Raw genomic sequence first — 72,089 nt, 5'->3', positions numbered from 1 at the left:
TTTGTGATACTGACTTATTGTTATTTAGATACCTTTAACCGCAAAAGACCCATGTTCCCACGTGGCAGATTCCTAAGAAGCCATAAATCTACCTCCTTGGCCAAATACCCTTTTTTCCCCCCGCATTATCTGTTTTGTTAAGCACCAGAAATGTGCACACAAGTAGTAGAAGAATTACTCTTATTTGGTAACTCTAACTGAATTTCCTGATCTCTTGGTATCTAAGGTCTCAAATGTGGCCATGGTTTCCAGATTATTGAAATTAATATAAACTCCAAAAGTAGCATTCTAAATAGCAATAAGAAGTAGCAAATTTTTAATTTTATACAGTTTTAAAATGTTCCATGAGTTGTTTGATTATATGTGACAAGACAATTTCTCCTATGGTTCTTTATGTAATCAAAACTTTGTCTTTATCTCACCTTGCGAGATAAGATACATTTCTTGCTAATTTCATTGAAATTCCTTGCTATTTCTTAAGGAACAATTGAGATATCATAGATATGTCTGCATCATTACTAATTTAAAAATACATGCTTCTTTTTTCCCTTTGAATAAGAATTTATTTTAATATTTAAGTTTTAAAATATTTACTTAATAACAATAATTCCTTTATTTTGCATCCATTAATTCCAAGATAAATAACTATGTAACTTGGCAGTGAAAGAAGAAGTGATTTTATAATGGAAGTTGGAGAGAAACAAATAGATCAAATTTCTAACCATGTCTAGTTAAAACAGCAGTCTCGGGAACTCCCAAAATTCACTATATTTTGCCGGTGAGTCTATTGAGTTTTATTTTAAAATTAGTAAGAACATATTTTAGTATCTCATTTTTATCTTCTTAGATACAACTGATTCTTTATTTTATGATATAATAATCATATATTTCCATAAGTGAAGAAAAACTTTGAAATATTTTTTTAAAAAACAGACGACAAAATCCTTTGGAAACCACACTGGTGGTTTTTGTTCTCAAAGATTAATAAATTACTCTATGGGACATAATAACTTGATATTCTTGAACTAATTTGAAATACCCTCTTATATACATAAAATTTGCAAAGGAATTCATTTCAGCAGGATAATAGTTAACTCATAGTGTTATGTTCAAAAGGGCAGAAAAAAGATAACAACCGAATTTAGGTAAAGATTTAGCACATTTATGCTGAAGGAAAATAAACATCAAATTGAAAACCATATCTGAAATTCAGATCGCATTTAGATGCACAAAAAAATGTTAAGAGCAGTAGGGGGGGCAATTGTATTCCAATTAGATTTATTGGTTTTAAAGTTAATCATATGATTTAGAGGGCTCTTGAAGGAATGAAAAGAGGGAAACAAATGAGGAGAAGGAATTGGTAATATAACAATTCTAAGGCCATCAATTATGAAGTTCTTAAGGTGGAGTTGAGTAGGTTAAAAGAAAGTCATTAAAATCACAATTGTTTACATATTATTTTTTGTGTGACATCATTCGCTAGAGATTGTTTTTTGAAGAATAGGAAAAATAAGATAAAGAATTCTGAATTTTATCTAATTCTTAAAGAGACTGTAATAAGAAACCAAACATTTCTTAAGGTTTACAGTTGCTTGACAGAGGTGTCCTGTGGGTAGGGTGCAGATGGGCAAAGCAGAGCATGCATTTTTACAGTCCAGGACAAATATCAATATATTTGTTTTGTTTATGGTGAAGGGGTTTAGATCCCCAAAAAGTGCTACTTTGGCAATTGAATTATTTGGAGCTGAAAGCAATCCAGACCCTGCAGGCTCAGGAGAAACTTTTAACTCTTTCTTAAAGAAGTTAAATTAGGGGCCTCACCCATAAGAGTTATCCCAGAAATAACTTTTTATGACCTACCTACAGGGCAGAACAAACTTCTAATTACTGCTCTTCTTATCATCCTGCAAATGACCTTCTTCCTCTCTGAAGCCCAAGGTACCTTACCTTATCCTTAGCTCAGAATGCCACATATGCCTCATTTTCCCTTTCTGTCTCAGAACCTCTCATGTATGTGGGGTCTCTGATGCTCTTCTATGTGGGATTCCCATACATATATATGTGATTAATTTTGTCGTTTTCTCTTGTTAATCTGTCTTGTGTTTATTTGATTATTAGACCACTAAATAAACCTAAAAAAATAGAGGAAAGTTTCTTTCGCCCCCAAAATGGTAAACTCAAAGAGGAAGGCTGTATAAAATTTCTCTTAGGTTTACTTTAGGGAAAAGAATAATAATTAGGTAAGCAACTCAAAGAAGTAAAAATACATCTCAAAGATGGACATGGGAAAGAAGTAGATTTTATTTGCTTCTTTCAAAACTCAAAGGACAGCATGTAATCTGAAGAGGAATATAAATTGAAGATTTAGAGACAGGTCTAATGAATTCTTTGTTTTCCCCAAAGGCCCTTAATATGTGTGGAGTATTGAAATGGTACTAGTTTATAAAACTGTGATAGGGTCAGTTGACTCTAAATATTAAAAAGCTTACAAATTCTAGGAAAATTTCAGGCTGCCATGTGGCTTTTATGTCCTTTTATCTGTAAAATGACTAACAAAAGCTATATAAGTTGTTTTGACAGACACCTAAGATAATAGAAATATTTTACTGTAAACACTCTTACAATTAAAAATTTTTTTTTGTTCTCTTCTCACAATAGTTGATTTGTTAGAGCTCATAATTAGGAAAGTTGCAAGTAAGATGACTCAACTGAATATTTTTATTTTATTAGAATTGTCACAGCCTTAGGTGACTTTTAATGTACTTGTTTATGCAATAATATCTTTTTATATTCTAGCAGTGTTGTTTTTAAAAAATATTTCCATCATAACGTGCATAACATGACACTGAGGATATAATTACTTATGAAGGAATCACTAGAAGTTACGATGTAAATATGTATATGAGATTGTTTCATAATGCAGATTACAGCATTTGAATTAAGTGACTTTTTAAAACATTGATTATTGATCTGAAAAACTATTAGATCCATTAGGGCCTTTCGTGTAAATAAAAAATTTAAAATGCATGCTGCATTATAATAAAAATTCTTATGAAAAGTGCTTATGGTCTCTTGCATGCTGAATAACCACTTTTCAACATTAAATGTCTTGGCCAAAAACACATTTTAAAATTAAGAACCATTTAAATTATACAACTCTCAGAAAAAAATAAAACAAAAAAGCTCTCCTGGAATTACTCATTATGTACTTTAGCACTTATATTACTTTAAAATGACCAAGACATTCTATTTTAAATCCCTGTAAACAGGACTTACATATTTTTAAATGGTATGCCATTCTATGCTCTACTGATTATAATGTATATGTAGCCAAAAAAGAAAATTATATTTTTTATGGTGGTGCTGATTTCTATTTTTAAACATTTGCAGATATCAAGGAACCTTATGTAGTGATAAGTTAAATTCATAAAAACACGTGCATTGTGGGAAAATGTCGTTGCTCTGAAAAGAAATGTGTTTAGTTTGTGTTAGGGATAAACACTGAATCTGATTCTTTATAGCTCTTTGTGGTGACATCTCATAAAACTAGAGAATGTGCTTCTATTTGTTAAACTTTCAATAAGTCATATTGATAAATTAATTAATCACCCATTCCTTGCCTATAGTATAAGTTCCTTGAGGACAGGAAACAGTACAGCTTATTCACTTTTATATATCAATGATGTTCTGCTTGTTAAATGTCTGATGAATGAATAAGTGCATGTGTCTAAAAGGAAGAAAACTTCTTTTCTATCAAAATGAAAGTACTACAGGTGTCAGAAAAAAGTACATCTTTCCAAGAGAAGACATTATACAGAATGTGCTTTAGAATTATAAAATTTTAGAGTTGGAAGATTTAGCTAAGTGTTAAAACATTCAAACATCACCTTCATTCAAATTTTTCTAAATTTCAGAAAGTTTGGAATTTATCTTTGTTTAACTTGAGTCTCTCCTGGTCCAATTTGAGACTTTTCATCTTTCAGTGGTGAGAAACTAGCTCTCTATTCATATTGTTTACCTAATTTGGCACAAAGTCCATAGGTAATTTTCACAGATCAACCCTACTTACTTAACAGTTGAAAAGGGAATTCTTTGTTTAAACTGTTCAACTCACTTGGTTTGAGCACTGTGTTAATGAAGCCAGAGCAATGTACTTTCTCTGTGTAGCGACACTCTGGCCTTTTAACTCCTTTCTTTGCAAGGTCAGGAGAGAGGAGTAGAAGAATTCAGCACTCTTGAAAAACAAGTCATTGCATAGGCTCTGCTCTGAGCGGGTCGTTAGCATCACTGTTTTACAGGAAGAACAGCATGATAATTCCTTGCAGGTCAGCCCTTGCACTATAGTGCTATGATTAAGGGATGCATAAAGTATATTTGGCCTTTGAGTTATCCTTCCTGCCCACCTTACTTTCTAGTCAATAAACGTAGAAGAATAAATGAAATGTGAAAGGAAAGGAATCATAATTACAAAAAAAAAAATCCTGTATCACCACGAATACATCAAAATGAGGTAACTTTAACAGACCAATACTCCAAGTTTTTTATTTTATTTTAAAATTTGTTATTTGTTTGTTTATTTATATTTTATGGTGACAGTGGTTAATGAACTCCGGTGTTTCAGCTGTACATTTTAACAGTAAAGTATATATATATTTACACTGTGTGTTCACCTCTCATAGTTAGATTTCTTTCTGTGACCACATATTTTCAATATTCCAAATTTAAACATGTTTATAATGTCATGTGAACTCTGAAAGATACTTGCATTTCTTTGGAACGAAGATAAATACCCTATAACTTTAAATGTTCGCATTGGTATGAGATTTTTGCTAGAATTTAAACTAGCCCAGGGACCCCAGCCGGCATGAGCACAGGGATAGAAAGCATGACTGAAGTAAGCTTGCTCACTGCAGATTCTTTCTCAGGTCACTAAACTTCGTAATTAATGAGGGATTAACATCCAGTGCCAATACCCAGGACCTCTCTTGAGATCCCTAAGCCATGTGCTTTTTTTAGTGTCTGTTCTCTTTGTCACCTGCTTTACATATAACCTACTGTTTTTGTTACTATTGTTGCTTTTGTTTTCTTGTTGCCTTTATTAGATAATTTTTAAATTTTAAATGTTTATATACTAAAAATAATTTTTAAACTATAAATATCTAAAATATATAAAATGCTCTTTAGAAAATGGGATTGGTAACCCTGGAAGGAACATTTATTAGGAGCTCAATAAATAGGATTTGCCTGTAATAAAATAAATTCAATAGGTAAACACTAAACATTGCTGCACAATAGCCCAAAGTAATTCTAAGCCCAGTGGATTTCAATAAGACAAACACATTCCAGCAAATATCATATCAATGAAGGTATATATGTGGGGATTTGGAAAATGATCTTAACCCTAAATGTAAACCTGGTTTCCACCCAGTAGACACAGATGATACAGCTGGAAGAGAATTTACAGAATTCTGATCATTAAGAGTGATCGGAAACCAGGCAGTCCTGGTTCTTTAATATTTTTACTTTGTACTGAGTCTAAAGGAATTTCTAAAATAAACACCTGATTGTTGTTAAATGAAAATGTACTGTACACTCACTAACTTTAAAATTTCATAGCCACACTGGTAAATAAGAAGCAGGATCATTATTCCCACCTGAGTGATGAAGAAATAGGATTTAGAGATGTTGGAGCACCTGTTTCGTGTTTTTTTTCCGCACTAGTAAACCATTATTTCTCACAGTCTGTGCACATGTAGCAATGAGTTCACTCCTTTGGCACCACAGCTCTATTCCGTTTACAAGTGAAACACAAAGAAATAATTTTTTTTTCAGGGTGCAGGTATCATTTTGCATATTTAAGAGAAATAGTCTGCCTCTGCTGTAAGACTCCCTACAATTCTCAATGTGTTTGAGTGACAGGAGGAAAAAGGAAGAGTTCAGAGGACTCATTAATTGAAGGGCTCTGCCTAGGTCACCTCACTCTGAGGGACCTTTGGTCTCCTTATCTGTAAAATGAGGAGATGGCCTGACACAAAATCATAACATTGGTTTATGCCCTTTGGCCTCACACTGCACCATATACTTTGGACCCTGTGTCTAGTGCAATCTCGATCCCTTTTTAAATCTCTTGGGAAGAGAAAGAAGTTGTTTCATCGAGCAATCAATAAAGAGTAGCAGCTTAAAGGGTTAATGCAGGAATATTTGCATTGAAATTAATGCTGGAAAGGTGAAATTTCAGTAAGCATTCATTTGTGCGGGGTAAAAAAGAACACATTTTGTGATGTGGCATGAGACATGTAGCAGTAACCCAGATGTGCCACCCTGATACTCTTTCAGGGAAGAATGTGCTGACCACCAGCTGCAGGCAGGTGGTCAGTGAAGAGCTGCTGGCAGCGCCTTCAGGGTCAGCTTCAGTTGCAGAGTATAGCTTCTTCACCCAAGGTACCTCCCTCCTCAGGTTACCTGCATCAGTAACGGACAAAGATGTGTGAGTATAGATATAGAGGCTCAGCCACTTGGGCCACATGGGGGCACACTGACAGATAATCAATCCCCTCTTAAGAGCTCACTTCTAGGATAGTCAAGATTTTGGTTGACCTTTATCATGGCAGACCAACTTCTCTCCACCTACCAATAATGGGGATCTGGACTATGCTGGGAGAGGGTGGAACTGAGGAGAGGGGGTGCTATAGAGAAAGACAAGGCACTGGAAATCTGTGTTCAGAACTTAATTTGATGATGAAGTATAGGGAAACACATGGTAAAAGGACCACCTCAAGAAACAGATAAAGCAGGAAAATAAGGACATATTGGTGTTTTCTGAGCAAAGTACCTAAATGTGAAAGTCCCAGGAGACAATGATGTTGTAATGGCTGAGTTCTCTAGGAAATGTTAAGCTCAGAATAGTTCTGCCTGGCCTCTGTCATCCGATGTTTCTGTTTAGGACTCCTATAACTCAGTAGGAAAAATATAATTTCATTTAAAAATAGGTTTTTAAATCATATTTGAAAAGGATTTGAATAGACATTTCTTCCAAGAAGCTATACATGTGGCTAATAAGCACATGAAAAATGCTCAATATCATTTTCCATTAGGGAAATGCAAATAAAAACCATGATAAGACATACCTCCACTCACTAGGATGCTATAATAGGAGAAGGAGGAGGAGGAGGAGAAGGAGGAGGAGGAGGAGAGGAAGAAGGGAAGGAAGGAAGGAAGGAAGGAAGGAAGGAAGGAAGGAAGGAAGGAAGGAAAGAAAGACAGAAAGAAAGGAAAGAAAGAAGAAAGAGAAGAAAGAAAGAAAGAAAGAAAGAAAGAAAGAAAGAAAGAAAGAAAGAAAGAAAAAGAAAGAAAGAAAGAAAAAGAAAAATGACAAGTGTTGAGAAAGATATAGAAAAACTGAAACACTCCTGCATTGCTAGTGGAAATGTAAAATGGTGCTACCACTTTGGAAAATAGTTTGGAAGTTCCTCAAAAAGTTAAATATAGAGATACCATGTTTAGCTTTACTGTAACCCAGTAATTTTACTTCTAGATATATACCCAAGAGAAAGGAAAACATATATCTACACAAAAATATACATGTGAATGTTCACAGCAGCATTATTTATTAGAGCCAAAAAGTGGAACTAGTTCAAATGTCTATTTACTGTATGTCTATACAACAAATATTGTCCAGCAATGGAAAGAAATGAAGTACTGACACAAGCTACAATAGGGATAAACCTTGAAAACGTACTAAACGAAAGAAGGCAATCACCAGAGATCACATATCATATGGTTCCATTTGTATGAAAGTCCAGAATATGCGATTCTACAGTACCGGAATGTAGCATGGAGTGGCACGGTGGGGGTAAGATGTGGAGAGTGACTGCTAATTGACAAAGTATTTGGAGGGTGATGAAAACATTTTAACTTTAGATTGTGGTAAGGGTTACACAGCTCTGAATACATTAAAGTTAATTTAGTAAATTTTATAATATGTGAATTTTATCTCAATAAAAATATTTTTTAAAAAACAAAACCAGACAAGGGCTCATGCACTTTTGTCAGTAGATGGTAGAAATTCCAAAACTCATTTTACTTCTGTGATCTTTTTGAAACATGGATATTTTAAGAAATTTATGTATGTATGTATTCAAAATATCCTGATATATAAATCAAACTTTTATTTTTTAATTTAAGTGAAATTAGGTTGAGTAAACTCAAAATTAAACATGTCAAAGTGATATGATACCATTGCAGAGTTATTTGACTTTCTCCATTTGTTATGTTAAATTTTTATAGCCTTTTTTGAATTGCTCTTTAGGAATGTAAAGTTATGGTACTATTTTGCTTGGCAATATTTAAGTATTAAGGCATTATATCCAAGAATGACAGTAATAGATGGATATCCCATTCTTCTATTGTTCTTTTAACTGATGATAATAGATATAGCTCCATTAACATAATAAGATCATTTCATAATAGTTTTAGTGCACCAGCTGGACACAGGAAACAACTTTTAGACCTGGCCTGGAAACTTGTTTTTGGATGACATCTTGAGTATTCACATAATAAAAACTCATCTGGCAACCTTTAGTTACAAATATAATCTCATTTATTCAACTAAAATATCTAGTACAGGGTCATGATCAAAATTCTAGACTTATGCTAGTTAATACTCATTCTATCCCATAGCTCAATACTGTATTGCGCCTGGAAGGCAGGACCAGGAACGGGATGAACAGACACATTCCCCTCTTCCACCTAGCTATAAATTCTGGCTCCCCAGGATCAGAGACCTACAGGGGGTAATTTGGAATCCTCAGCCAACTCAGAGAATGAAGGGACTGAAATTCCATTCACATTCTATCACCAATCCATGTGCCTTGGCACGTGGCTGCCACTGGGAAGTAGAAGGCACCCTTTAAATTGGCAGATGGTTACCATCTGTTAATAAGCCTTTCGTTCCTTGGGTGGGATTGCATCAGCTTCAAGCGAGTACCATTTATTATTCTTTTAGACTAGGAAATTTTCAAAATTATAAAGATAGAACTCCCCTATACTACTACTTAGCTTAAACAATTACCAAATATTTTATTTCATATGAAAGTATTATTCTATGGGCTACCAGCAGCCTTGAATATACTGCGTGTAGTCTTGCTTCGGTGACTGTTTCACATTGTGCCTCTGGCCACATCAATCCTTCTTCTACAATCCTCACCACTTGTCTAAATCATACCTGTCCTTTCAGTTTCACCATCTTTGTGAGATCCCGCCTTGACTGCTCTGGTGTACTGCTCTATCCTTTGAAAACCTAAAACACTCAGTACCACTTCATTGGGTACTTTTTTAATGATATGTTATGTTTCTTCCCATCCTTTCTCTTTTTCTTTCTTTCCTCCCTTCCTTTCTTATTCTTTCTCTTTCCTCCCTTATATTCTCCCTCCTTCCCTTCTCCCCTTGTTCTTTATTTCTCACTCTTTTCCAATCTAACTTTTACTTCTATCTAAATATATGTACTTCATTTAAAAATTCAAGTAGTATAACTCTTAACTAAAAAGAATATTTCCTACTTTCCACCTCCTAGTTCTATGCACCAAAGATATGACTTTCTATTGGTTTGACTGTAGCTTATGCCATTTATGTACATGTTTCTAAATACCTGGTTTAAACTGCTATTTCTAGGCTTTTTTGTTCAGATTTGTAAATTATCTCTTTACTTGTAAAATAGACTAGGATCTAGTAGTCTTACCTCAATGCCCACATACATACTTCCTGTTATCCCATCATTCTATTATAGTTCCACAACACCTTCAAAAAATCAATGTTTAGTGTTTGCATTATGTTTAAGTTAAATTTTTGTTCACATTGAGTCTTATGGAAAATGTGTTTGCATTTACTTTCTTATATAATCTTCAGTTTTTCCTGGTTTTAATAATTGCTTCATTTATTTGCTTATGTGTATCATTACTGTGCTCATAATCTATCTGATTGAACTCTAAACTCTTACAAGTGCAGTCAGGCATACTGGCTTTATGGCTTTCTTGGCGAAACCCTTCCTAGAATCCTCTGTTTTCCCATTCTGATCTGGACTGATTGCTCTGTTAGCCTCAGCACAGTTATTTTCCTGAGACTTCCCTTCATCTTCTTAAGAATTCCCTTAGCTTCTATCCCACATTGGATCCCAGTTCCTGATTGCTGGTTCTTCTCAATTTGTGCTCTTGCTTTGCAGCACATATGCCAGCATCCTTCTAAGAAAGTGAGTGTATCTGGTGTGTGTGTGTGGGGGGGGGGGGGGCAGGGGACGGGGTTGAGAGGGATGAATAACTCTTTTGAAATTGTATTGCTTGTTTGAAAATGTCTTCATTACATCTTCATATTTGATTTGGTTTGGTATAGAATTATATGTTGTAAATAATTTTCTCTTAAAATCGTGAAGGTTTCGCTCCACTGAATTTTAGCTTCCAGGGTAGCTAGTGTGAAGTCAAAAACCATTTTGATGCTGATACTTTCCTGCAAGATTTTGAGATACTTTCTTTATCTCAAATTTTCCCTATAAGAGTCTTTTTTGTTGTTATATAGCATGTAAATGAATTCTTTAGAATTTGTACTCCAAATATTTATCAAGTTCTCACTATTTGGAAGGACTATGTCAGAATTCATGTCTGGAGTTCTATCAAGTTTTCTTGGATCATTTCCTTACTATATCCTACTCTATTTTCTATTTTCTCGGTTTCTAGAGCTCCTTTTATCTGCCTATTTAATCTCCTAACTTGATCCTTTAATTTTCTTACCTTTTTCTCTTATTTTCAAATTTATTTTTCTACTTATTCTATTTAAGAGATGCCCTAAACTACTTTTTGTTCTCATTTCAAAAATTCAATTTCTTCTCAACTATCTGATTACATTTTTTTTTCTATTTTAGATTTAGTATTTAATAATAGCAGCTTTTCTCAAAACACTGGCTATTATTCCTTTTCAGAGTGAGTTTCTAAAGAGTTGAGAATAAGATATGGAAGACCAGGTTTAGGGATTGCAAGTGGTTTTTTTTTTTTTTTTCAGACTAGTAAATTTTGCTAAAGCTGGTTCTTTATTCTTCTGCCAAATGGAATATAATTTTGGCTGCTTGAATCTAGGACCTCTGGGAGAAGGGAAGAGAAAGAGTGGTCCAGGCATGTCACCATCATCTAATGCCTTTGTTTTCAGTGCTAGCCTCCTTTCTGTAGTCAGTGTGTCTAGTATCCACCAGTCCAGAGCTTCACTTTGATGAGACTTGATGATAACCTTTGCAGTTTTTTTGCAGAATCATGGAGGGGTAGTAGACCCATTATGTGAATAAGAAAATCCGTCTGGGAATACAACTATTCTTTATAATGTTTCAGCTAATTCATCTGGGATCAGGCACATTCCCACCTCCTGCTTCTGAGCTGCCTGGTGCCTCTAGTCCCTGAGTCTTTCCAGGGATGGTTCTGTAGTTGTTCTTGGCTTCTCTCCATTAAGGATGTAAATTTCTAAACACAACAACAACAACAACAACAACAACAACGACATAAAAAAATGCTCAAATCCTTTTTTGTCCACTCCTCTGCTCTTTGTTCTTGTCATATGGAGGGTTTTGGGAGATAAGCATTTGTGTTCAATCTGCCACATTTAAATTCTGTTTTATTGTACCTTTCTAGCCATTTCTCCTTTGGTCAAAATGTTTTCTCTCCACCTCACTTTGTTCTTCCCATTCTTCCCTTACCCCAAAGCAATGGCTGTGTCTGGCTACCTATCTGCAGAATGGATAGGAAAGTCATGACAGGACTGGTTTCCAAGGTGGCAAGGAGTGAGAAACTGAGAAAGGTAGACTGACTTCAGAGACATACATCTGTGCTCAGTTTAGGCTATGGGCATGAATCACACTCAGGGGATACTGGGGCTGAGCTGAGGATAGGAGGCAGCTGGTGAGCAACAGTGAGTCCAGGCTGGAGGTTGTTCCAGCTTTCCTGGAGAGATAAAGGCAGGCCTTCTAGGGGTTGTCTAAACTTAGTCAGGGATGCTTCTTAGAAACTCTAAGCAAATCCAGAGGTGGTCTTGGTCACTAGCCCTTGGTTTCCCCACCAGTGGACATGCAGGCAAGACATTTGGAAAAACAAAAGGCAAGAATGGTTTCTAGAGTTTGTTGTCTGCATCCATGTCACAGCTCCATGGTTTTCTAGTTGCTAGCCCCCTGAAAAACTTGCTTAACTCTCTGATCCCCAGTTTTATCAACTGTAAAATGGGATAATAGCCATATGTTCCTCCCGGAGTTGATGTGAAGATTAAATCTGTTAATATACAAAAAAGTCTTAAAATAGTTTCAAGTATTTAGTAATGACTCAGTAAAAAAATGGGGAGGGGATTCTAGTTCAATCATGCTTCCTGTCTGACACATAGTAGGTGCTCAACAAGTCTTTTTTGATTATGCAAGTAAAATATACCTAGTGATAACCATATGGGACTATCTTTTTGTCTCTGGATTCTATGGTCAGTTTCTGTGCTTGACAACAGAACTTTCAAATATGATTTTCATGGTTGCTATTAGTTGGAATAATTAGCCATGTAGCACTGCAATTGAAGGGACATACAATTTCAAGTCTCCTCCAGTACCACCACCAGATAGGCAAATCATGACCAATTAACCAAGAGCTATGTTTTGTTTGGCCCAGTAACAACTCTGCCCCAGGCACATCAGCACAGTCTTCCAGGACTCTGACTGATCAGCAAGGACCCAAATGGCTGGTAATTTCTAATTTATAAACACTGCTTGACGTAGGCAGTCAGGCACTCTGCCACCCTCTTATGGCCTGAAATGACCCAACTACTTTTCAGTACACTAAAAGCAATTTCAGGTGGCTTAATTACCCTTTACCCCCCTCTCTGCTGGGGTCTGCAGACACCATTGGATGAAGATGGCTTCCAGTGGCCTCCAGATAAGGGGTTCAGGTTACAGCTTCATGGGGTTTCCAGCTGAACAAAGAATATATTGTGAAGATCCCATCTGTCAAAGTAATCAGAGTATAAAGAGAGAAATAATACAATTAAACCTTTAAGACATGTACATTTATCTTTTTTTTTTTTTTAAACTGACCTCCATTTGGCAAGATTTTCTTTGGTGAAGAAGTCAAAAATTGGTGTTCTTTGATACAAATTGAGATCTTGTCTAAAATGAGTCTCTAGATACAAAGATAAAAATAAGAGGTAACTAGTGCTATTGTTTTGGGAAAAAGAGAGAATCCTATTTATAAACTAAGTGTTCCAATAAGACAGATAATTACTAGCTTGAGTTAAACACAATTTTTATTTTTAAAAACAATGAAATATTTCCTCTTGTTGATAGTGTGGGAAGCTATACATGGGAAAAGGAAAGAACTGAGATGATTCCTGATGGTAAAAGAACACTGTCCTCTCTGGTCACTTTAACCCCTCATAGTGTCACTACTGGAATCGAGGTTCCTTGGCAGTTCTGTTTTGTTCTCAGGGGCTCATGCAGGACCTAAATTCTCACTTTTAGCCTGGTTGGCAGCTATAGTCACCTCCTGGACCTCTGCTGTCTAAGTCGGGTTGGATGCTCCTCCACCTGTCTGATGCCTTCTCTCTGGTCCCCCCAAAGTCATTTCTCACCTCTTGTCATTATCCATCTAAGAAGCAATTACACACAGCCCCACTTCAGAGCGACCATCCTCTCTCCGTGGCCTAAGCCCAGGTCACCACACTCAGATGAGCCATCCTCAGACTTGCAAGGGTTTCATGTTGTGGCCACACAATACTGGTTTGTTTTCCCCACCCTGGATTTCAGTGCATTGGTAAGAATCATTACCCTTCCTGCAGGAGAACTATACCTTCTCGTCTATCTTTTTCATTCCTTTAGACCCAAACAAATAAGACACACCATCCAGGTGCTATGGCCTCTTCTTGCTTCTCTGGTGAATGAATTATTGGGTATTCGTGGCATCTACAACCTTGTCTGGGTCTGGAGGACATTGAATAAAAGGCAGACACCCAGACTTCCCTTAGTAAATCTGAATGCCATTAGATTGGTGTCCTTCCTGCAGCAAGGTACCCTCTATCAAGAGTTCATCATCATTTGTCTAGACAAGATCCTGATCTGTTTAATGAATCTAGCCTTATAAGAACCTCAGATTCAAGTAAGAGCACCACCCCAAGATCAATTCTAAAAAATGTGTTCAAGAACCCAAATGGAGTCTCTGGGCCATGTTTTTGTCTGGCCAATATGATGATCAAAGGGAAAGAGTTTGTCCAATCCCAGTTACATCTGTAATGTTCTGGCATTTAAAATTGGGGTTAACATTTACTGTGGTCCCAGTCTACTCCTTCCTACATAAAGATACACTAAGATTCCTGACTTTGAAGGAGGTAGAAAATATTTTCTGGTGTTTCTGGACCCCAAAATTTTGCTTTAAGGCCTTTGGTTATTTTAGTACTGCGCCTCTTTAATGTTTTTTTAACCTCAAGTTTTTGCTAATCTATTGGGATCTCAGCAGGAATATTTCTCTACAAGATTTGGCTTCATGGGACACCACCTTTCACTCCTACCTTACCATCATGGCCAGGTCAGCTCGCTTAAGCTCCTTTTTTCTTTCTAGAGGAGAATAATTATATATTAACTGCCTAAAGAAATGTCACGATATAAAATATCTTAATTTTTTTAAGTTTTTCTCTGACTGTATCCTTCTTCTCCCTCCCCAAGAACATAATCTGTCAACCAACATTATTTCACTTTTGGAGACTTCATTTTGATGTGTGATTACAGTCTCTTATCTGTACATCTGCAGCCATATCTTCATGCTATGATCCTGAATTAAGCAACTCATTAATATACACACACACGCTCACAAAATATACCACTCCATCTTTCAATTCTAATTCTTGCCTACAACTGTCTTGTCTTTGCTGTATCTTGATAATATGATTCTTGACCACCATTTTCCCCAGGGATAGGTTAATTAAGTCACTTCTCATTTCTGCCATTTTCTCCCAGAGGACTACCCACCCAACTGTCTTTACACAGCACTGAATTTTGACACAATCCTAAAAGCTAACACTGAAAATAGTGTTTGCTCTAGAGGACAGAGCTAGGATAGATAAGGCAAAATTACAGTGAAAAAAGTGGTATGTTAATATATGGAAAATCTAGTCTTGTGAGTTACCCCACAATAAAACTGGTTGCTGCAAAAGTGATGAACACAACACCAGTGAATATATTTAAGCTAAGGCTGAATGACTAATATAATAAAAGATTTATTGGAAAGAGATATACTAGAGAGCACCAGAGAGTCTTTCTACTTCTAATGTTATATAAGAACAATACATTTAAATATTTATGTGTAACAACATTATATTCAGTTTTGTCTGAGGCATCAAAAGTTGAGAGTGAACATACTCAAGTGAGTTGAGGGGACAGACCCCTTACAAAGAACATGCTAAGAAAGTGAAACTGGTTCTACTAGCATAGAGAATCACCATAGTCAGCTAGGAAAAGAGAATTGTTGAAGAAGGGGAGGTAATCAGAGTGCTCTGTTCCCATCTTCTCAAGCCAAGTCTGAGCTTTGGGTGGAGAGCTAGATTTGTATTCCTGGAGTTGGAGAGAGGCATAGGAATAAAGAATGTGGCTAGACATAAACTTAGGAAACATAAAAGTAACAGGAGTGACTAAAGCTGCCCACCTGGTGGCAGAGTAAGGGGAGACAAGAGAGTCCTGGGAAGGAGCTGCACTTTCCCCAACAGGCTCATAAGGAAAATAGAGCTGGCTTTGAGCCATTCTGAAAGAGTCTTTACCCAAGAAGCCTGCCTAAAGAGTAATGGGATCCTCATGAAGAGAATCTATGTGTGCTGGAAGCATGATTCTAGGGACAGAGGGAGAAAATCGCAAGCTAACAACTGGACAAAGGATCCAATTATTCGTTAATACTCCTTCAGTGACTACACACCACCACATGCGAAGGCCCTTTGTGTTTTTTAAGGATAAATGGAATAAATTGCCTGGAAAAGTGGGGAGTTTGGGCATATACCTTTGGAGCATCACATTCGGACCACACTTTGAAGGGTCCCGCTAACCTAAATTCTATAGTATAAACTGATAAGTGGAATTTAGAATAGTTATTGAACTGAAAAAGGTCATGATGTCAGATAATTGGGGAACATATTTTTCCATGGGCCCACTTATTTCCCTATTTTGGACCATATCTTCCCAAAATCAAACAAAAGATTTCTGAGATCTACTCTTCCGTATACTTTGCTATATCCATATACTCAGCTTTCTCCTTTCCAAATTGTTTGTTTGTTCATATACGTTGAAGTCATATTTAATCTTGTCTTCAGCATCCTATTAGCATAGTGTTATTTTGCCTGCTAAAATCATACCTACTTACTGCTACTGTTATCTATTTTATCAAAAGATTCCTTATTTCATCTCTCATCCACCTAACCTAAACTTTCTGTCTTATGTTATCCTCATTTTCTTAGAATTCACACGATGTGATATGAGAAACTCATTTTACTTGAACCTTTGTAAACTCAACTCAAAACTCAATTCTTCTGCAAAATTGTGGACATTCATTCTCCAAAAGGAAAAATTCCAAATTAAAGTTATCGAAAATGATATCCACCCTAAAAAATTTCACTGTGACCCACTTCACTCCCAACTTCTTTGTTATCCTTATCTCAGCCTGGACTCTTCTTTAAAATAGGGCCATGTTTTGAGGAAGATGTATAGAATATTTGGCAAATGTCTTCCTAATTTAAAATTGCTAATGATTACAGTAATTAATGAGATAAATGCTTTTGGCAAATTTCAACTTCTGTAAGTATTTCCTGACACTAACAATTGATGATATTAATAGGCAGTCATGAAAAGAATTAACAACTTCTATATCTGTAAGACTAAAGTGTCTTGGGTCTCTAAAAAGTCATTTCTGATTTATCAAAATTTATTAGAGAAGAAAAGTGACTGTCTTGACAATGACTTATAGTATTTTTCTGCATTTTTTATGAAAATAACTTATATTTGAAAAAATATATTTTCTATGGTACTATTTGTTCTCTTTATTTCACATAGGGTACACTTAAGTGTATTTTAAAAATAAGTATGTAGAGAAGGATTTTAGTTTTGCTTTTTACTCTTAAATATAGAGGCTATGTGTGTATATATGTATGTGTGTGTATATATATATATACACACACAATATATATGTGTGTGTATCTTAAGAATTGCTTTAAGTTTATTCAACTTATCTCAATTTTTTCTGTTTGCGTAACTTAAAAATCAATAATCATCTTCTTGCTTCATGTTAAATAGTTTAGATAAAATACAAAAGCAAGAAATTTCACCTGATACTTGAATGTTGCTATTCCTGACAGCACTTTATCTTTTTTTCATGCCCATATTGGCTTTTCTCCCAGACCATCCATCCCTTAATGTAAGTGTTATAAATTGCTCTAAAGTGCCATAAAGCATAATAAACATAAATCAATATTTCTTGGTTAAAAACTTAGAAATGCTGATCCAGCCCAGGTTGGTTATAGATGTCCTGATCCCATCACATCCCTTGGCTATTATATCTTATCAGAAGCCATTTCTGGGCTTGAGAATGCCTCTCTTTTTGTTTTCCTCTCTGACCTTAGTCACCCAGACACTTGCAATGACACATCAGGACGGATTGTGGGGAAGATATCATCTAGCAGTCTTAGAAAGCCCCATTCTTTTTCCTTTGGGCCTCTGATCTTGGCAACTTTAGAAGAGTGGAGCGACATTCTCAGACAAAGTTAGACTACAGGCCGGCAATATGTCAAGCTCGTCTGAAGTAAATTCCAGGTTGTCATGGAAAAAAAATGTTCATTTTCTTCTGAGAGTCAGTGAATTAAGCAAAAGCCCACTTCTTTCCTTCTGGCTTGCAAATGTGGCATCTGATCTAAATGGAACACCTGCAGGCAGCTTAGTGACAAAACCAACCCATTTGAATTTCTGCTATCTTTGGAATTTTTTAATATGATCATATGCTGCACCCTTGGATATAAAACCACATCCTTCTTCTGGAAATGACAGCTTGCCCCCACGGCCGACTGATGCTATTTATGTGCCATTGTTGTTATTTATTCTCATCTCAAAAGGAATGATTGAATGACCTTGTGTTTTCTACCCAAAAATTGTAGAGTTATATAGTGTGAAATCTGCAAACTCAGGTGATCATCTTTCTTGAGATTTTAAAAGGTAGCTTTTTGGAAATTGCATCAAAGGGTTGGTGGGACATTAGAAGTAGTTTTATCAGACTTATTGACTCACAGCCTTCTTTTCATACTAATGGTGATCTAGTGCACATAGAGGACAGACTGCCTTCTCCTCCAAACCTCATCCCCCTCCAGCCAAAAGCAACACTCTTCCCACCTACCCCTAGGATATATGAAAAGAAGTTTTGCCCTAGGAAGAGTTAGCTGCCTGGATTGTGCCATGGAGATGAAGGTGGGGAGAACTGGATACACTCCATTACCCTAATTATCTTTCTTCCACTTGCTCCACTCTGAGAAACTGCCATTAATCTTAGATTCCAGCAATTTAAACTAGTAAAACCTTCACATACAAATGAAAAATCTCACAGTAAAAATTTCACATACAAATGAAAAAATATATAGTTATACAGCAAATATCTCTAAATTTCAAAAATTCAAAACAATTCAAGTTTCATCAGAAAGAGACTAGTTAAATTAACTATGGTATATTAAGACAATGGCTATTATATAACAGTATAAAAGAATGAGGCAGCTCTCTATATACTGGTATGAAAATGTCTCCAAGATGTATCTTTAAGTGGATGTATGAAGACATAAAACAATGCATACATATTAATACGGTTGACCTTTGAACAACACTGGGGTTAGAGGCACTGATCCTCATACAGTCAAAAATATGAGTATGAATAAAGTTAGCTAGAGAAAAGAAAATGTCACTAAGATAATCATAAGAAAGAGAAAATACATTTGCAGTATTTATTAAAGAAAAAAATCTGCTTTCAAGTGGATCTGCACAGTTTAAACCCATTTTGTCAAGGATCAACTGTGTATGTATATGTGGAAAGGGGAATATGAATTTATTTTTATTCTTGCTTGGTATTTGCATGAAGATATACTGAAAAGATACTTAAGGAACTAGTAACAGTGGTTACTTGTGGAAAGTGGTGAAGGAAACAAGATGGATGGGATCAGGGAGAGGAGTGAAAATTCTCAGTGTTTACTGGTTTCATTTTTGAGTCATGGGAATGTATAATCTATTTTTTCTTTTTTTTTTTTTAATTTAAATTAGAGGCTATATATTTGTGTATTTTGTAAAGAATTTTTTATTCTGGTAAAACAAGTATAACATAAAATTTGCTATTTTCACTATTTTTAAGTGTACAATTCAGCAGTATTAATTACATCCACAATGTTGTGTGACTTTCACTGCTATCAATTTCCAAGACTTCTTTATTGCCCCAAAGAAAAACTCTGCAACCATTTAGCAGTAACTTCCCATTCTCTGCTAACTCCCAGTCTCTATTTACCTTAAATCCACTTTCTGTCTTTATAAATTTGCCTAATCTAGAAATTTCGTATAAATGGGATCAAATGATATTTGGCCTTTTGTGTCCTGTTTATTTTACTGAGCATAACGTCTTCAGAGCTTGTTTTTATTGTATCATGTATCAGAAATTCATTTCTTTCTATGACTGAATAACATTCCATTGCATGTATATAAAACATTTTGTTCATTCATTCATCTATTGATAGACACTAGGGTTGTTTCCACCTTTTGTCTATTGTGAATGATACTACAGTGAACATTAGCATACAAGTATCTGTTTGAATCCCTATTTTCAATCCTTTTGGCCATATACCTAGTAGTGGAATTGCTGGGTTATATGGTAATTCTGTGTTTAGCTTTTCATGGAACTGCTAAATTGTCCCCATAGTGGCTGGCTGAACCCTTTTATTTTCCCACCGGTAATGTTCAAGTGTTTCAATTTCTCTACATCTTTGCCAATACTTGTTATTTTCCATAATTTTGATGGTAGCCACAGTAGTGGATGTGAAATTATATCTCACTGGAGTTTAACCTGAACAAAATTTTAAATTAATAAGAAAATCATTTCATAAATATCTTATATTAAACTACAATACCTGTAACAAAATACCATTTTAATTCTGTTATTAAATCAAAAAGCTGGTTGATAATTTGAAGACTTCAAGTAGTTGAGAGGCTGAGACTGGGTAGCCCTATCTTCTGACTGTACCTAAAAGTCATTCATAATTGTAATTATTATTAAAGATCTACCAGATGCTAAATGCTTTATCTCATTGTTCTTCTCCTACAGTCTGTGATATATTTATATCCCTTTTTTTGTACATGAGGAAACTGAGAGCCTTCAAGGATAAAGAACAGAGCCAAAGTCAGACCTCTAGTTAATGTCAATGCCAGAATTTGAACCAATGTCTGTTAACCCTCTTGTTCTGCGTGTTTTCCACCATAACAAGGCTTTAGAGAGATGGCGGCCATTAGAAGGGGGCAGGAGTCATTAGATAACATTTTACTTCTATTTTTACACAAATTGGCTTTGTCATTCAATATTTTTCTTGTCCAAGAAAATACATTAAGCCAAGTATTTTCCTTTTTTCTAATTTGATACTGTGGCATCTTCTCTAACTTGTGCCATTTTCTCCAAAATCTCGGATTCGCAAGATTCTTTGCCAAAGAACACAGGCTTTCCTGTCAGCTGAGCACCTGAGGTTCTCTTCTTTTTTCTGGGATCTGTGAATGCCCCAGGTTTCAGACCACAATTTCTGTCTCCAGCCAACTGGCGGTTTCCTCCACAGGAAGGAGTGAGGTATAATGCAGAAAAAATAGAATAAACTCTAAGCTAATCTGAACTGAGGGCTGGCTGAAGGGGGCAAATGAGCACACCCAATGGACAGTACATTGCATGCATGATTTGACAGGTGGAATGATTAACCCCTCCTGTGGATATCATGTTCTGCTCTGGGCACAGGGTCCTCATCTGTGAACAGCTGCTGACAAATGCTTCTTGGAAGTGGCCCAACATACCTAACAGAGTCTACTGCAAAGATAACCAATTACTTCTTCACCAGGTCCATTTGGGGGGGGAGGGCATTAGCAAGATCCAAGACCCAGGCAATCATCAGCATACAGAGAAATTTCAAACCCTGGGAAATTCATATCTTGCCAACTGTACTAAGCAATTTTCCTATATAAACACAAGGAAATTTTTACCACTTCATCTTAACACAAAGAAGTTTTTAATGGAATATATCACAATGTCAAAACAAGATATTGCTCCAAGAGGGACTCGTGTCTCTTAAATGATGATATGAAAATAATCTTTTAAAAAAATCAACCCAATTTATGAAAAAAATATTTTATATGTGTGTGAAAATTACTCATGCAAAAAACCCAATTCTGACTATATTAGATAGGCTACAGATTCAGAGTCAAAGGGAAAGTCAGAAGAAAGTGAGATCTGAAGAGTCTTCAAAAGATTTGAAATATGTATGCCACTCTGCTTCTTCCTTCATGCTACTAGTAGCAATGTGGCCATCCACTAAATGCAGGATGCTTTAAGACTCTGTTCTTGACTTATTTTTAAGTTTAATTATTTTAAAATTAGTTTTAAGTAATAAAATTAAAATGCAAATTTATTTTCATTGTAAACTTTAAGTAAAAGTGAAACCCCCTTAACACTCTCCAATCTTATTCCACACAAGCATTCTCTATAACCAAGTTAGTGTGCATCTTTCAAGGTCTTTATAAACATTTACATTAACATAAGTACATTGTGAACCAGCTCTTCAGTCAATAAACATCTATTTAACAAATATTTTTTGAGCACTTACTATTTAGAAGGATTTGTTTTAGTTACAGGCCATGTGGAAAGATCGTTGTAATTTATTGAATACTTAATTTATGCCAGGAATTGTGCTGACCAATTTACCTTTAATGTTGGATTTAATTGTTACAACTGCCCTGAAACAATGAACTACTATTTGTGTTTTATAGGTGATAAAACTGAAGTTCAGAGAAGCTAGGTAGTTTACCCAAGATCACAGATAATAGAGCTCAGATTCAAACTGAGTGCTGGCTGTTTAGAGCCCATATCATAATGACACAGCATGGCAATGTACTGAAATAGTATTTGCATTCTCCGGTGTGCGAGTAACTCTTCTCAGGGTTTATTATATATTGATCATTTACTTTTCACAACATGAATATGTATTGTTATCATCCCAATTTACAGATGAAGATACTGAGATTCGGTGAGGTTAATTTACCTAAATTATGCTAGTAATAGGTGGTAGAGCTGGGATTGAAATCCAGTCTGGTTGCATAGCTTCTTCTGGTGACTCCTACATTATGTTGCCTGTCTCAGTATTATGTACATAAATGCACACTCATGCTTAAACACTATACAGCTCTTAATCACATTTTCTTAGTTTTTAATGACACTGAAAAATGCTTGGGTGTAATATAAATAAAATATGGAATTCAAAATTGCATATACAGTATGATCCTAATTATATCACATATATATGACAAAACAATTTAGTAAAAAATTAATTTGTTTGGGTTCTTCCTGGTTATGAAGCAAAAGTTGCCAATCAGCAGATCCTATTCCCACCTCCACCTAGTTTCCTAAAGGAGATTATGTCAGGTTGTATGGTGTCATGTCTGGAAGTCAAGTATTTTCAGAGGAGAGGAGATAGAAACAAGAGAATTAGGAAGAAATTTAGGGAGCTTCTCCCATTCCTGGGAAGTAGCTGGTATTATTTTCCCCGGGTTCCTCAGTTAATGGAGACAAGTCCCCACATTTATGATGACACTCATCCCACTAGTAACATGACTTGCAGGAATAGCACAAGTGTGTGATGCAGCATTGGGGCAAACAGGGTGATAGAGGCTAAACATTAAAAACCATATGGACTGAGAGGTCATATCAAAGACCCTTATGTCTGGCTTTTAAAAGTTAGATAACTGTGGTGATTAGTGTAGAATGAAGAAAGAAGTCTCTTTCCAAAATGTTCTTGATATCCAAAAGATCACATAAAACTTTTTTTTGAAGATATCCTTCCATGCAGTATAGGGGTTAAAAATGCCTCAGCCTTTATTTCAATCCTGCCGGTGAGGCCTTACATTACATTTGAAGGCAAAAAAAAGATAATGACATTCTACATAGAGAAAAGATAGAATAATCTCAACAGTTACTGTCTTTGGGTAGTGCAATTGTAAGTGATTTTTTTCCTTATAATCTTTTATATTTTAAAGTTTTCTTTGATTCTCACTTGTTACTTACAAAATCATAAAACCAATTGCTTTTTTAAAACTCTTATTAGTTATGTCACTTCACCGTCCATCTGGCTTAGTCATGCTTTATTTTCATCTAGACATTTTTATACTGCAAATGTTTGTTACAAGTAGGACAGCTATGATTTTTCTCTGGAATCTAGTCCTAGAATTTGCATTTAGATATATGTAAATTAAAGCAATTTAGGCCAACATTATTCTGTATCCTACTGGAGAAGAATTTTTGAAGTGTTAAGGAAAACTAGAAGGATTTAATCAGTTTGTTCCATGCCAAACTTTAAGTCCAGGATCAGGAGCATAAGTGATGACAGGGGCCAGGCCAGTGTAAGAAATGACAGAAGCAACGCCTAGACTTAATGCTCCTCGGTGGTCATTTTAGCAACTAATTCAAACTTAAAAAAAAAAACAAAAAAAAAAAACAAAAAAAAAAGGAAACTGGGCCAAGTATACAGGCCTCATAGAAAACCTCTATAGGCTGCTTGAAAAATAGAAGCAGCCACTTTGCAACTTCTCCTTGAGTCAATCACCGGTTTATAGTTATAGTTATGCACTTCGATTAGATGTAAAATGATAATAAAAATAGACAAACTGTGTCAAGTGACTTTATCCTAGACTTTAGTAAGTCTGTTTATAGTCTTGTAGAAACTAGAGCTTTTAAAAGACCATCTCAAGACCAATCTGTCTTTATCTGGACCCTCAAATGCAAATTGGGTCTTTATGCCTCAGATCAGCACCAGGTCAATGCTGGGCTTCCCTGCATTGGTCTCCTACATCTGAGATTGTCTGAAGAATTCCAGTTGCTTGGTGTCAATACTTTCTTGTGTCACATAGTCTCGCCTGTAACCTGCCTTCCAGTTTTTGCATGAACTTGTATGTCCAGAACACTGTTTTCCCTTGAACCACACTATGTTTTTGAGTTTATTGCTGTAAACTAGCTGAATAAATGTAAACTGGGTGCTAGTGCTCAGCCGTGCAGGATTTCTTCGAGTCTACTTACCTGCTTCCCTGGTATTGCATAACACCTTTAGGGTTGTGCTTGGGGACCTGCTTGCCAATCGTGTTAGGACCTGTACCATTCCTGCTAAAATATCTGTTCCTTGATATAATCTCCTTCTATCCCATCACTCCCAGGAATGGAATAGTTCATCCTTTAGTATCATCTAACTTTGCTCTCCAACAAATCAGCTTTGCGCCTTGTCGTTTTTCAACTTTCATATAATTAAGTTCAATAAACCATTTATTGAGTAAATATCTCATGTTGGCACTATTTCTGGTGATACAAAGATTAACAAAGTTAGATCTTTGTCCTTAAGAAATTTGTATTTTAGTAGGTGTATTAGTTTCCTAGGGCTGCCTTAACAAAGTACCGCAAGCTGGGTAACTCAGAACAACAGAAATTTATTGTCTCATGGTTCTGGTGGCTAATTCTGAAATTAAGGCTACTTTTAAGGGCTATGAAGGAGAATCTGTTCCTTGCCTCTCTCCTAGCTTCTGGTAGCTTCAGGCATTTTTTAACGCATTGGTGCTGTTCTCTCTGTTTTCACGTTATCTTCCCTCTGTACCTGTCTGTGTCTAAATTTCCCCATTTTATAAGGAATATGTCACATTGAATTAAGAACTACCCCACTCCAGCATGACCTCATCTTAACTAATTACATTGGCAACAATTCTATTTCTGAATAAGGTCACAGTCTCAGGAAGTGCAGATGAGGGTTTCGACATATGATTTTAGGGGGGATACAATTCATCCTGGAACAGTGAGCAAAATACAACAAATGGGACTACTTGTAATAAAATATGAGAAGTCAAATACTAACGATAAGTGCTAAGGGCTGGCAAAGCCCGGAGGAAATGTATTGCATAGGACTGAGGTAGATGGAGTAGAGCTTGCTCATGGCAGAAGGAAGCTGTCATTTGAACAGTAAGTTAAGGATTCTGGTGGTGTTGCTATGGAGTAGGGAAGAATGTCCCACTGCAACCAAGCATATGAAAGACTCCTCCTTCTGTGGGCAGCAGGACAGAGTGACAGGGCTCCTCAGGGCATAACTTTGACCCATCCCTGAGCCCACCACAGAGAAAATAGTCCTTCCCACAGTGTATGCTGAACATCTAATTTGTGGGTGTCAGAGTCTATTGCACTTATCAGATTTATTAGATAAAATTGCTAGAGGGAGGAAGTACCAAAACGTATGAGTAATTAAAACACTAAGCTTCAATATTATTAAAGGTATATTAAAATCAATGACATCCATTTGAAAAGATATATTTCACACCCTGTCCTCCACAGTGGGAGATGTGGCTGAGCAGAAACAGGTCAAGCAGGGAGTATTGTTAATGAAGGTCCTTGTGGAAAGGCTGCCGGAGACAAAATGAGTTAAAATCTTTATTGTGTCTTGACAGCCCACATGGATCTATGATGATGATAAATGTCTTCATTTAAAACTTTTTCTTTTTCTGAGACATTTTACATGCTATCTCTAATTTGCTTTGAATTCCTCAAAAGACATACGTTCTCAGAAGAAAGTCTCTGCTTGCTTTTCATTAAATAAGATCTTACCAGACTGTTTACATGTGGTATCACGTTTGAACTATTAATCTTATGACAGGATATTAAAAAGGGGGAGGGGATTCCTTAACAGGTTGAGGGTCATTACTCTTGAGCAGCAGTCCTCAGCACCCAACGACAAGCATTCACCCAGCAACTGCAGCTGCAAGGATGAATAAGCACTTTCTGGAAGGTAACACTTTAGGCAAGGTTTCTTCTTAAAAGGGTGAGCAGTGGACAGCGGAAGCTAAAACGGTTTGTACACCACTGGGCTGGAACTTGCTGCTGCTGGATCACTGACCTGCAGGATCCTGGCAGGGCACCAGGGAATAAGTTAATTTTCAGTGACAATAAGGCTTCTCTGGAATTAAATACAAACCAATGGGGCAACAACATGTATCTAGGGTGATAGGAAAAGATGAAAATTTCCTATTGCTACCATAACAATTTTATAAAGTACACAAACACACACACACCTGTGTACACAAATACATACAAATACAAATACATACACAGACAATACTCTGACAGACCAATAGGAATTTGGTTGAAGACGAGGCTTTAGAGATAAGTGAAGTTTAGGCTTGCTGGGCCCTAAGACTATAATTAGGACTTTGATATTTGTCCTTAGAGCAATGTAAAGTCTTTGGTGGATTTTAAAGAACAAAATCTACAATAGTATTTGCATTTTTCAAAGGTTATTTCAGCTGCAGTGTGCATAATAGATTTAAAATAGAGCAAGAGACAGAAGAACCAAAGTAGACCTATGGAGAAGAGAAAAGTGTATAACTCCCAGGATATTTTGGAGGTCAAGTCAAAGGTCTTGATGGTGGCTTGAATATTGGGGATGGAAAAGAAGATGATGTTAAGAGAGACTTCCAGTTTTCTAGGCATGCAACCAAATGAAGGGTAAAAAATTCATAGAAACAGAGAGATGTGGAGATAGTCTAGACATGGTGGAGCAAGTCACGAATTGGATTTTGGACATATTGGGTTTACAATGCTTATAAAAATTTTAAGTAGGGAACTTGAATTGGGTACACCCATGCTTTAATGTAACCTGACATCTAATCTACTCAATACTGTCTAGATGTCTTTCATTCATTTTTCTAAGTCAGTCTACATGTTTTATTTATTTATTTTTAATTAAAAACAATTTTGTAATTGGAAAGAATAAAAAACCTTAGAATTGCATCAAATCTGTAAATTAAATGTACATGAAATGTCCCAGGAATCTTTTTCTTCCTATTTTATCCAGGAAAAGTACTGTCATTTGAGAGAATAGAAATTAAATAAGGGTCAAGGGTCTACCAGACTACCCAGAAAGGTCACAAAGCCAGGTCAGCATTGGTGAGGTCCTAAGAGAAGTGAGGTTTTACATTAGTAGGGAATATATGTGTCCTTGCGTCCTTGCTATATGTTAATTAGTTTTTCTATTCTGCTCCTATCTATTTGAAGTCTTTGCATAAGGGAACACAGGGTTGCCACATGGTACTGTTTTTCCAATATGTCAGGGCAAAGCTTGCACCCGGACCACTAACTAAGGGAGAAATATGTCCACTCCATGTTCTCTCCAGCTAGCTTGAGAAACATCTTAGAATTTACCTTAATATAATTCCAAATCATTCTATGAAGTGAACATCGAGTATTTTATCTCCATTTCCCAAATGAGAGAATGGGTTTCTAGGGGAAATGCCCAAGTCAGTCATATAGCATTTCCAAAGGGAGGGCATATTACATAAAAATAATAATTCTTGTCTTGTTTACAAAGCTCTCATGTGGGGGTAGTAAAATTTATATTCTTACCAGGACAGCTCCATCATATGGCATTGGCATGGGATAAAAGGCAGTCCTGGAATACTGAGAATAGCACAGTTGCTAGCTCTCCTTTACTTAATGGAATAGTTTGTCTGTGTTGTACCTAGGAGGTGCACCTCATGAGATATAACCAGGTAAGATATTTTTTACTTAATCCTTTTTCATAAAAAGGATGTTTGTTCAGTGTGGGCTGAGTGGAGTGAACCATGTTTAAAACTTGTAACCTAAACCCAGTAAATCTAGACTGAGTACTTATAATAGAATTGTACCTTTTGAACTGCCATGGGCTGAGAGGGACAGCTGGACAGCTAGAGAGATCCCGGTGGGATTTGGCAGGATGAAGCAGTGTACATCATCTTTCTGCCTCAAAAAACACACACACCTATAGACACATGCCAGGCTGCACTAATGATGGGTTTCCCTCAATACTTTTTCTTTCTGGTTCTCACTTTTCTTGTCAGTAAAATGGGATCAGTTACTTTATTAGGTTCTTGTGAAGATTAAGTGAATGCAGGACGCAAAGTGCTAGAGCAGCACTTGACACCTACCAGGAGCTCTATACATAACAGATTATTATTATTAAAATAAAGGTAATACTTTAACCTTTATTTTAATTAATAAATTATTACAGAGCATAGTTTTATCAGGTTTTGTACATGAGATTCTCATATAAAGAAATTATCTATTTAAAATAAAAAATTGTAATTCTTTTTCTTTTTGTCATAATATATAATAATTCATGTTAATAGAAGAATAAATCAGAATATTCTCTTTCACCTACAAAATCAGATGGATATGTAGGCAATGCCTAAGAATTTTTGATGATGTTTCAGGCAAGACTATAATATTAAGACCTTGAATATTGCCTTGATTTAACAAAATGTAGTAATTATTTCTGATTGTGTCAAGGGAAGTCCCTGAGAAATTCTTGAAGGAAGAAGAGTAAGCTCAAGAAAACTGAACTCTTCTGAAAAATAAAGCAAAAGGAATTTTTATTTTAGACCTGTGTTTGTTGTTACATTGGAAATTCTTGGCGTTCTATGTTTGAGGCTATGGGATGCGGGGAAAAAAAAAAAACAGTGACAGGAGGGGAACAAGAAAATGTAGTGAGAGGTGATCAGGGAAAAGGTAAGCTTTCTGTAAATTCTTGAAAATATGGGCAGAGAAGGATGGCTCTCACAAATTATGTGGGACCAGGAGATTCTATCTCCTATATCTATCATCTATCTATATCTATATCTATCTATCTATATCTATCTATCTATCTATCTATCTATCTATCTATCTATCTATCATCTATCTATCATCTATCTATCTATCTATCTATCTATCTATCTATCATCTATCTATCTATCTATCTATCTATCATCATCATCATCTATCATCATCTATCATCTATCATCTATTATCTATCTATCTATCTATCTATCTATCTATCTATCATCTATCTATCTATCTATTATCTATCTATCTATCTATCTATCTATCTATCTATCTATCTATCTATCTATCTCTATCTATCTATCTATCTATCTATCTATCTATCTATCTATCTATCATCTATCTATATCTATCTATCTATCTATCTATCTATCTATCTATCTATCTATCTCATCATCTAACATCTATCTATCTATCATCTATCTATCATTTGAGTAACCTACTCCCAGAGCCATTTGGGAAGAATCTAAGAAGTCACCTAATACTGAAGGATAGTCGAGTTACATTTTGTCTACTCTTATGCTCTTGTTCCAGGATCATTATTAATGTTTGCTCATCTGATACATTGAGAAGCATTGAGATACCCAGAGCTAAAACTATTTGTAAATATTTCTTAACTATATGCCTAGAAACAAAGTTTGGGTAATGCTGAGGCACTTGATAAGGCTTACTCTGAAATACTCTAGATATGTTTCCCTTAGCAATATGAGAGTATAACCTAAGCCAAAAATTTGACATGAACATAACTTTATTAGAAAAAGGCAAAATTCTCTGAGAGGGCAGCAGGGTGGATGGCCCTGTGTGGTGGCCATGTTTACAGAGAGCCCTTCACTTAGGTCAAACCAAAAATAAAAAGCTCTTCATAGAAACTTCTGATTTTCACTCTCCATATAAGGAAGCTCCAAGCTTTTGTCTGGCCCAAGTGAGCTTCTAACAAATTTACAACCTATTTAGGTCTACTTTATAATATTGCAGATGTTGAAACTAGAACTGGTGTTTGTAATTCCTTGTGGTAGAACTTTTGCTGAATATTTCAGGAATTTTCTTATTTTGGCCCTCTGATGGCTCAGGTTGAGAATAATCCTGATAGGACTTCTCCATTTCTGCCATGTCCACACTGAAATTATTGTTGTTTTTTTAAAATTTTTCTTCTTGATAAGAAATTAAATATTAATTTCCTCTTTGTATGAAAAAAAATCTGCTGTTTTATTCCCTATGGTTACCATTTCTCTTAGTAAAACAACCCTGATTTTTATAGCTGGGCACATTGCCATGCATGTAAAGATACATTTCCCTCATAGCTAAGTAAGCCAAGTGACTAAGCTCTTGCCAAGAAGATGTAAGCTGAAGTATAGTATGACACTTTTGGAAAATCTCTTTTAAAAAGGAGAGGCACCATGTTTTTTATGTTTTTTCTTCCTTTCCCTGCTGTTTGAAATGTACATATAAAGGCAGGTGCTTCTTTGGGCCAAGAGGCTTCTTTAATGGAAATCAAGAAAGTACAGTAACAGGGTTGAAAGATCTGTGATTCCAGATACCATACATCTACTATATTACACTTGGGCTGAAGTATTAATTATAGTGAAGATCATGCTTCTATGGCAGGGGGTGGGAAAAGCCTCAATATAATAGCTCAAATAAGTTAGAAATTATTTCCCTTTCGCAGGCTAGATGAGCAGGCTATATGCCTCAATATCACCCACGGTACCAGACTGTCAGGGCAACACATGGCTCTTAGCTTGCCTTAATCTTTACCATGTCAAGCCAGTGGAAAGAAGCAAGCACAAGGAGCACACCTTCAATGACAAAAGACACTTATTGCTTCTGCTCACACTGCACATAAATGCCGGGGAAGCTAAGAAATCTATTTCAGCTAGACATTCAGCTTTTGTGCCCGGTAACAACTTTATTATAATAGAGGAGGGTAGAGTGCTTGCTAGTGAGCAAAGAGCAATCTCCACCAAAACTGCTGATCTTCATATTCTATCCAGATAAAAAAATATCATCTTGCCTCATTTAACTTACTCCATCTGTAACCTACATCTGTCTCATTTAACCTACTGCGCGTGGGGCTTTTATTGTTCACAGCTGAACATAATCTTAATTGATACACTCTTTTCATGGTTTATTCAATGAACTTCTTATCTGCGACTCATAAATTTGAATTGTTAGATAAATATTAAATTACCCTCCAGCTGTAAAATTTTAAGAATTATCAAACTTTCCTTTCATAATGCTCTTAATGAACAACTTGCAGGTTAAAAAACGAGCAAAAAAATTTTTTTTTCTGCTTCGTGGTATTGTAGCAACCACTTCTAGAGGGCCCGTTGTGGTCTGTTGTCTAGGGGAGGTGAGATGAAGGTAAGAGCGGCTGGGAGTCAATCTCTTCAGGAGCTGGAAGGGGTAAGTCCTTCACCAATGAAAGGTGTTGACAGAAGTAGCCACTAAGATTTCTGACCACAAAGAATAGCAGCAGTTAGAATATCAGGTTAGAGAATCTCTTTTGCTCAACAGTACTTCATATTCTTCACCATTTCAGAAAATCACTCCCATAGGATGAGGGAGCTATATTAGTGAGAACACTTTTGTTCGTGAGTGACTGAAAACTTAAGCCAAAAGGACTTAAGTAATGTATAACCTATATTTATAAATATATCTGTTTGGAGAAGTAGAATTATTTGGAGAAGAGTTTGGTTCCTGGTTCAAATGATGCCACTAGATTAATTTCTTAAGCTTCTTCGGATCTCTCTCCTCTATCTTCCTCTTCTCTCTTTTTCCCCCATCTCTTTCATTCCCCTTTCCTCCCCTCCTCTCCTCTCCCCTCCCCTCCTCTCCCCTCCCCTGCCCTTTCTTTCCTTTCCTTCCCTTCCTTTCCCTTCCCTTTTCTTCCCTTCTCTTCCCTTCCCTTTTCTTCCCTTCCCTTCTTTCCCCTTACCTCTTTCTCTCTCCCCACCCCATCTTTTAGATTCACAGGTGAGCAAGAAGATTCAGGCCCACAGAAACACAAAAGAAATTCTGCTTCCCTAATCAGTAGTCCCAGATTTGAGTCTCATTGTCCTAAGTGAACAGATTTGACTCATCTCTCTGACCATGGCTCCAACACTGTGATCAGGAAAGTGGTACCAGCAGCATGACTCACACACTACACATCTGGAGATCAAGGTGGAGTCAGCCTCATGCTAAGAACATAAGCTGAGTGTGGGGAAGTCTGGAAGCTGTGACCTTAAGAAGAAAAAATAGGTAATGAGTGGCAAGAATAACAGATAAAATCTCCATGCATTCCCAAGTGTGAAACCTCAAAGAAAGACAGTTCAAGGTCTCATCTAGTTAATGTATCCATCTTCAAGTATAAAATCTGAGTCATGTGCAGTCCTCCCAGTCATATAACGATGTTGGACTTCATAGTCCATTGACACATGGCTAATGAGAAATTGTAACTATCCCAGTACACTTAATGCTCAATGGCATCCTGTTGTTTCATGACTAGATAGTAAATTTTAATCATCCCAACACACCCAATGAGCAATGGTATAGAAAGAACAAAGTAACTGTAACCAAAAAAATTATTTAAAAAGCAGTCCTTGGATTATTTTCCTATAGCTGCTACAATAAATTACCATAAATTTAATGGCTTAATACAGCATATATTTATTATCATGTAGTTTTGGGGATCAGAAATCTGACACAGGTGGCACTGAGCCAGAATCAGAGTGTCCGTAGGTGTGCATTCCTTTGGAGGCTCTAGGAAAGGAACCCTCTATCTCTTTGTCCTTTCTAGCTCTAGAAGTTACCTGAATTCCTTGGCTTGTGGCCACCTCTTACATCTTTAAAGCCTCCAGTGTGGCATCTTCCACCTCTCTGAGTCCGACTCTTCTGTCTCTGTCTTATAAGAAGCCTTGTGCTCACTTTGTGCCCGCCTGACAACCCAGGATTATCTCCTTTAAGAACTTCAGTTTAATCATACCTACAAAGTCCTTTATTCATGTAAAATGACATATTCACAAGCTATAGGAAGTAGGACATGGACATTTTGAAGGGGGGGGGATCATTATTCTGCCTACCATAGCCTTTTAAAAAAATCATCTCTGTGATGCATTTAGTCACCTGTTTAACAAGGACTTACTGAGTACCTGCTATGTGCTATGAGCTGCAATAACTTTGTGCTGTTGTTGAAGTTGGCGTTTCAGCCAGTAGTAAATAAGACAGGTCTGGTTTTCATGTTCATGGAGCTTATATCAAGTAGGGCCAGACACAAAACATATAAGTAATTATTTATATATTATAATAAAGGAATTTCAAATAGTGATAAGAAATCTGAAAAAAAAATGAAACAGACTAGCGTGATAACTAGAGGTGGGGTGAGGTTGTTTCTAAGGTCAAAATTTTCAGGCTGCGATTTGAATTAGAAAAAGCCACTGGCCATACTAAGATATGTGAGGAAACAGCCACTACACAGGCCTCAGGTAGTGACTAGTGTGATGTGATTGAGAAAAGAGTCATGCTAGAACATGGTATGGGAAGCATGGTACAAGATGGTGTCAGATATATAAGCAGAGAGGGTCATGCAGGGGTTCATGTCTGGAGCAAGAAGGTTGCATGTATTAAAGGCTTGGGGAGCCATCATTTGCCCCCCATAGAACGTTCCTTGGTAGAGAAACATTGTCTCTTAGCTCAATGACTTAGTATTAGCTTCAGAGATCTGCTCATCAGGTAAGCATGATCTCCCATTTCTGAGGAAAATTTGTCAAGAATCCTCTATTCAGGTCCAATCTTTGACAGTAATTTTAACCCCATAGAATATTTCCTACCACACCAGCAACTTGCCATAGTCAGCATGACTGAAGAATTTTAGCAGTTAGCAAAAATGTTTTGAGCTTACATATAAATATCTGAATTTGTTGATTATTTTTAAAATGTGTTTTGCCCATGCGGAAATACCCAAAAAAGATTCATAAGAAGAAGAAATTAGGAGTTGTCTCTTAGCTCAATGACTTAGTATTAGCTTCTTATCACCACCCTATTAAAAAAAATATATATACACACACACACACACACACACACACACACACAGATGCTCCTGCCTCCCCCCCTGCCCATCCCAGCTTAACTAGATTTCAATAAAATCTATTTTAGATTTCTTCACTTCACAACATGAGAATGTCTCTGTGCTTCTTAACACATATAAACTCTCAGGAAAAAAAGAGCTGAATGTAAAGGAGAAAATTGCTCTGGTAATATCGTGGTTTAATTTATCTTGGGAAAAAAAAATGTCACAACCATATTTTTAAAGTCCAAATAAGAAGAATTGTATCCTTTGCTATATGGGCAGCTATCCTTTACCAGGAATCAGGAACCTTTGTTAAGAAGCAATTTGAGAATCAGAGTCAGGAAATAGCTTATTAAACAAAAAGCATTTTGAAACAAACAAACAGACAGACAGATAGACAGAACACAAGTATTGACTTGATCCTTGGTAAGTACCTATCTCTAGCTTTAGCTCTGGTTCTATTCATAGCTTTATCTATGTCTGATTTGTCTTTTCCCCTATATCCCTACCCATTTCATTAATTTATGGTTTATCCTTTCCATGTTTCTTCTAGCAAAAATAAACAAATACATGTTTTTATTGTCTCTTCTCATGAAAAAAGAAGTACATCTTTCTGTACTTTGCTTTTTTTGTCCATATATCTTTGAAATAATTTCATATCTGCTTCTTTCTCTCTCTCCCTCTCCCCATGTCCTTCTCCTACCCCTTTAGGTCGTTTCAACTACTTCATTTTATGGTTGTCCTATAATTTATTCAGTCTCCTGTGAATGGCTATTTTGATTGTTTTCTATACATTGCTATTATCTAAAATAATGCATATATAACTTTGGTTTTGTGTTTGTAGGAGTACATTTTTAGGCTAACTCCCACAAGTGAGATTGCTGTGTCCAAGGATAAATACAAATGTAGCTGTGTTAGACATGGCCGAATTTCCTTGCCACCAGATTGTATTACTTTGCAGCCCATCAGCAATTTGTGAGTGCCTGTTCCTCTATAGCCTCATCAACAGAGTGGGTTGTTAGGCTTTTTAATTTTTGCCAGTCTGATAGTTTAAAAATTGTATTACACAGTAGATTTAATTAGTATTTCTCTTATTATGAGTGAAGTTAAATACTTGTCTTATATTTAAATACCAGAGATAATTTTTATGGAATTATATAATCATGGTTTTGACCATTTTTCTATCGGATTTTGATATTTTCCTCCTTTGATAGTAAAAAATACTTTATTTAAAAAAATCAGCCTTTTATCTGTGATGTTCAGATATATTTTTCCTTGGTGTCATTTCTTTAGATTTTGATCATGGTTTCTTTGTCATACAATTTGTTTCTATTTAGTAAAATTAACCAGTCTTTTTTTTTCTTTACTACAATTGAATTTTTAATCTAGTTAAAAAAATTTTCTTTCTCCACTCTAAAACTGGGAAAATTTTACCGATGTTTTCTGCTCATACTCATTTTTATACTTCAATTTCAGATTCATTTTGAATTTTTTTCTAGTGCATTGTGTGAGGTATGAATCCGATTTTATCTTTTTTTCCCCCAATGATAATTCAGCTGTCTCAAATTTGTAAAATTTTCATGCTTTTTTCAGTGATTTGAGATATTACTTATACAAAATTTTCATATGTCCTTGGGCTTATTTTTAGGCTTTCTACTATGTTTCATTGAGACTTACGAACATATTTTAATATTTAATAGGGCTACTTCTCCTTTAACTTTTCTTTTTTTCCAAGAATTTCTAAGCTATATTACATGTTTATATTTTTTCATATAATCTTCAAAAACAAATTATCTTTTTTGAGGAAAAAAAATTTTTATTGGGATTCCTCAAAATTTATATATTACATTAAAGAAAATTAATATCTTTATGATGTTGAATCACCCTATCCCAGAACAAGTGTGTGTTGTGTGCCGTTGAGTCCTATTGACTCCTAGAGACTCTATGAATGAGTGATGCCCACAATGTCATGTCCTCAACAGCCCTGCCCAGTGTCTATAGACTCATGCCTTTGGCTTCTTTTATGGAGTCAATCCACTTTGTTTGGTTTTTTCACATGTGGTCAAGAACTAGTATTTCCTTCCATTTATTTAAGTCTTCGTATTTATCAGAAGTGTTTTCAAGTCCTGATTCTATACATGTTTCCACTTCTTGTTAAGCTTAGTTCTAAATATTGAAAGAGATGGGAAGAATTGTGAGAGAAATTTTCTATGATATTTCTAATTGTTTATTGTCTGTAAATGATAGTTCCCCTTTATCTGCAGGGATAAGTTCCAAGACCCCAGTGGATGTCTGAAATTATGGAGAGTACTGAACTCTATATATATTATGTCTTTGCCTATACATATATACCTATGAAAAAGTTAAAAATTAGGCACAGTAAGAATAACAATACTAACTAATAATAAAATAGAACAATTATCAGAATATACTGTAATAAATATTATGAGACTATGGTCTCTCTTTCCCTTTCTGATAATTGATCTGAAAACCGAAGTAAGTGGCTACTAAGTGACTAATGGGTGGGTAGTGTAGGTACACAGAGTGGATACATTGAACAAAGGGATGATTCATATTTTGGGCAAGATGAAGTTGGGTAGCCTGAGATTTTGCTACTCGAAAGGGTATGCAAGTTAAAACTTACAAATTGTTTATTTCTAGAATTTCCATTTAATATTTTTGGATTGCTGTTGACCACAATAACAGAAACCATGGAAAGCAAATTACTGATAAGGAGAGACTACTGTACATAAGGGTTATTAATTTTTATATAAATTTATCTCCTATTACCATAGCTAAATGTTGGTTGTGTTGGTTTTATTTTAGATCCTTTCATTTGTGTTATAAATATAATTAAGTCTTTCTTTAATATATAATGCAGGATTAAATTTGGTAAAGTTTCCATGGATGTTGGAAAAGAAGGTATGTTCGATTTTTAAAGTAGAAAGTTTAATATATCTATGAATTGATATTTAATAATTCTACTAGTCAAATTATCCATGTCAACATTTGTGTATTTGATTTGACAAAATTTATTAAAATTTTTAAATGTTTTCCAATTGAGAAAAAAATTATATTTTTCTAAATTTCTCTTTGTTTTTATAAATAGATTTTACTCTACTGTAACTGGAAGGCAGCCGAGTCTGGGGCTCATGTTACCTGTGCCACTCAGACAATAGACCAACATAGGAGTTGAGATATTTAAAATAAGTGTTTATTGTCAGAGCATCGGTGAACTGAGAAGGCAGCAGGTTAACACCTGCAAAACTGCCTTGACTTCTCAGTCTGGCTTAGGGTATTTAAGGGAAAATCTGGGCATTACTCCAGGGGGTACCTGACAGTTCCAGGGGGGTCTGTTGTGCTTCATGGAGCCATTCCTTTGGCAATGTGATTCTCTGGTGGCATGAGCAACCCAGAAACAAAGATGGGAGTAGTCTAAAAAGAATGCTAGACCAGAAGGAATATGATCCGTAAGCATAAAGGCATTAATCATAAGTTTCAGGGCAAATTTTTATGGCAGGGGATGCTGCAATCTCTGGATCAAGCTGCTTGGGATGATCTATTGCAAAGCTATAGAGCAAAGAAGCCAGGGATTCTGTGACGCCGCTACTATGGGGGTCCCAACCTGGCCCTTCTTTACTACTAATTTGAATCCATGTTATTTGGCAAGTAATAGTTTGTCTCCAATGTATCTTCATTGTGCACTATAATTATTGTTAAGGTAATTACATGATTCATATTTTTTCAGAGATTTAAGTTACCATACTGATTTATATTTTTCTGTTTTAACAAAATTTTGTTCTTTTATTAGATTAAGTTCTCCTTTTATTTCTTTTTAAGTGTAAGTTTAAGTTTTCCTTTTACTTTTTGTTTTAAGTAAATTTCTTCTAAGGAGACTTTTATTTTTGTGGCTATGGTGTAATTTTATTAGATATTTTCAAATTTAATAGCTATTATTAAAATTTTCCTCCAAAGTGAATATAGTGAATTTATATTCCTGCAGCCAATGAGAATTCTGGGTACATAATATTTTAACAAAAGTCTATAATTTTTTTCCAACTGATAGCTGTAAGAAACTCTCACTGAGTTTTTTTTTTAAACATTTCTTTTGTATTTTCTTAGGAATTATGTCTTCTACTTCTGTGAACTGCTTGTTTAGACACTTGCATATGTTTGCCTTGTTGATATTTAAGAGTTCTCCAAATATTCTGGAGGCTAATCCTCTGTTGATTATATTCATTGGAAATATTTCTACCAGTTTTTGTTTTCCATTTTAATTTATAAATTTTATTTTATAATATACAAAAGTATACTCTAATATAAATAGATTATCAATCTTTTCTTTCATGACTTGTGTTTTTTATACAATTAAAAATCTTCCCTTGAAATTCTTAAAGATAATCTCCAATATTTTCTTCTGAAAATATTGTGTTTCTATTTGTTTTTAAGTGTTTTACATCTGGAACTGACATTTTTGTTTAACGTGAAGTAGACATAAAATGTAATGCTTTTCTGTAAGTGTTGCAGAAAAATCACACTGGCGGGAAACCAAGCACCACTTGGAGAGTTGGAGAACTTGGGTTTATTATGCCAGCAGTCCCAGAAGAACTAGTTCTCTGAAGATCTGGGCCCTGAGCTCAGGGATAACCTTACTTTTAAAGGGCTTAACAAGCAAAGGCAATACATATAACAAGCAAAGGCAAGGGGATATATCTGTTATGTAGACAGAACAAGCACAGGGGAGGGTGAGTCTTCAGTTGATCTCAAGATCACCCTGTCTTTCAGCCTATGCAGCAAGCATGTCTACAGAAGCAGAACAAAGAGCTGATTACAAGGTTAGCCATTTGAGTGGAAAATTCTTCTTCATAAGAATAACCATTTTCCTCAGCATTCTATTTGATAGTCTTTCACTAGAGCATTACCATGTTAGCAGCTTGATTTTAAACTTTTCAGCCTCTGGAAATGCAATAAATAAATTTCTATTCTTTATAAGTTACCCAGTCTGTGGAATTTTCTTATAACAGTTTGGATGGACTAAGATAGAAAATTTGTATCAAGAAGTGGGGTTACTCTTATAACAAATATATTGAGGTAAGAATGTCCAAACTAGTAGAGAATTTTTATAAAAATTTGTTTGAGCCAAATAGAGAATATGCCTGGAAGCAAGATCTCAACAGAAAGAAAATGCCTCTAAGAATGAGTTTGCAGCTTTTTTATGCATTTGGAGTTTAGGAGGGAATTTAAGGAAGATTATATAAAGGTAGGAGAAAGCCAAGTGGGAATTGGATAACAGGATAGTTAACAAGATTATGTGCTCTCTTGAAGGTGGTTTGACTTCTGAAAGGTTTGAAAAGAAACAGTTAAAAGATGTGTTAACCTAGATGTATAGAAACAATGGACTGGGCTTGCTTAAGGCAAAGACAAAAACTTTTTACTAAGGCATTTATATGTCTGGGACATGACTACCCACTATGACCTACTCAGTTAGGAATTTATGATCAGATCACTCTGAGGTTACTTTCTGTAGAATCCTTTTTTTAAATCACAAATACCTAATTATGTGGGAGCAGTTTTGGAATGAATGATGGCTAGAGGCTGGAAGAGCTTGTAGGTGTACTCTTGGAAAAGCCTATACTGCTGTGAACAGAACTTTGAAGGCAATTCTGATGAAAGCCTTGGGGGGGGGGTGGGGCATGGGGTGGGAAGAGAGCTGTGGAGAAAGCCTCAATCAAGATCCTTAGAGAATGCCAGAGTAGTCATTAACAGAATGTTGGTAAAAAAAGAAAAACACACACACACACACACACACACACACACACACACACACACACACACGACACACGAATGAGGAAAATCCTATTGAGCCATAGAGGAAAGACCATCACTGTTATCAAGTTGCAGAGAAATTGTCTGGATTGTGTTCGTGTTCTAGTTTTGTGGAAGGTAGAATTTGTGAGCAATGAAATTCAATATTTGGCTGAAGTTATTTCTAAGCAAAGTGTTGAAGGTACAGCTTGGCTTCTCTTGAATGTTTATGGTAAAATGAAAGAAGAGAGAAGTGACTTAATGATGGAATTGTCAATCAACAGGGAAACAGAACTTAAAAAATTATCAACCTATTTATATTGCAAAAAATGGGAAAGCATATTCTGGAGAGAATACTGAAAGTATGACCGACCAAGTGACCCTTTGATAAGATTAGGGTGGACATGAGGCACAGATTTAATCAGCCACCCCAGCAGAAAAACGGCCAATATGAACTACAGAGAAAGAAGATAAGAAGGAATGAAAGACAGGTGTTGGACTTAGATTTTATAGGAGAGAAACATAAAGCTGTTGAGTTGCGTATGTGCAAAATTTTCAAGACAAAGAAAGTGCAAAGGTGATTCAGAGGTCATCGGGGCTGCCTCCTTGGTTTCAAAGGGAGGGAAGACATTTAGCAGGCCAGAATACCCTCACCCAAAGCCAGATCACTTCCCACCAAAGCCATAAGGCATGGCTACCTCCACCTAGATTTTGGAGGATATAGATAGCTACCTGAAGCTGTGAGCATACGACTTAGGCAGAGGGCCTTAGGGAAAGCAATGCTCTGCTATAGAATGCCCCTGTAGCTGGAGACTGGTAAAGGCGCAGGTATTCAATCCAGTTTGGGAGAGCCATAGGCACAAGACTCCAACTCATGAGAGCTGCAAAGCAGGTGGTGCCTGGCAAAGCCATGGGGACAGGACTGCTGCTTCAATAGGTCTGAAAGGCAGGATCTCCACTCCAGCGAGTCTTAAGATTTTGAACTTGCTCAGAACTTGTTATCCCTCTCCATCTTTTTTTTCCTACTTTTTTTTCTTTTTGGAATAAGGTATTTCTCCTATTCTCCTGTTGCACCATTTTATTTTGGAACCAGGTAACTTTTTTTATTTCATGGGTTCATAGATAAAAGCAATTTGTTTCAGGACTAATCTTCTTACCCATATCTGATTTAGATAATCTTTAGATAAGACTTGACTTAGACTTTAGAATTGATGCTAAAAGGAGTTAAGACTTTAAGACAATTGGGATGGAATGAATATACTTTGCATGCAAAAATGACATGAACTTGGGGGAGGGCAAATATAAAATGTTATAATCTGAATGTTTGTGTTCCCCTGAAATTCACATGGTGAAATCCTAATGTCCAATATTAAGAGATAGGGCCTTTGGGAGGTGATTAGGTCATGAGGGGAGAACCCTCACAAATGAGATTTATGCCTTTATAAAAGAATCCTGAGAAAATTCCTTAGCTCCTTCTGCCAAGATAAGATACAACCATAAGTTTTCTGCCTGAAAGAGGGCTCTCACCCAACCGGGCTGTTTCTCACCTTTGACTTCCAACCTCTAGAACTGTAAGAAACAAACTTTCACTTTTTATAAGCTACCCAGTTTCTTGTATTTTGTTATAGCATCCCAAATGTACATTTATCTTAGTATAAACTAATACTTTTTCTTTCTTCAGGAGTCCTTTGTTCTGCCTTGTAGTGTCTCATCTTACACAGTGCAACTTAATATTTACCAAAGACCCAAGGGAGCCCCTCTGAAGATTTTTGGAGATCTTTCTCTGAGTAGTTCTCATCTTTCCATCAGCCTCTCAGATTCTAGTTGTCTAATTCTCTAGCCAGCATAAGAAATGTCCAAACCTGTAAAGAATTTACGAGTTTATTTGAGTCAAATTGATGACATGTGTTAGGGAGCAAGATCTCAAATACTCCAGAGAATAACAGCTTTGTGGTTTCTTTTATGCATTCGAGATTAAGAAAGGATTGTAAGGAAGATCACATTAAGGAGGTAGAAAGCAAGGCCAGTACTGAATTACAGGATAGTTAGGATTATGTGCTCTTGTAATGGTGGTCATGCCTTCCATGGGTGTTACTTCTGGCATTTCAAAGTTATGTTCACCTAGATGCACAAGAACAATAGAGTTTGCTTTAAAACATTTCACTAAAAAAGTTATATGCCTAAGGAGTGACTACCTACCATGACCTTCCCAGTTAGAAATTTATGATTTATTATTGCACCCCTTTTTTGTCCATACTCTCCAAGTTGTGATCTATGTTTCTCCAACTCTGAGAGACCACTGTGTTTGTTCTGCAGTGGGTTTCTTTTCTACTCATTGCAGCCTTTAAAGTGCCTCCCAGAAGAAATTTGGGGAAATCATAAGGCTCGCCTAATTTGTTTCCCTTCTTTCAGAGAGCAGTTTTATAATTTTTTTGTCCAAAGTCTAAAAACTGTTGTCCACTCTTGTGATTGGTTATATCAGAAGGTCTAGTCCAGTAACAGTTATTCCATCGTGGCGAGAAGCAGTTCTCTGCATAACACTTTACTTTTCAAAGAAATATAGATTATTGCGGTTAGAAAAAAAAAATCTCAAGGATCATCAATAGATAAACTCATCCCACTGCCTAGGACTTGAATTTTCTTTTCTAAATAGCTAATAAATGGCTGTTCAGACCATACTTAATCACCTCCAGTAATCATACAAGTATTAAATGATGGCACCATGTTCCTACAGAGCCAGCTCTTCTGCAGACTAAACACCCAGTTTCTTCAACTTACTCCACAAGTTTGAGCAAATAAGATAGAAAGATAATTGCTTTATTCTCCTCCCTGTATTAAGTGTATGTCCCAAGACTCTTGAAATCTCAGAAGGAAATTCTCTTTGAAGACCTCTGCACTCTAAGCTTGAATTAAATATGCCAAATTTGATCAAAGGATCATTCAGCTGTTGCAAACAGTCTATGAAGTTAGCATCTTTCAGAATTTCCCAGGACTATGTCAAAAGATCCTTTCCTAGCTGTGCGACCCGGACAAAACTCTCCTGATCGTGCTTTCAAATGGAGCCACAGGACAGACAAATAACGGCTTTATTAATTGGGAAATAAGAATGAGGAGAGAGAGAGAGAGAAGTATAATCTATTGAAGTATATGATTCCATTTCCTAATTGATAACTTTAAGAATAAAATTGGGTAGCAAATATCAGGCCTCTAAAAGATTGTTAACAAAGCTGAAGATCGGGGTAACTTATAGTTCCAATGTCATTTGTTGCTTGACTTTAGTTTATTCTAATATTGAGATTTCATAACTTTGATTTTATTTTAAAATTAGGATAATCTTACTTAATAAATGTTTTGTAGTCAAGTTTTAAAAAATACATTGTTTTGTATAAAATGTTCACTTGTACTTCTTTATTTCTAATAAGGACGCGTTGGGAGAAGTGGATTTTGCAGTCTAAACCTGACAGTTTGTTTTGGTTGGTTTCTAATTCATTTCTTTAGGCTACATCTTATTTCTTTCAGTCCCCAGGACTGTACTAATCCACATAACAGCACTCACAGAACATTGTGAAACATAATTCTCACTCATTAAAAAAACGCAGATGCTAAATGTTATGTATTTACATTTTGAAATAGTGATTTCCTTCAATCTACCTTATCTTATTTAACTTTTAAAAAATTATTTCCCAGGGGCTAAAGTGTAGAAAAACCTTGGCAAGTAAATTTACTTCAGGCATTTTTTTAAATCAGATAGCTGTTCTACCAGTTCCTTTTTATTAGCATGTTTCATATGGTTATAGTGTTCTGCAGCTGAAGAGTAGCTATACACATTTTTTGTTGTCTAAGATAGAATAGACAGGATTTGGTGGCTAATGCTTGCTTTCTATTCACAAATTCTATTTTCCCAATTAAACTGTTCTCATAAACTCTGCTTTTTCACATAATGATTAAGTTTGAGGATTATATCTGATGTTGGAATCAGATATTTGGTTATTCAGTTCTAATACCCATAGAGAGGTAAGATTTTCCAGTGGCTTATGGTGAAAAAGAGGAGGAAAAAATAGACTCGAAGTGTCCGATTTGGTACTTTTTTCTTGTCACTCCAAGACATAGCTGAAAAGTGAAAAGAACCTGACCAGAAAATAGGCCTGTGGGTTGATTCCAAAGGAAGAGTTGGATAGATACCATAAACTTTGACAGTAAAAGGACCAGAATATGAACAGCAAAGAGTAACCTTCAACTTTCATCATTTAGCCATTGACTCATTTTTCTAATATTTGTAAAGTATAGGTGATTGTGGATCATTAGGCATTAATCACACTAATTAGAGGTCAAGAACTTTGTAACATTAGTGAATTTTTATTAACTTTTCTAAACTCCCTGCAGGGCCAAGGGACAGGACGGACGGAGAATGAGACCTAAAATTCAAGTAAACTCCTCCTAACATGAAACCTCCCCCTCCCTCCATACCCCTCCCTCCTCCCTTTTCTTTTTTATTTCTTTCTTTCTTTCTTTCTTTCTTTCTTTCTTTCTTTCTTTCTTTCTTTCTTTTTCTTTCTTTCTTTTTCTTTCTTTCGTAAAATATATTGTACACCTACTGTGAGCTCAGCCTCATGCTAAGTGCTGAAAATGAAAAAATAAATGTCAAGATCCTTACTTTGAAGGAGTTCACAAACAGGACAATAAAACAAAATTTCAAGAGATTTTAATAAGGCTTAAGACTTAGATATGCTGGGTCCGAACCTAAATTTTAATGGATTAGAGGGAATTCCTGAAAGACACAACACGTGAACAAAATATTAATAGATGCGGAGTTAACTATGTAATGAAGAGGAAGAGAAGAAGGCATTTGGAAGAGTGAGAAAGGAAGTATAAGGTACAATGATGTGGAGATCTGAGGGAGCATGATAACCTCAGGTAATGCTAAGTGGTTTAGTGTGTTGGGGACACTTGGAATTTGCATATATATTTTAAATTTTTTGTTCAATGTCATGAGGAAGTGACTAAGGCAGAATTTAAACCAGATCTTTATGAAACTAAAATCTATTCTCTGGAAAGGTCTTTGTAATATTCCTATACGTTAACAATAAATTTTCAGAAAAAGAAATGAAAAACAATTCCTTCTGCAATTGCAACAAAAAGAATAAAATACCTAGGAATAAACTTAATGAAGCATGTGAAAACTATCTACTGAAAACTATAAGACATTATTAAAAGAAATTGAAAACCACACAAAGAAATGGAAAGATATTCCATGTTTATGGATTGGAAGAATCAACATAGTTAAAATGACCTTATTACCTAAAGTATTGTATAGATTTAGTGCAATCTCCATCAAAATCCCAAAGGCATTCTTTAAAGAAATAGTACAAAAAGTCATCAGATTTGTATGGAAGCACAATAGACCCCAAATATCAAAGCAATCCTGAGAAAAGAGAACAAGGCTGGAGGTATCACTCTGCCTGACTTTAAATTAAACTATCAAGCGACAGTAATCTAAATGACATGTTATTGGCAGGAAAACAGGCACACAGACCAGTGGAACAGAACTGAGAGTCCAGAAGTAAACCTTCGTTTACATGGGCAAATAATTTTTGACAAAGAAGCCAAAAACACACAATGGAGAAAAAAAAAAAAAGACTCTTCAATAAATGGTGCTAAGAAAACTGGAAAGCTTTCTACAAAAGAACAAAACTAGACTGTTGTCTATCACTACATACCAAAATTAATGCAAAATAGATTAAGGACCTGAATATAAGACTTGAAATAATATATCAAATTGAAGAAAACATAGGTACTAAACTCAGAGACCTTGGACTTAAAAGGGTTTTATGAATTTCACCTCAAAGGCGAGGGAAGTGAAAGTAAAAAATAAATAAATGAAACTACATCAAACTAAAATGCTTCTGCACAGCAAAATAAATAATCAATAAGGCAAAGAGGCAACCATTCAAGTGGGAGAAGATATTTGCAAACAACACCTCCAATAAAGAAAGGCCTAATATATAAAATATATAAAGAACCCATATGACTCAACAATAGAACAAACAAACAATCCGGTTAAAAAATAATCCAAGGACCTGAACAAACACTTCTCCCAAGAAGACATATAGGCCAACAGACATATGAAAAGATGCTCAATTTCACTAACTTTTAGGGAAATGCAAATCAAAATCACAATGAAATTTCACCTCACATGAGTTAGAATGACTATTATCAACAAGACAGGTAACAACAACTGTTGAAGAGATGGAGGAAAAAACCTTCATACTCAGCTGGTGGGAATGCAAATTGGTACAGCCACCATGGAAAACAGTATGGCACTTAAAAAACCAAGAATAGTATTACCATATGACCCAGCAATTCCTCTTTTGGGTACCTTCCTAAAAAACCTGCAAACATTTATCCACAAAGATATATGTATCCTGATGTCCATAGCAGCATTATTCATGGTGGCCAGGATATAGAAGCAATCAAAAGTGTCCATCAATAAAGAAGATGTTGTACATATATACAATAGAATATTATTCAGTCATAAGAAAAGATGAAACACTACTGTTTGTGACAACATGGATGGATCTTGGGATTATCATGCTAAGTAAAATAAGTCAGACGGAAAATGTTGAGAACCATATAATTTTACTCATATGTGGGACGTAAATCTAAAAATAACAAACTAATATGACAAACAGAGACTCGTGGACACCGACAGTGGATTAGTGATTACCAAAGAGAAAAAGGAAGGAGGGAGGTAGATAGAGGTAGAGGGGATCAAACATTTAGTGATGGAAGGAAATTTAACTTTGGATAGTGAATACACAATGCAATATACATAAGGCGTATTATTGCATTATACATTTGAAACATTTGATTTTATTAATCAAAGTCACCTTAATAATTATTTTAATGAAAAAATGTTTGCCCTTGTCACTGACTACACACATATGACTTAAAAACATATAGCCAAAATTAGATATTGGCAATATAAGCAGTATTTGTCTCAACAATTCTTCTTTGTCTAAAGTAAAGAAGTTAGGTGTTAATTAATCAGATATTCTCAGACAATTTCATCTTGCATGAAGTTAATAGATTTGATTCTTCTGTTTTAATTACAAAATATTTGTAGTCCTATTTCTATGATTTCATACTTAACATTAAAACAAAGTAAAAGATCTCAGGTAGTTTTCTGTTAATGGTAGTTTAATTGCAAGGATCTACTGAAACTGAGGTAATAAGAAAGATTTAACTCAGGTAAAAATAGAATTTGAGCTTTCACTCAGAAATACAAGTCTCTTCTGTAAGAAAATAATTTAAACATCGATTGCCTTAATCTTTTCTCGGTTACCTCAATTACATTTTGTTTATTCTATTATCAGGTTCTTCAGAAACTGAAAGGCACAATTTTGTTACCATATTTTATTTTAAGTGGATCAAGTTTGTAGACAACTTGGTTGCAGAAACATCAATGGGATTATCTTTTCTATCAAATAATGGGTAATAACGTCAAGTCTTTAAAGCTCATATCATAATAGTTCTGAAGACAGTAATAGAGTCGAGGGAGGGGTGACACAGAGATGGCAAAAGGCCATCACTTTCCAGGATTTCTTCCAAAATCTTATACTTTGCACAAATAGTCAAACAATATTAACCACAAGTATTGCATTATTTGCAGCCTGAGCTCTATTTAAACCAGATTATTTGTTAATTTGTTTGTTTGTTTTAAGATAAGTGTTTTGTAAAGAAAACCATATCTATGCTAGGAAAAAACTTAAATTCACACTATTAGTACAGAGCTGAAAATTTCTACAAAATCACTTTTGTCTTACTTTTTAGAAAATAACAGATATCGAAAACATATTTGTACGGCACTAGCCTTGTAGTTATCAGAAGCCGGTTATGAATTTCTGCTAACATAATGCTTTGCGAAATAGCATTATACTGAACTAAGAGGTGTAGGTGATAGTCCTAAATCTCACACTACTAATTGTAGGAACTTGAATAAGATATTTACCTTTTGGGTTTTAGTTTTTTATTACAAAAACAATGAATAGTGCAAAATGTCACTAAGTCTATTCTAACCTTAAATGTTTATAATTTTAAAATCTATAATGAAGGGATTTAGGTATAACATCTCTATTTTATTCTATCCAAGGTCAGATGACACCCACTTACTGTAAAGTTTCTAGGGGGTTTCTTCAGCTTCATGCTGTTTCACAGAACCTTTGGCTTCTTTGCCTTATCTAGTTATTTCATGAAAGGATGGGTTTGACATATATTTTCAATGGTTAGTTGACAAGAAGTGGTGGTGATTAGACTGTGAGAATGAAGAAGTATGTGTAAAAGATGCAGTGCATATTTCTGGCATAAACCACTGGGCGGATACTGAAACTGGAAAAATGCAGAACTATATTGGAGGGAAAGATAAAAATTTTAATTTTGGACAATTTAAGTTTGGGATGCTTCCAAGAGCCAAGTATATATGCAGCTAAATATACAATTCTAGAGTTTAGAAGTGAGGTCAAGCAGGGTGATATAAACACGGGAGTCATTAGCATGTAAATGGTATTTTAAACTGGAAAAATCAATGAGATTGACTAGGGAGAAGTACAGATTATAAAGAAGAGAGCTTGGGACTAAGACTCAAGAAATTATCATATTTAGAGTGCTGGGAGAGGAAGATGAACTTGTGAAGGACCAATGATATAGCCAGAGAGGCGGGAGAATGTTAGGAAAGTGAGTGTAACACGAGCCAGTGTCAGAGATGTTTTTGAGAAGAAGGGAAAAGCCAACTGTACTGAATGCTCACAAAAGGATATTATAGAAGCGAAGAGGTCAAGGGATCAAGATCTGATCCAAGCACATCTATGGATACAATATAAAATGAAAAAAAAATTACACAGCCAGGTTTATAAGCAAAGTATTTATTTTTGAAAAATTAAATGGAAGAGCAAAGTGATTAGTGCCGCTAAGGCCATGAGTAAGCAAGTGGGCCGGGAAGTCTAAGGGTGCTTATATGAAATGGTCTGAGGTTTTAGAAGCCTGGTCAGACTCACTTAAGTCAGTAGCAGGCATGGAGTTCAAAGTATTACTCATTCACATTGTCTGGGACTATAATTTTTATCAAGCATTTAATAAAGGGTTGTGTAAGGATACATAGTCTCTGACTAAGAATAAACCAACATCTTACTATGCAGCAGGAAACCCAGTCTACCAAGGTAAAACCTAGTTCTGGACTGATTTTCAGGAGCTAGGTGGTCTTCCAAACACTGGAATGTTCTAGCACCCAATCTTCTAATCTCCTTCATAGCTACATGCACTCTTTGGCATCATAGTCCATACTTGAAGTTTTAAATACCATTCATATCCTGATGATTCCTAAATTTACATTTCCCTCTTGGACCTCTCCCTTGAACTTGAAATTCACATATCTAGTTGTCTACTTGACATCTCCACTTAGATGTTGCAAATCAGAACTCTTAATTTCACCCCAAACCTGATCCTCTCATAATCTTCCCCATCTCAGTCAGCAGTAATTCTATCCTTTACATTGTCGTGAATTAAAATTTTGCTCTCATCCTTGGTTCTTTTCTTTCTTTTAATCCAATTATAATCTGCCAGCAAATTCTGACAGTTCCACTTTTAAAACACATCCAAAATATGACCACCTACACAATTACCACCCTGACTTAAGGTGCCATCATCTCCCACCTGGATTATTGTAATGCCTTAGTACCCCTGGTTACACGGCTTCCCCTATATTGTCTCATTTTAATATGGCAACCTGAGGGAGCCTTTGAACTACATCAGTCATTTCATATCATACCTTGGTTCAAAATGTTTGAAAAGTTTTTCATTTTTCCAGACTAAAACCAAAGTCTTTATAATTCCTCATGTTTTGAAAAAAATATGCTATATATATTATTTAAATATGTACGTGTAAATAGTCATAGTATAAAAACATGCATGAGAATGATAAACTTGAATTGCTACCCGTAGTGAGGGACAGAGGGGCCTGAATTTCTGGACAAATACAGGGCCTCACTTTTCTCAGAATGCATTTTTAAGAGGGTAACTCTAATGAGAGCCTGTGCACTATCAACTAAATATGCCCAGAAGGGAAGGAGATATGGAGGCTGATGAATAAGAAGAGAGCTGGTTTCAAGGCTATGCAAGCCTGTGATAAGAGAGTGACTGACCACTTGGGCTGGATGGATGGGAGTTTTGGCTGAATCATAAGTCTTTTCTTTAAGTTCTCCTCCCTCAAATGGTTTCATAAATTTCATGGGAAACTTTTCAGTGTCCTGTGTAAGTCCTGGCCTCTGCACTTTCAAAGCACACAATGGACCTGAGATGGAAGAAATTCTGTAGCAGTTGAGCACGTATATAGAAAGCGTTTCACATATATCTTGGTTATGTGTTTAGCCTTTTGATTTAAAGTTTCTATTCCCTTATACTAAATTTTCTACTACAGTCTTCATTGCCCTTTCTGGCTTTGGGGCAAAAACTGTTCTATCCCATTGACTTGTTTGTGACATTGAGTCTCAGTGTTTGATAGATGTCCCCATTTGCTTTACTTACATGTGACTCCTTAGCTTTCTGGGTTAGTTAATGAGGGGCCAGTTTTACTGCACTTCAGCAGCATCCAAACACAAAAGCAAATGAATATGTTGTGGAAGGGGCAGGCATATATTTCCAGGCATGGAGTCTGAAAAGTTCTCTAACTGTCCACGAAAATTTTCCAAATGTGGCACCTTTCAAATAATAATAAAAAAAGTGAAATTCACTTTGTGGCAATGCTGATAAATATATGTTAATGGAAGCAGCGTGAAAACAAGAACTGTGCAGAATAGGTTGTCAAAAGGCAGGGACTTCTTATAGTCTTGCTGCCTGGCTGCCACTGGAAGGGCTGTCCCTTCCCATCAACATTGGGAAGCTTGCTTTGGCTCTGGAAAGTAGAGATGTCTTAAGTTAGCTGCCAGTAGTAGCTATGCCATGGGCAAAATGTTTTACTACACCTTCACATCTTTGTTTTTTTCAAGTACAACTTTCTTCCTTGTATTTCCGAATTAAATTCTTTCTATTTTCTAGAGATCAATATAAATACCTTAAACCTTACATAATCTCACGGATCCAAGTTGGCTATCTCTTCTCTGTGTTCAGAGTCTTTGTCCTTCTGTGTTAATTAATATACTAGTTCCTTAATATAGGATTTATTTTCCTTATCAAACTGTTGTGAATGAAAAAGGGTCTCCATAATAAATCTGACAAGTCCAGTAGCTAAAGGTAACTTCACAAGATGATTGGATCATAAATTACTAACTGGACAGGTTATGGTGGGTAGTCACACCTCAAAAATATAACTTTCTCAGTAAAACTTTTATCTTTGTCTTAAGCAAGCCTTGTCTGTCGTTCTTGTGCATCTAGGTTAACATACTTTTGAAATGCTAGAGTAAGCCTCTTTTTTTAGGACCTGCTAAGTGTAACCACCCTCAAGAGAGCACATAATCTTAAATCTCCTGTAATCTAATTCCATTCTTGCTTTCTCCCATTTTCAAGTGATCTTCTTTACTTTCCCTCCTTAATTCAAAATATATAAAAGAAACTTCAAAATTGTCATTTTCCAGAGTATTTAAGATCTTGCTTCTTGACATGATATCAGTTTGGCGCAAATAAACTCATAATATTCTACACAGGTTTGGATATTCTTACATCAACACTGTCAATTGCTCCATATCAGGACCAAATCTCATCATCTTTGTTCTTAGCAAAATGTTTTGTTTTAAGTAAAGAATTAGTAGGTATTTGCCGGTTGAAATATAATATTTATTGTTGTGATAGAAATTACTAACTCTTACTAAGAATTGCGGTTCTCCTCTCCTTTCAGAAGTTAGGTGTGGCCACGTGGCTTACTGTGGCCAAGAAAATGCAAGCACAAATGAAGTTTGTCACTTCTCAGCTGAAGCATTTAAGAGGTGATGTGAATTTTTCCACATTTCTTTTTCAATTGCTCTGGAAGCCCATGTAGATGTGGCAGTGGGCCAAGAGCAAAGCAGCCTGAGATGCTGAGCATCCACACTGAGGACAGTTACCTGGACTGGTGCCCAAACCTAAAAGACCTTTTGTGTGAACAAGAAATTAACTTATGATGGGTTATGCTACTAAGATTTTGGGAGCATTTATTGCCATAGCATAACCTAATTTATCCTGAGGTACATAGTAGTGCAATGGAAAGGATATCTATCAGAGAGAAAGAGAGAGCTAGAGAGAGACCTAAACTCAAATCCTAGATTTGCTACTTAATAGCAATGTGCCTTTTATGAAGTTAAGAAAGATCTTATACCTGTTTCCCCATCTATAAAATGAAAGTTACTACTACTGCATTGCAGAGTTATTATAAGGTTATATAAAACACAACAAGTATTTATTACATAATAGATGCTGAATAAATAGTATCTATCATTTCCTAAACAGCTTGTGACCTTTTTGAGAATAAGATATATCTCTTATAAATTTATACATATTATAATAAATATTACATATTTATTATATTACTATATATTATATATTTATATATTTTTATATATTATAATATGTATGCTATATTTATGTACTTTCTGTATCACTTAGCACAAAACCAAGAAAATACTAGGGCCTGACTAAAGCGAATGATTAATCTGAATATTTTCAATAGAGTTCCCATGTGCTATACAATAAGACCTTAGAGAGGTACACAGAGACCATTTCTAAATTAACAAAGAATGGAAATAAAGTCTGAGTATAAAGTTGACCCTGACCTTTAGAGAATTCAGAGGGTAATGTGTTCTTAAATAATGAACTGTACTGCACAATATCTCCAATGTGTCGGTCCTAGCCCTTTAGCATATGTTACACAAAAGACCTCCTTGTTTTCACTGCCTTGTTTCCAGATGTTTGTTTTGTAATTAACCTTGGAAAACTCCCACCCTTCATCTTTACTCTTCTTATGTCCTTCCTAATATATAATTTAGCCAACTCAGGGTCTTGGCTTGATTCAGTGTCTAAGGTTTTCATTTCTCAGACTCATTACATGCTGGCAATATGCCTTGATCATCGGCAACATCCAGTCCCATTGAATAGAAAATTAATTATACTACTTAATAAAATTTTTTTTCAGGTCTATCTCTCTGTTTGCCTAAGAAAAATTTAAGATGACATCTCTTCTTTAAAAATGATGTTTTGTTTTAAAAGTCCAAATAATTTCATTTCAGTCATAAAGATTTAAAGAATGGTTTGGATGACTTTTGATATCAGAAAAAGACCATGGGCTTTGGAACGTGAGGGAGATCTGATTCCAGTTTCTCCACTTAATAGCTATTTATTTTTGGTAAGTTTTTTTTTTTTTTTTACTACCTCTGTCTCATTTTCATTATTAAGTTCAGATAATAATAATATTTACATCCTATAATTGTATGATTAAATGAAATAATCTTAATCCATGTAAAATGCATAGCTAAGTGTCTACTATAAAGGTAGGACTTGATAAAAATGTGGGGTTCCTGCTATTGTGAAAGTTGCAATTTACTTAAGAGATGAATGGACAATTTTGAAATTGAAAACTCCCTTTGTGAAAGCATTCATTGAAATCTGAATCATAAATGAGACAGAACAAAACTGTATGTTATTTTTAAGGTGATTATGTGTTGACTGGTTTATCAGAGGAGACAGAGTAAATATCAATGCCAATCTCCTTTGCCTAGCACCTAATAGACCTGCGGATTCAAAATGGGAAGATATGGATACCTTGCATTTTATTTGCACCTTATCCATTTTCATGGGGTAAGAGACTCAAAAGAGATCCTAGACAAGTTCTTGCTGTTCTCTAAATGTGGATGTGACTTTTTTTATAAAGAAAGAGCTTATTTCATCATGTCAACTATCTGTGACCTAAAAGTTGCTCCTGTGGCTGTCCTTTGCCCCTTGTGCATGTCAGGCCCTACTCTTTCCCTTCATCAGTGGTGGTTAATGCAGCAACTCATTTATTAACAACAAGTGTACATCAGGTGATCCACCTCAATGAGGAACAGTAAAAATGACACAAGGTAAAAAAAATATTGAACTAAATTAAAAACATGGTAAATGGAAAAGTTTACACATAAAATTATATCTATTAGCAAAACTTTAAAAAAAATAAACTGCATCCAGAGAACAGACCTCGAGAGATCATTTAATACATTCAAATGTCTTCAGCTAGAGCGATGGTTCTCAGTTCTGACTGTGTATGAGAGTTATACTTTCAGAAGAAACAAATTACTGGATCCCATCCTCAGAGATTCTTTTTATTTTTCACCACAAGTTATTTTTATTTTTTATTTTATTTTTTTGTGTGATGAGAAATTTTAAGATCTACTATCTTGGTAACTTTCAAAATCACAATACAGTATTATTTTTTATTTCTTTTATTTCTACGACAGTGTTATTAACTGTAGGCACCATGTTTTATATCATATCCTTAGAACATAATTTATGTTATAACTGGAAGTTTTTACCTGATTCAATGGTATATAGTGGGGCCCCAGATATCAGTATGTTTTGACATTTCCCCAGGTGATTATAAAGTGCAGCCAGGTTTGAGAAATACTTTTCTGTACCCTGGCTTGGCTGCTCATTAGGGCCATCTGGTAAACTTATAAAAATATTAATTTCTGGGTCCAAACCTAAAAGATTCTTATGTAAAGCCAGTTTGAGAATCTGATTGATGTCTGTCAAACATTAGAATCCTAAGGAGATATTAATGCAGAGATTGCTAGATCCCATCTCCAAAGACTCATTCAGTAGGTGTGTGTGGGGCCAGAGAATCTGCACATCTAACAAGTTCCCAGGTTAGGCTGCTTCCACTGATCTGTGGACCACATTTTAAGAATGACTGAAGTAGAAATTATCCATATTAAAAATATCTCCAAAGAGAAGATCGGAGTCTCTTTGTAAATATTTTACAATACTTCAGCCTCGCCTTAGTACAATCTGACTAGTTTCCTTAGCAATGTTGTCATACATTCAGGTCTTCATTTTTTGCAATTGAGAGGCTTAGCATTTGAAGTTGAGATGATCAATAAATCCATATTAACTCTACTAGCTACCAATAAATTTTTTCACTTTCTACTCCCCTCTTCCAAACCAGTGATTAATTATTTTGTAATTTTAGTTCAGAAGAACCTAAGCAATTAATTGCTAAGAATTCATAATTTGATTTTCTGCTACTAAGAGTTAAGTTCCACTGATCGACGTTAATTTTTCAAAAATTTTATAAATACAAAAGTGTAGGAGGCACTGATAAGACACCATTGTAGATATCACATAATAAAACTAAAGTTAATGTCACATTGACCCATAGTGTTAGAGAACACTACTGAGCACAAAGAAAACAAATCATCACAATTCATTCTTTCAGTGGTCATAAAGGGAAGAAGATATTTTGAGGAACAGGATTAATAAAACATGGAATTAACAAGAAGAAAGGCTGATAATTAAAGTTGTCCTGTAATTCAAACCCAGACTGAACGATAGCTTTCTCTTTGGATTCTGCAGCTTTTTAATTACAGAAATAACAGTTTTGTTTTTTTTTCTGGACCAGCTCTTTCCTGTCTATTGTCTCCCATAGACACAAAGCCAGTTTTTAAAAGACCAAATCCAAAAAATGATTCATGTTTTCTGCCTCCATTTTTTTTCCAACCTAGTTCCTCCAAAAAATGTAAAAGGGTGACTAAACCACCTACAAGTACAATGATTTCTACGTGGCAGGCCTGGGCCATACCACAGTCATTGGATTATTCCACTGTAGATTCTCTCAAACATGGTCAATAGTCTCCGAGGGAAACAAGTCAGAGACAGGCTAGGAACATTGCTGTAAAGCGGTGAGCAAATGGACTCTTTCCCTAAGGCAGACTGTGATTGCTAGGTGAAGGCTGCTTAATCCATGAAAAGTTTAAACTAAAAAAAAAATCTTTTGGAAAAATACAAAGAGCAACCTGCTCTAGATTTTAATTATACAAAAGAGTTTTTTCAGGGGACCAAAATGTGCAAAGTAAATCAACTGGGAGGATGTTTTCCACCAGGACAGTGTGATTGACACATTTTAAATTAATGCATGTATACTTGGAGAAAACTTGAAATTTGAAGGCAGGCATTTTGCTAAGTCAACCTTCTACCTAAAACTGCATTATATTTTATCTGTAAATTAAGGTCAGGTTATTAAACAAAAATACTCACCATCCCAAAATATTCTATTTCACCACGATGTTCGATTACACATGAATATCGTACATTGGGTTCTTTGGGATATGATAAGAGAAATCCATAAAAAAAATTCAAAGGAGTAAATGACAGATGTCATAGAAAACAAGGAGTAAAATGCAAGACAATTTAGACAAGAAAGTTTGCATGATTCTTTAAATAGATGAATATACACAATAATAATAATTCTGATACCATATGGCTACACAGTGACTTATATTTTCAAGTCTCTTGTTTTGTTATTAAAATAACCATGTAAAACAGGTATAGTACATCACTATTATCATTTGATAGATGTGTGAATTGAGTTAAGGAGAAGTTAAGTATTTGTTAAAGTCATACAGCTTGTTAGTAGTGGAACTGAGACTTGAGAGCACATAATCTGAAACTTAGCATTAGTCATTTCTTTTTCAAAGGTAGTGTCAGAATATAAAAAACAGAACTGTTACTGTTAACACTGTTCTACATTCCATGTTAATCTTTTTCCAAAATGTAATTTAAAAGAATACTTAGAAATAATGCACATAGAGTACTTTGCTAAATGTCTGACACACAGCAGCATTTATTCTTTCATTCTTTAGCTTTTTTTTTTCTGATTTTAAGACTAAACTTTTTTATATTCTATTAAATAATATGCATAATGAGGGATTGGAATGAATATGTCTGCTTATCATATAAGCCTTTGTTTTATTCAACAATTGTCTATTGAGAATCTTCTAACTCCAGGACAAAGTTCTAGGTGCTGCAGACAGAAAGGTTAACAATAGAGATGAGAGTTCAGTTTTCATGTCATGTTCTTAAGAGAAATGAGACTATAAAGGAGTAAACATATAAATATACACTTAGAGATAATGATAAGTGCTATAAAGAAAATATAATAATAATATTATACCTTCGTAATATTATAGAGAATGACAAGAGAGGTTGTTGAGAGTCAAATTTAAATGGGGTGCTCAGGTAAAATTCTCCGAGAAGGTGATATTTGACATAAAACTAAATGACAAGAAGAAGGTAGCTACATGAAGATCACTGGGAGGAAAACATTTCAAGTGGAAGAAAGACACAAACAAGGTGCAAAATCCTTGGAGTCGGGGCAGCAAAGATGGTTCTCAGCAAGGGAAGGATTCTGTAGTATTCAATTAGTAGTGTATTTAGAAAGTTCAAAAATTTAATTGTAAATATTTATTTGGATATACCAAAGCCCCATCAATTATACACACAGGGATGTTAATGAGATTGATAAAACTTTCCCTTTTCCTTAAAATTTCCCTTAAAATTTTATAAGCCAATCTACTTCAAGACAAAGGAGAACGCTGTGCCTGAAGCATTTTGAAAGCTGGGTTCTGTGAAGCAACAGAGGGCTAAGAAAACATAAGGGCTTTCAAGTAACCCAGTCAAAAATGGGCAAGTATCTGAATATACATTTCTCTAAAGATGATATACATAGCCAATAAGCACTTAAAAGATGCTCAACATTATTAGCTATTATGGAAATGCAAATCAAAAGCAGAATGAGATAGCACTTCACACTCACTAGAATGACTGCAATAAAAGGACTGGATAATAACAAATATCGATGAAGATGTAGAGAAATTTGAACCCTCATTCATAGATTGTGGGAATGTAAAATGGTGCATCCACTTTGAAAAACAGTCTGGCAGTTCCTTAAAAGGTTAAACCTGGCATTACCATATGAACCAACAATTTTCTGCTAGATGTAGATCCAAGAGGAATGAAAATATGTGACCACTTAAAAACTTGCAGATGAAGGTTTATACCAGCAATATTCATAATAACTAAAAAGGGGGGAAAACACAATGTCCATTAATGATGAATGTATATATAAAATGTGTTATATCCATACAATGGAATATTATTTGGCAGTAAAAAGAAATGAAGTACTGATACATGCTACAACATGGATGAACATTGAAAACTAAGTGAAATAAGCCAGTTTATGACTTCGTTTATATGAAATGTCCATAATAGGCAAATTTTTAGAGAAAAAAAGAAGATTGGCTGGCAGGTATGGAGGGACTGGGAGTGATAATTAAGAGATACAGAATTTCCTTGTGTGGCGATAAAAAAAATGTTCTAAAATTGATTGTGGTTAAGGTTGCACAACTCTGAAAATACTAAAAGACAATGAATTGTACACTTTAAATGGGTTAATTGCAGGATAGGTAAATTATATCTCAATAAAGCTGTTAAAAAACAAACAGGCATACTTTGTTTCAAATGGTGTTTAGGATCAGCTCTAAATCAGGAAGAGATAGAAGAAACTCTTTTCTTTTTCCTCCTTTACTTTCCTCAATTAATTTTCCCAGTTTGAGGACATAGAACTCATTATTGTGAGAAGTAATTTGAAAGGTAAAAAAGATTTTAATCACATTTGATTTGCCCGGGACTCTAAATTCAGATGTAATACTTTGTCAGGTCAGGGTATTCTGAGTTTTCGATATCTCATTGACATGAAGACTTTGGACACTGTTCTTCTATACAGAGAATATTGACTGTTCTTTAATCTTATGTTCGTGTTTGTCTTTGTCCTCTCACTTGATTCTTGTGCTGCTCCCTCCCACACTTTCACATAACAATTCATGACTTCGACTCCAGGCCAATTTGATTGGTGAATTGAAAACCACCGTAACAAGTATGTATTTGACTTCTCATCTTTCCTTTTTCTATTCTTTAAAGAACAGAATCTCTCCGATATACCTAATTATTAACTGGGTATGACAGAATAAATTTCATATGAAATTATTCCTATAATAACTATCTATAGAATTCAATACAACAGTTCTCTAGTTTTAAAAACTACCTATTCTCTTTTCAATTGCAAATTTAAGGTAAAAGAGAGCACAATTAAAAAAAACATATTAGGACAAATCTAATTAGGCTTATTAAACAGTAAGGGAAGGTGATTCCATCACATGAACAAGGCCAACTTATTTTATTTATTTAATTAGATTGTGAACTCCTTGATGAAAAGGCCTGCTTTTTAAATTCATCTTCATATGCCCTTGAAAACCTTGAATATGTTGAATAATGCCTAGCATATAAAGGTACTCGAAGTGATGAACGAATAAACAGATGAGTGAATGAAAGACTGAATTGGTCACATCTTATTTTTAATAGGCAAGTCAAATAGCTCTGGCTCCAAGACATGATTCTTTCCTTTACAATTTGTTTGACTGTGCACATAATGTAATACTTAAGACTCAGTTTTCTCATCAGTTATGGGGGTTGCTGATGTTGTTGTGAGGGTTAAAAGAACATGGTACCTGAAAAAGACATAGCATTAAAAACCATGCAGACTATTACTTTATGTAATAATCTATTAACTGCAGAAAGAAAGTTTGAATTTATAGGTAATCAGGAGAGAAGAGAATAAAAGAAGATAAAACCAAGGCCAATATGGCAGCTGGACATAATTGTGATCAGTCTGAGAATTTTGAGAAACTGAGTAAAGAAACCAAATTCATTGCAAACCATCGTTATGGCATCACATTCTCCACTATGTGAAATAGAAACATTTTTCATGCTGCCCTGATACCTTTGATGGTGGTAATTTGCAAAGATATAAATTATAATTTAAAGAAAGGTCAAAAATAATACATTCCAGCTGTGGTTTGAGAAAGCTAATTTGAATTTAAAAGTAAAGCAAGACCCTTTCTCATTTTCCTTTTGCCACACAAGACTTATAATATTGCTGACTCTTAACAGATATAATTGCATGGCATCAATAGAGCACTCCAAAGGAGTAGTCAAAGGGTAAAAAAAAAAAAAAAAAAAAAAAAAAATCTACCAATGATTTGAAGAGGAATCACTGATTAATTCATTGGAATAACACGTGATGTATGGTGGCTGCTCAGACTCAGACAAAAGTTGGTTCTCTCTCAATATGACACTCAAGCTCCTTTCTCTGCTCTACTGCCTTATCCAGTCTCCCATGTTGGTCACCTATGGTTTTGGTTAGCACAGTTTTGCTGTCTGTCAGTCCTTTAGAGTTCACTGAGGACTATAGTCTGCTTACTGTTCATCCTATTGTATTTCCATTTTTATCATTGAAACTTTTGGGAATCTATTAGTGTGCTCTCTCAACCTCAAATTGTTGTTACTTTTAGGTCATTTCGGTGAGGTAGGAATTCTCAGTTATATGATTGATGATTTTCCTCAATTTTTTTTTTAACATGAAAAGAATCTTAGCACAAATTATATGAAATAAACATATTTGACCAACTCCCAACTATTCTTGTTAGATTAGCTTCCTTTTAGGCTTATATGTTTAAATTTTCTGCCAAAAGTTCAGAACATGTTTTTAAGAAGTTATGTGGAAGATAGGTTACTTGGTAAAGTAATATTATTATTAAAATTTATGAGAATAGAATTATATGTCCTACAGAAAAATAGTCAACAAATTTGAATGAGATTAGATATGGCAAAGTTAATTTTGCTGATTTCTTGGAATTATGATGAGACAAATCTCCAAATATTAACATCTATTATGCTATTTATAGATAACTTTTTTATTCCTAAATTTATTATGTGTGTTCCTGGTGAAATTTTAATTTCATGCTGTTATTTGACAATTAATATTTCAGGTTGAAACAAGTATACACACTAACAAATTTAAAAAATTGATATTTCTCCATTTCTTTTAGTCTCTTTCATCTAAGGTAGCATTTACCAAGATAGATCATATATAGAACCATGAAATTTCTTAATGTTTCAAATGGTTGAATCATATGGAGTGTTTTTCAATTACAAGAAAATTAAATTAGAAATCTAGATAAAAACGATATCTGGATAATCTTCAAATATTTGGAGGCCTAAAACCCATCATTATATAAGTTAAGAATAAAAACAATCAAGTGTAAACTACAAAAAATAAATTGAATATAAATGAAAGGAAGACGTCAAATTTTAAGAGATACAGTTAAAGTAGTTAAAGTGCTGCCTAGAGTTTTTGCCAAACTTATAGAATAAAATATAGGTAAAATATTTATATTATTGGGTAAGTAAAATTTTTTAGGACATGCAAAGCATGAGTCTTTAAAAAAAAAAGATAAATTAGACTTCGTCAAAATTTAGAACTTCTGGTTTTTGGAAGACACCATTTAGAAATTAAAAGGCAAGCCAGATTGCAAGAAACTATTGACAATACATATTTCTGACAAATAATTTATATGCAGAATATATTAAGAACTCTAAAAACTAAATAAGTACAGAAATTTTTAAAGTGGGCAAAAGATTTAAACTAAAAACTCACACAAAGGACATTTTAAATAGCCAATAAGCATATGAAAAGCTGTTTAACATGATTAGTCAACAGAAAATATAAATTAAAAAGTAACAATAAAATGCCACTGCACATCTAATAGAATAGCTAAAATCGAAATTATAGACAATGCCGAATGTTGCCAAGAATATGGGCAACTGAAATGACTATCATTATTATAGAAAGTAAAATTTTGCTATCGCTTTGGAAAACAATTTGGTATTTTTTTTAAGGTTAAACATCCATTTATCATACAACCCAGCAATTTCACTCCTAGATACTTATCGAGAGAAAAGAAAACATATGTCTACATGAAAACTTGTGACGAATGTTTATAACAACTATATTCAGAACTGTAATAAACTAAAAACCAAAAGTCTATTGAGAGGGGATTAGATAAACACATTGTAATATATCCATACAATGGAACACTTTCCAGTATCAAAAAGGAACAAATCTCTGATATATGCCACAACGTAAATGAATATCAAAAACATGCTGAATAAAAGAAGCATACATAAAGGGATATGTACTTTATGATTCTATTTATATAAAATTCGACAAAAGGGAAACCAATTCATAGTAGCAGAAAGAGTAATGGTGATTGCCTAAGGCCAAGGATGGGTGTGGAGTTGTGTTCCAAGAAACAGTAGGGAACTTTTTGTCTTGGTGATGGTCGCTTTGGTGTTTATGTTTTGTATACAGATTATGTCTCAATAGTGTTGATTTTTTTTTTTTTTTAAAAAGCTGAACCCAAAACCCCACCAAGACCGGCTTTGTGTTATTAGATTAGTGTGAGATTACCCCCACCCCCTGCTTTATATTTGTTTCTCTCATTCTTAATTTTTAAATGTGCAAGTATTTCTCTTTAAGGGCAAAGAATTAAATATTTTAAAAATCTTCTATACAAATTTCCGTACAGGTTTGCTTTATTGTATGTCATCCTGCCTATAATTTATTTGCTTTTTTAAAAAAATTGAGAAGATAACAGACTACTAAAGAAGACACCTAACATATTTCCCATAGTCAGACCAGACTATTTTAAAGCAAAAAGTCCCTCGCACACAAGGTCCTGCACATGTTTTATTTGTTAGAGGATTATATGGGCCAAAGAGCTCAGCACAGCGATTGTTTATGATCACTCAGCTGCCTCATCTTGACCTCACCTCTAGTAAAAGTTCAGCTTCTTTGGAACATAAGGGATAGTGTTTCTTTTAGCATTTCCCCAGAGAACTGATGACCTCTCCTTGTTCTCTTTTTTCCCCTGGTCTTTAGGACTAGCAAAGTTAATATTGGAGACCCCCATCTTTTACAGGCAGCCTGTTTAAGCAGGATGTTGAAATGGCAAAGGGTAATTTTGTGTACCTTAATTAAAAAAATAAAAAATAAAAAGGAATATCTGGCAGAAAGCCATGTTGCCCTCCACTACTTAAAAAATTTAATTAAACTGGCCTATTCCTAGGAGAGGGTTTCTGCTTGAATTTGGATAGTTAGTGGAAGTAAGGTTTACAAAACTTTGTTTGGATAGGTGCTCAGTTAAATTTTCCCATTTAGGCTGCATTTAGGTGATATACATTTTTGAGCGATTTAGTGCATTTTGATTATCAATTTTCTGGGTCATGTTGTCAAGTACTATGGAGGCCAATTGAACAATTTTATGAATGAGTGAAATCGAAGAGGAAACAAAGCATTCCTCATAGATTAAAAGAACCCAAAGAAAATATTCACAGGTTTCTTCTTTTATTTACCCTTCAGTAGCAATTCTTACTGTTATTATTTATTCACTTATTCATTGTTATGTTATTTATTCATTCATTTCTTCACTTCTCCTCTTTTTCACAAATGTTTATTGAGTATAAGCTGTGTGCCCCAGGCCTTGAGGATTCAAAGACAGGAATAACAGCTATCATTTTCTGAACTTCTCAGGTTTGTGGCACTGCACACACTTTATTGGTGGTAATCCTTAAACCACTACTGGAAATTATACTAATTTTCTAAATGTGAAGAAAATGAGACTGTGCCAGAATTTGAACTTACATATTACTGATTCGAAACCCAGTTTCATTTCACTAAACCACTCTGACTCCCAAGTCATGTTTTAGAGACAAACTAAAGAGGTCTATTAATGATTAGGATAGCACAAAAAGTTGGAAAAACTAGAGGGCTAGGAAGTAGAAATTCTAGTCCTGGCCCTGACAAACTACACTCATGATTTAAAGAGATACTTCATCTGTAGTAGATTTATGTGAAAATCTTCTATAAAAGAGGGGGTGTATTAAATGATTTTTGTGGTTCCTTCTCTTCCATTTCTAAATATTTCTCGTCCTTTCATTTTTGCTTTTAAAATTACAAACAGTTGACTTGATAGTTTGGTTTTCAGAGACTTTGTGATATTTTAATTATTATTTTGCTTTCTGTTTTCCCTCCTTTCTAACTAGCTCATCAGTTAAGCTACAAGATGAAAAAGTGAGCTATTGGGTACCTCAGGTCGGGGGGAGTCAGATGTCAAACTGTCAACTGATTCCAAATAACATCAGGCGACTTGTGAGACTGATAGTTTTTCAGCTCTAGTTTCTAACTTCCCATTTGGCATTGGTCCTTGAAAATGACAATGTAATGATGGTCTCAATTTGGTGATTTTAAAATATTTTAATCTTAATTAAAGAATAAAGAAAAAGTTGCATTTGCTGAGCTCAAATGTTCGCCAAAGATGAGAAAACTATATCTCAGCTGTATGTCCTGTCACACAGTGTTCTTGGAATTTCTCATATGTCATTCTGTCTGTTCATGTGCAATTTGATAACTAACTGCAATTAGCAAATGAAATATTTATATATGCTGCCACAAAGTCAGTCCATATGTGAAAAATAATTCAAGTTCCTCAGTAGCATTTAGCATCACTCACTGTTACGTTAGTTTCTTTGAGATAGACCTTATGGTGCCTTAGGAAGTTCCCCCCCCCCGCCCCATGTATGCAATTTTCTTGTTTTGCATGTTTCTAGTAGAGCTCAAGTTAGCCTTTGTGAGGTGACTAATTTGTTCTCTAAAATTCAGCACCACCAACATAGAGCTCTCTTTCTCCCCTCTATGTTACTTAGGTGCTTAACTTATAAGCTGCACTATGTCCCCAAAATAGTGTTCATTCCTGTGGGCTACCCGGTTATTATTTTATTTCTAAAAATTCCAATCATTGTCCAAGTGCAACTAATTGAGGACACACATCAAGAGCCTCATAAAGGAAATTTAAACCTTCAACAGATATACTATACTATAATCAGCACATGAACAAATTTCTTGAAACTGAAAATCTGTAAATGGAAGAAAAGCAAGTCTCTGATTCAATTCTGAATTAAATCAAGGGACATTCAACAATTGAATAAATTAGGGGCAGTGCCCTCAATAAAATATTGGTATGTAGACCACTGCCCCTCCCAAGGCTGATCATATTACATTGACTAAAAAAGGAGAGTGAAAGGAAGTGAGACTCAACCTGCAGTCTTAAATTTGTGTCTAACCTTCTTTACCAGAAAAGGTCAAGCCTTCCCAATTAAATCTCAGTGAGAGGAAGAAAGGGAGTGTGGAAGAGAGAGAGAAGAGGAGACAGAGAAGAGGGAGAGGTGAAGAAAAGCATGAGATGACTGATATAATTCTGTAGCTGGGTTCTGGTATTTGTACTACTGAACTAATGATACGGGCAATCCAAATTGCTGAAGTGTAATGAGCCAGAGGAAGGTCTTGGTTATTAGACCAACAGAAATAGGAATGCCTCTAACCAAACATAGCTAATGTCTAGTTCCATGGGATATTGATGCCATTAATTTATGACCTCTATTTTTTTTTATAATACAAACCTTGTTAATAATGTGGTCTCTTGAAATGTACAATTCTACAAATGTACAGCTCTTAACAACAACCTTGAAAAGAAGGTACTTTATGCTACTGTGATGGTGTTGTGTCACTAGAGTTTGAAGTAAGGAGGGATGCATTATTTCCTGTCATTTTCTATCATAATAGATTTGTGGTGGGATGGTTTAAGAGGCTCCTGCCGACTCAAACTGTTCCTTCAAGTGCTGACCATGAACTGGGCTCAGAGATGATTCGAACACTTAACATTCTCAAGGACAAAAATTTCTCCAAAGTGGTAGAGAGAGCAAGAAGAAAGAAAATATTATTTTATAATTCTGCTTTACTACCACTAAGGTAAACTTAGAGACAGAAGAAAGACTGAAAAATGGAGATTCCAGTTCTGAGCTTGCAGTGCCTAACTCTGAACTATAAAAATTAATGGCATCAGTGCCTACCAAGGAATAAAAATATGCAGTGTTATTTAAGAAATGGTTTAAATAAATATAGCTTATCTTCAGTTAAAAGTGCTAACTTGGCCACTCACAGCCAAATCTCTTTGCAGGGCCTGTCAGCCACACTGTTTTCCTCACCGTGACAGATTGCATTTAATTGAAAAGTTGCTAGTTTAAAACTATCACTGAAAACCTCCTTGGTGAAATAAAATAGTCCTGGTGGCTGTTCTTCAGTCTACTTTTACATAACCCTTTTATCCTGGTATTTATTTTTTAAGGAACTAACATAAATGTTTTTCATAGTTATCAGAAATATTTGACAAGGGGGAGTAGTCTCTTCTACTACAAGAAATTCAATATCTCAGCGATTGGTACTGTTTCTGATCCTTGGTTTTGTCATCAATAAACTTCATGTACCCTAACTATGACATAGAATGTTTTTTAAAGAGCTGTATGAAACCTCATTAGCATGCCCTCAGAATGTGGTGAGCTGAGAAAACTGGAATAAATATTTTAAGGTAGAATGAGAGAATTGAAGGTAGAGGTGAAAGGTTAGAAATTAAGAAGTTAATGAATCTAATTGTTCCAGTTAGGAATTCTCTTTGCTATATTTATTTAAGTCATTTTCCCTTGATTTCTATTATAATACATACAACTATTAATAAATAAAGTAAGGCATATTAAAATTTTTAAGAATTTATTTGAGTAAGAATCAATTTGAATTGGGCAACATCCAATCTACCTGATGGTAAGGCACTCCGAGGAACTGTACAAAATGAAAGACTTTTATATGCAGAAAGGAGTGGGAAACAGGCAATTATGCTAGGAAAAAAGCTGGTTGATATTGCAAGATTACTTTCCTCTAGAGGGTGGTGGGGGTCTTTGAGGCAGATTATCTATCTAGAGTTGATCAGGCAATTCCTTATTGGTTTAGATTCAATTTCTGGGAGAGCTAAAACTGCAATTAAGTCTCAGTTTGCAAAACTAGGGCTTAGCATAAGTGATTTCATTTGGGTTCTGTTGTCTTGTTTTTAATACTACTATATGTGATTTTGAATATCTTCATGGCCAAAATAGTCCTAGTAAATTGTCATCTAATGGTCAAAACTCCTTCACAAAATTGATTAGATCTCTATGTTCAAAATAACACTGTACCCAAGCTTTATGAGTCTTTTCAAGGGAAATAGAAAGCATATTCGCTATCCAGAAAGTAAAAATTCGCCTAGATTTTGGTAAATACTGGTGAGTAAATATCATGATGACTAAAGTCCTAAGGAGCCCAATGACTTGCTCCTTAAATTCTGCTCCATGAACCAACATTGTCAGCCTCACCTGGGAGCTTATTGAAAATGAAAATTATCAGACTCCCTGAATTAGAATCTGCAATCTAACAAGCACCGCCCCCTCCCCACCACCACCACACTGCAGTTATATCTATGCTATTAAAACCTCAGAGGCACTTCCCCAGTGGATATGTGTGGAAAACCTAGAATTTCCTTGGAAAATTCTTTGAGTCTCGTATCCTCTACTTTTGCTGTTCTAATTTTCAACCACATAGTTAAACCTGCAGAACAGAACACATGATTATATTTAAATTTTTTTTTTTTAAAAAATGGTCTTGGAAAGGCAACATATTTTTGACATAAGAATTTCCATCATCTAGACATTCTAGTCCATTTGTAGACCAGGAATAAGGCCCTGAGAACAAGCAATGAGGACTGTGTGGAATGATGACAAACTCAATTGCACACAGGTGTAGAGGGTACATTAAGTGGCTATTGTGCTGACACATATTAACATCAGCTATGTAAGCATAATTATTGGTCAAGGGCAGATTGTTGTATAACAGGTAATAAACAGGAAACATTAACTTCCCTTCCTCACACAGGGCCTTGGCAAAACATATATTAGGCCTATGTGCTCTGTATATATATTTTCTCTGAAGCCAATTAACCTCTTTATTGGAAAACGAGAGCTTTGTTACTGTTGAACGTGGCAGCTAATCCTTCACAGAAGATAATTTCACTGAGCATGAGTGGAATGAGTTGTGTTTACTTCACTGACTGACATTCCTGTATAATTAAAAGAAAGATTAATTGTTTAATTTCCTCAAAATTGATGCTGGTGAAGGCTAGAAGATCCATAAAACTAAAAACTATACTTTTTCATTCATCCAAGGCCAGTAAAGCTGTGGATATTTATTTTTTGGTGGTATATATCTTTTTATTATCCTGACCATCCAAGGAAGGATGAGGGTTTAGGTATTTTTGCAGAATCAATTTTTATTATATTTCTCCCATATAACTTTGAAGGTTCAGACCAGGATAATACATGAGCCTATAGATTTGTCAAATTGCTTGATGTTTCAGACTTAAATTTTTTGGCTAAGACACAACACATGGAAGAAGCCAACAGGGAAGAATAATGAAAATATAGGCAATGACCATTTGGGTAGATATAAAAAGCTAGAGATATACTTAATAATAACAACTTGTACCATTAAAGTGAGTTCACAGAAAGTTGCAGCAAGAAATTTCAGCAGTCTTTGACTTTTCTCAATTTGCTTGGAAATGAAATAAAAAAGATTGGGGATGGCAGCTCTGTGTTTGTAGTGTTCTTGTGTGTTTGAACTGTGGTGTTCTTGTTACCTTACATTCACGTTTTTGTCATCTGACCCTTTCCCCTGACTTCTCTAAACTTTTGGATTCCCTAACTCTATTGTCCCACTCCTCTCTTGATTTTTTTCTCCAAGTATTTAAGTTAAAGTCTATTTATATTTATTTCATCCTTAGGGTTGAAGTCTCTTGTGTCTCTATTTTTAAAGCTACTCTAGTGCCTGAAGTTGTAGAAATATAACTATCCAAGGCTGCCTTCTAGATTAGCGCTATTCAATAGAAAGATAATGTGTTACCTGTGTAATTTTAAATTAATTGTAATTTAAAATTTTCTAATAGCTATAGTAAAAAGTAAAACAAATTAGTTTTAGTAGTATTTATCCCAATATATCTAAATTATTATTTCAACATGTAATCAATATAAAATATTATTGAGATCTTTCACATTTTTTAAAAATTGAAATGCCATGTATATTTTACAGTTATAGCATATCTCAATTCAGACTGTTTAATAGCCATATGTGACTAGGGGCTATCATATTATTAGATAATAAACTTTATATCTATGCAGACTTTTATTTATTTTTTTTTGTTGTGAATGCAAACTGCTATTTACAAACAAGAAAAATTTATATTTCTACTCAGGAAACACATATTCAACAATGTCCACCAGTGACTATAAATATAGAATTTTAGAGTGTTGAACAACTGTCAATTTGAAAAACATCATTCAGATGAAAGCTTTTAAACTTACCACTTGTTAAAAACTTAAAAGCTTCATCTGTGTGAATGCAAGTAAAATTTTTTTTCTTCATTTAGTTTTGGATGAGGGTAGTATGGGAGAGAACATAAAGCTGCTTTACATGAGTTACTTCTCTAAAAATCAAGGGACTTGAATAATTCATCCTGAAAAATGCAATGTTCACCATTTGTGTTGTGCTTTCCATTATGGTTTTTTAAAAAAGTGACAACTTTGGCTGTCCTTAAAATGTTATGGCATCTCTAAAATATTTGATATCCGTACCTATTCTTTTAAAGCTTTTCTCTGCCTCCTGAGAAGAGATGTGCACAGCACACTTCATTAATTAGAAAAGCTCATGGGATATCTCCTCTTTCAAGCACTTGTAAAATCTCTTACATTTGTTCTGCCATTTCTGGGTACCTTTATCAAGGGAAAGAACGTAATTCTCAATGTCGACTTTGTGATCTAGATCACAGAACAAGGTCTAAAATGGGTTGATCAAAGACAGATCACACTATTAGGGCACAATTAGGAAAACTGTCAGGGAACAGAGGGTGCCCCCTTTTAAAGAAGACCCGAAGTACAAAAATTCAAACTTACGAACAGATCCAATATAGGGGGTTTCTCTACATCTCAGAATGATTCTTCTTTTCACCACAGGGTTACTTTATATCAGCCTCTTCATCTTTGCCTTTAAGTACTTGTTTATATTTCAAAAACTACTTGACAGAGAGACTGGAGAGAAAGAGAAAATGAAAGCTAAGGTGTTGGGAACCAGTGCCAAATTGAGATTAATGAAAATGAAATAAAGCATTTCTAAACTTACTCAGTAATTTAAAGAAAAAAATAAGTTTCACCATCTAAACAATCAGTTCTGTTCATTTTCACCTTAACATGTACCTGAACAAAATATGAAATGAGACTCCACAATGACTTATACTCATTAAAGTCACTATTTAAAGTTAACACCCATGATCACCACTATGCACCACTATTACATATATACACAGAGAAATATATTTCCAGTTTTATTCCAGACAACTCCACTGTGAGATGATGGCCACTGATTACTGTTTGTCTGAGGAATGTAACTGCACATTTCTAGAGCTGCTGGAAAGCCAATTCTTACCAAAAACAGCTGCGAAACCAGATCGACTTTTAACCTCCCCTGTTGAATACAGGAACTCTTGGCACAATTACAGTGCAAGTAGCACAGAACCTATGGGGTTACCATTATAGAAACAGACTTGGCCAGCAGGAAATGTTTACATCCTGCACGAAACCCTGATGTTTAACATGAAACCGGAGCGGCTCACCATGGTTTCAGAAAACAAAAGTCTCCATCTTTGAACTTGCCTCATAGCCCAAACAAACAAATATTCCCATTTCCTTATCACCCAGTGTCTCACTTCCAACTACTCTTTTCATTGAACTGTTTTTATGCTCTGTAGATACAGGAAATAAACAGTCCTTCGGTGCCCTGCCTGTAATGAAATACAAGCCACTTCCACCAAGGACAACACAGTGAGAAACAACCAGGAAAGACGGACTGTGGTTTGGGCCTTGCAGTTCCTCAAACATCTCCTAGGTAAGGCAAATACATGTTAATAAAAAAAATAGAACTAGCCTTTCTACTACAAAAGCAAGGTTGCACTACAATGTACTGAATTTGAACCAAAGAACTCAAGTTGTAGTGTTATTATGCTACCTTTTACCAGATTCTCCATGATCAAACATAGGCATGTAGAGTCGGGGCGGGGCGTGGCGTGGCGCGGGGCCAGGGAGCAGGTGATGAGGAGTGGGAATGAAAGAAACCTGGGCTGAGACATTGATGATCTAGAAGATAGAAGTTAAAGCCATTATTCCAACCTCCAGCAGCCCTTGGCAAAGTTATAGCACCAAAAAACCACCTGGTCACCCAATTTCCTGCCAGTAACTGGCCAAAGGAGGGAAGCTAGTAACACTCCCCAAAGACCTGTTAATTAGTTTAACGAGGAACTTAACACTTGATGACCTGATTATTTCCCTTCTCCTACCAGCAAAAAATTAAAGGGACAAGAAATGCAGAAGAGGGCACTGATTATCATCTTTCAATAAGGCTGATATGTGCATTTTCTAAAAATAGCAAATCACAAATTTTGCTCATTTCTTAAGTGAAATGCAGAACTTCTCAGAGGCCAAACAATTTTGTTTTGACTTCTACAGGCTACTGTGTTAAACTATCTTGGTTTGTTCCTTTCTGTCTCAAGATACCTTACAAATACACCCACTTTCCAACTTCAGAAGACCTAAAGGAAATCAAGCGGCCCAAAGGAAATTGTGCATAATCATTCCATTTCCAATCTTATTTATATTTAATAAGCATATATGGATAAAGAAATGTTGGAAAGCTTTTGAGGCAATGTGCTGTGGAAAAAATGGATTTTGGATCTGGGAACATTCTGATAATTTGGGTGATTGTATCAATGCATTTAATCTTCCTTCATCTACAAAATAAATACCATCATCTCAGAACAGTAGGGTATGAATAAGAGTTGAAAGTTCTATAGAAACACTTGCACTTGAATATGAGGAAAAAATCTGCTTCTCATTTTTAAAAAAGTCTTAAAGTTCACCATTTTGGTTATTTCTTTATTTAAATGAGATGATCATTTTTTTTTTCCAGAAAATCTTGATACTGTGTATTGGTTTGCTATTGTTCTATAACAAATTGCCACAAAATTTGTAGTTTTAAACAATACACATTTTTTATCTTAATTTTTCAAGATTAGAAGTTTGACACAGGTTTTATTAGGCTAAAATTAGTGTTGGAAAAGCTTTGTTCCTCTCTAGGGACTCCAGGGAAGAAACCTTTCCTTTTTCCACCTTCTAAAGACTACCTACATTCCTTGACTCATGACTCTTTTCCTCCATCTTCAAAGTCAGCAAAGTCACATCTCTCTGACCATAGCTAGGAAATGTCTCTGATTTTTAAGGACTCACATGACAACATTGAGCACACCAGGATAATCCAGGATATTTCCCTTTGTTTCAAAGTCCTTAATCACATCTAAAAAGTCCCTTTTGCTGTGTAAGGTAACATA

General features: G+C 35.1%; 1 long non-coding RNA gene across 1 annotated transcript; it reads right to left on the bottom strand.

Annotated features, from left to right (window-relative positions):
* Positions 1-11,390: 11,390 nt before the first annotated feature.
* On the bottom strand, positions 11,391-70,561 carry LOC107499901. Its single transcript, XR_001594400.2, has 3 exons — positions 70,136-70,561; positions 69,607-69,741; positions 11,391-13,006 (listed from the first exon to the last, which is right to left on the bottom strand). It is a non-coding gene; the product is annotated as an uncharacterized LOC107499901 (long non-coding RNA).
* Between the last annotated feature and the right edge of the window lie 1,528 nt (positions 70,562-72,089).

The sequence above is a fragment of the Rousettus aegyptiacus genome, unplaced genomic scaffold (genome assembly GCF_014176215.1).
Source record: "Rousettus aegyptiacus isolate mRouAeg1 unplaced genomic scaffold, mRouAeg1.p scaffold_m13_p_4, whole genome shotgun sequence".
In the NCBI taxonomy this organism is placed as follows: Eukaryota; Metazoa; Chordata; class Mammalia; order Chiroptera; family Pteropodidae; genus Rousettus; species Rousettus aegyptiacus.
This window is presented reverse-complemented; position numbering and strand designations above follow the sequence as displayed.